This window comes from Meles meles, chromosome 11 (assembly GCF_922984935.1).
Source record: "Meles meles chromosome 11, mMelMel3.1 paternal haplotype, whole genome shotgun sequence".
Classification (NCBI taxonomy): domain Eukaryota; kingdom Metazoa; phylum Chordata; class Mammalia; order Carnivora; family Mustelidae; genus Meles; species Meles meles.
In genome coordinates, this window is record NC_060076.1 from 12,393,217 (window position 1) to 12,465,305 (window position 72,089).

At 43.2% G+C, this 72,089-nt stretch overlaps 4 protein-coding genes across 7 annotated transcripts in view; 3 read left to right on the forward strand and 1 right to left on the reverse strand.

Annotated features, from left to right (window-relative positions):
- The first annotated feature begins 6,567 nt into the window (after positions 1–6,567).
- Positions 6,568–7,515, forward strand: LOC123953400 (olfactory receptor 1L8-like). Its single transcript, XM_046023613.1, has one exon. The coding sequence runs from the start codon at positions 6,571–6,573 to the stop codon at positions 7,513–7,515; it is 945 nt and encodes a 314-aa protein (XP_045879569.1). The 5' UTR covers positions 6,568–6,570.
- An 11,348-nt stretch (positions 7,516–18,863) lies between these two features.
- On the forward strand, positions 18,864–19,034 carry LOC123953503 (40S ribosomal protein S29-like). The gene has a single exon (XM_046023824.1). It carries the CDS (start codon positions 18,864–18,866, stop codon positions 19,032–19,034), a length of 171 nt encoding a protein of 56 aa, XP_045879780.1.
- A 13,087-nt stretch (positions 19,035–32,121) lies between these two features.
- LOC123953420 (olfactory receptor 1L1-like) lies at positions 32,122–32,979 on the forward strand. The gene has a single exon (XM_046023652.1). It carries the CDS (start codon positions 32,122–32,124, stop codon positions 32,977–32,979), a length of 858 nt encoding a protein of 285 aa, XP_045879608.1.
- Positions 32,980–59,857: 26,878 nt separating this feature from the next.
- PTGS1 (prostaglandin-endoperoxide synthase 1) overlaps positions 59,858–72,089 on the reverse strand; it is a 20,328-nt gene continuing 8,096 nt past the window's right edge. For 3 of the 4 annotated variants that reach the window (XM_046022510.1, XM_046022513.1, XM_046022511.1), the window contains 6 exons: positions 69,337–69,518; positions 69,142–69,225; positions 67,257–67,503; positions 65,452–65,738; positions 62,230–62,377; positions 59,858–60,970 (listed from right to left, as the gene is read on the reverse strand). In XM_046022510.1, coding sequence (XP_045878466.1) covers positions 60,615–60,970; positions 62,230–62,377; positions 65,452–65,738; positions 67,257–67,503; positions 69,142–69,225; positions 69,337–69,518 — 1,304 coding nt within the window. In that variant the 3' untranslated portion in view covers positions 59,858–60,614. The remainder of the gene's footprint in view (positions 60,971–62,229; positions 62,378–65,451; positions 65,739–67,256; positions 67,504–69,141; positions 69,226–69,336; positions 69,519–72,089) is intronic. The other variant, XM_046022512.1, reaches the window with a different exon arrangement.

Consider the following 72,089-nt stretch of genomic DNA (forward strand, 5'->3'; position numbering starts at 1 on the left):
CCTATGACCCAGCAATTGCACTACTGGGTATTTACCCTAAAGATACAAACATAGTGATCCGAAGGGGCACGTGTACCCGAATGTTTATAGCAGCAATGTCTACAATAGCCAGACTATGGAAAGAACCTAGATGTCCATCAACAGATGAATGGATCAAGAAGATGTGGTATATATACACAATGGAATACTATGCAGCCATCAAAAGAAATGAAATCTTGCCATTTGCGACGACGTGGATGGAACTAGAGCGTATCATGCTTAGTGAAATAAGTCAATCGGAGAAAGACAACTATCATATGATCTCCCTGATATGAGGACATGGAGAAGCAACATGGGGGGGTAGGAGATAGGAGAAGAATAAATGAAACAAGATGGGATTGGGAGGGAGACAAACCATAAATGACTCTTAATCTCACAAAACAAACTGGGGGTTGCTGCGGGGAGGTGGGATTGGGGGAGGGGGAGCGGGCTATGGACATTGGGGAGGGGAAGCGAACCATAAGAGACTATGGACTCTGAAAAACAACCTGAGGGTTTTGAAGGGTCAGGGGTGGGAGGTTGGGGCAACCTGAGGGTTTTGAAGGGTCAGGGGTGGGAGGTTGGGGGAACAGGTGGTGGGTAATGGAGAGGGCACGTTTTGCATGGAGCACTGGGTGTTGTGCAAAAAGAATGAATACTGTTACGCTGAAAAAAATAAAATGAGAAAAAAAAAACAAAAAAACAAAACAAAACAAAACAAAAAAAAAGACACTAGAGATCCTTAGTGCAGAAATAAAAGAACTAAAATCTAATCAGGCTGAAATTAAAAATGCTTTAACTGGGATGCCCTCTAAAATAGACACTCTACCTGCTAGGGTGAATGAGGCAGAGAAAGTCAGTGGCATCGCAGACAAAATGATGGAAAGTAAGGAAACTGAGAAAAAGAGAGAAAAACAACTAATGGATCATGAAGGGAGGCCTTGAGAAATCAGTGATACCATAAACAAAACAATATTAGAGTATTTGGGTTCCCAGAGGAAGAAGGAGAGAGGGACAGAATGTATATTTGAGAAAATCATAGCTGGAAACTTCCCTAATGTGGGGAAGGAAATAGGTATTCAAGTCTGGGAGTGCAGAGAACCCCTCTCAAAATCAATAAAAATAAATCAGTGCCCCAACATATAATAATGAAGCTTGCAAATTTCAGAGATAAACAGAAAATCTTGAAAGCGGCTTGAGACAAGAAACATTAGACTGGCAGGAGACCTATCCACAGAGAACAGGCAGTCCAGAAAGGGCCAGCATGATATATACTCAAGGTATTAAATGAGAAAAACATTCAGACTTTATCCAGACCAAGAAGACTTTATCCAGGAAGCCTCTCATTCAGAATGGAAGGAGAGATAAAGAGTTTCCAGGACAAACAGGAACTGAAAGAATTTGTCATCACTAAACCAATCCTGCAAAAATATTAAAGAGGATCCTGTAAGCGAAAACAGAGCCCAAAAGTAGCATAGACCAGTAACAAACAGAGACAATATACAAAAAACAGTGACTTTACGGGAAATACAATGGCACTAAATTCAGCTTAACCCACTGAGCCATCTAGGCACCCCTGATTTCTTGTTTAAATGTTTGGTAGAATTCCCCTGGGAAGCCATCTGGCCCTAGATTCTTATTTTGGGGGAGGTTTTCTATTACTGCTTCAATTTTGTTACTGGTCTCTTCAGATTGTTGATTTCTTCCTGTTTCAGTCTTGGTAGTTTATAAGTTCCCAGGAATGAATCCATTCCTTCCAGGTTGCTTAATTTGCTGGCATATAGTTGCTGGTAATAATTTCTAAAAATTGTTTCTATTTCCTTGGTGTTAAGTTATGATCTCTCACCTTTCATTCATGATTTTATTGATTTGGGTCCTTTCCAGTTTCCTTTGGATAACTCTGGCCGGAGGTTTATCAATCTTATTAATTCTTTCAAGGACTCAGTAATAGTTTCATTGATCTATTCTGTTTTTCTGGATCCTATTTCATTGAATTTCTGCTCTAATCTTTATTATTTCTCTTCTTCTGCTTGGTTTACACTTTATTTGCTGTTCTTTCTCCAGGTCCTTTAGGTGTAACATTAGCTTGTGCTAACTGTAAGGTTAGCTTGGGCTAACTGAAAATAATTAATAATAATAATATCATATCTAACAATTGTAAATATTTATGCTCCTTCCTTGGGAGCAGCCAGTTATATAAACCAATTAACAACAAAATTACAGAAATACATTGATAATAATACAATATTAGTAGGTGAATTTAACACCTCACTCAGGAATGGACAGCTCATCTAAGCAGAAGACCAAAAAGGAAACAAGGGTTTTGAATGACACACTGAACCAGACGGACTTTACAGATATATACAGAGCTTTCCTCCTAAAAAGAAGAATACACATTCTTCTTTAGTGCTCATGGAACATTCTCCAGAATAGATCACACACTGGGTCACAAATCAAGTCTCAACTGGCACAAAAAGATTGGGATTATTCCCTTCATATTTTCAGATCACAGGGCTTTGAAACTTGATCTCAATCACAAGAGGAAATTTGGACAGAACTCAAACACTTGGAGGTTAATGAGCATCCATTCTTTAGTAGGATGGATCTACTAGGAAATACAGAATTAAAGAACTAAAAAAAAAAAAAAACTCACGGGAACAAATGAAAATGGAAACACAATTATTCAAAACCTAAGAGTCCTAAGAGGGAACTACATATCAGTACAAGATTTTCCCAAAAAAACCTAGAAAGCTCTCAAATACACAAGCTAACCTTTCACCTAAATGTGGTTGCACTGAGGTTAAGAAGCTCTGGAATGAATCCCAACACTGAAACAGGAAGCCTTGGGGCTCCCCTATTCCCTGGAGTCAGCCCCGCTATGTGTGATTCCCAGTCTGCTTACTCTGCTTAGAGTGATCACAAGACCAGCTCCCTGGAGAGATCATCAAACCACAACTTCTTCAACCTACCAAGGACCCAAGAGGCCAACAGAGCAGATCTCAGACTCAGGAGATGCTGCCTGGGCTTTCACAATCAAGAGGGTCCTTGTCCCTTGAGTCAGAACTTCTTTGCTTTCTGAAATCGGGAGCTGGGAAAACAGCAGCATGCTGGGGACAAGACATGAGGAATTGGAGGCCAGTGAAGGGAAACATGCTATCCTTTCCAATTAACATATCAGTTCCCCTGCCTTTACTATTCCTCTCCTTGTTTGTCAGTCCAGAATGTCATGAGAGAAACATGAGGGGGCTGTGCTTGGCTGAGAAGCAGACTGGCAGGTGAGTAGCAGGTGTGGTGCAGACCAACTTCTGGAAACACTGGGAAGAAAAGAATAGCATCTGAATCTGGAGGTGAGCTTCAGTAAACTAACCACCTGCTTGGCTCCTCCAACCTCTGACACCTACACTTTCCTCCCTGATAGCTTCAAATATTTCATGGATTAAGTAGTCATAGGGTCCAACTAAAACCTCCATCTGGCTTTTAGTTTTCAGTCCATTACGTTTGACTTCTAGGCAGTTTACACTGTGGCCTTTGGTGGAAGGAAAACACCATCAGGAAGGAAGGAGGGGGAGGGAGGAAAGGAGGGAGGGATAAGGAGAGAGGGAGGAAGAAAGAAGGAAAGAAAGATAGATAGGTAGATAGATAGATGGATGAATGGAGAAAGGAAAGAAAGGGGGAGAGAGAGTAAGAGGGAGGGAGGAAGGAAGAGAGAGGGAGAGAAAGAAATAAACAAAGAAAAAAGAAAAGAAAGAAAGGGAGTGAGAGAGGGAGGAAGGAAGAGAAGAAGGAAAAAGGGAGAGAAAGAGGGAGGGAAGAAGGAAGGAAGAGAGGGAGGGAGAGAATGAAGGAGGAAGATAGAAAGAAAGAAAATGAGAAGTAAGGAAGGGAAGAAAGAAAAAAGAAAGAGAAAAGGAAAGGGAACGGAAGGAAGGAAGGAAGGAAGGAAGGAAGGAAGAAAGAAAGAGAAAAGGAGGGAGGGAAGGAAGAAAGAAAGGAAGGAAGGAAGGGAGATGAGAGAGAAAGAGAAAAGAAGGGAGAAAGAAAGAAGGAAAGGGAAAGAAACAATAAACAAACAAACAAACCCATTGTATTCCCAGCCTCACCCACTCACCTTGTGCTTTGAGAACTCTTCTTCCTGATTCTTAGATTCAAAAACCTTCCTTTTCCCCAGTCATCAGAATAGGTGATCCTCACATCTGTGACCTGGATCACCCAACCTCATTAATTAACCCAAATTCCCACTAATTTCTGGTTTCCACAGGCAGCACTTTCACAAATAGCCCCTTGTTTAATACTGATCTGTGTTTGACAAATTGTTTTTGAAGACATGGTATCTCACTTGCTATTCATAAAACATCAGGAATCAGCTTATGAACAAGTGACAGAGGACAAATCAAACCCCATCCAGAACACTGCCCAGCACTGACCACAACTCCACATAACAGACATGCCTCAGCCATGCATGGCCAATTTTTTCCCACCAGTTTGGGCCAGTTAATCATGGATGTTCAAAACTTCAAATCCTCCATCTGCATCACACAGAAAGATAGGCACCTCCCTAGCCACTGCAAGGATAGATTCTGAATATGGGAGAAGAAATCTTGTCAGTTAAGGGGAATAGAAGGGGTGGTCATGTGGGAAATGACCACTGTGAGGCAAACACATGTATGATTGTGACCCAAAATGTAGACACACAGATATGAGGAGGTGTAGCCTAAGGTTTAAGAGCATGTGCCTCAGAGTGATTCAGCTTGGGGTTCAAATCCTGATTGTTATTCACTTCTTTGGTGACCTTGAGCAAACCACTGCACCTCTAAGCCTCAGGCTCCTGTTAAGAACATATGCCTCACAATCCCTCATCATGGCATTTGTGAGGTCCTTAGCCAAACTTGACATATAGAAAATTTTCAATGATACTGTTTATTGTTATTAACTTTAACTACTGGTTCACTCAAATCATGCAGTGCATGAACTAACATTTCTTCTGTAAGCTCTTGCAAAACCCATGAGATTAGTCTGACAACTTGGCAGTGAGGAGGATATTTTAAGCATGTGAGTTAATTGATTTTGAGGACAACCAGCCATAGCAGATAAGGGAAGATGACACTGAGACTTATGATGATCAAGAGTTTCTCTTGAGTCAGGGCACTTGGGCGGCACAGCTGGTTAAGCATCTGACTCTTGATTTTGTCTCTGGTCATGATCTCAGGGTCATGGGATTGAGCCCTCTTTAGGCTCCACACTGGGCATAGAACCTGCTTCAGATTCTCTCTCTCCCTCTGCCTCTGCCCCTCCCCTGCACACCTTCTTACTCTTGAATGCTCTCTCTCTCAAAAGAAAAATAAAATAAAATGTAAACATTCTCTTACAATTTGAGTTCTTAGCAACCTCCAAATAGGCAATAAACTGTTATTAACCATAATCACTGTTATGCACATGACATCATTTAATTAATGTAATTTCTGCATTTTAATTGTTAAATTAATTAATTATTAATATTTCAATGTTAAATGAATTAACATACTGGTTAGAATAACGGTATTTAACCCGTGAAAGTTCCAATGGAAAAAGATCATTGAAAAGGTGTGAAAGACTATGGTGCTCATAAAGAAATTATTTCAAACACAGGGGGGATTTAAGCATGTTCATCATAGAGATTTTTATGGCAAGTAGGAATATATAAATAACCAGTATCTCAAACCATTTGAAAATCTCTATGTAATATATCCATTAATGATGTATAGATGGATATGCTGACTAAAAAGTTGATTTAAAACATTTTGCTTATATAAGATCTCTCATCGCAGAGTTTTTTTTAGTAGCAAGAAAATTAGGCCACTCTGATTTCAGTCACAAGGTAACTGCATAAGACATGAAAAAAGCATATGTATATCAACACTTAATATATAAAAAAATTATTGTGTTCTCATAAGTATTTTTGCATACACATATGACTGGTGAATTATAAAGCATAAGTTAAATACTCAACAGTGGATATCCATCCTGTACAAATGTGGTTTAGGACAAAATATTAAAGAAAGGAAAAATAATTTACAGGAAAAGAAAGATTGCATAGACTCCTCAGAAGAGAAAAAGCCCACTTTGTTGAAATGGGTTCAGCATTTTAAATTTTCCCTGTTGGTTATTTTGGCAAATGCATCCCCCAACCATCTCCATCCCGTATGTACTACTTGATGTTTTTTGTTGATGATGTCTCCCCACCTAGAACATGAGCTACACAATGGAACTGCCTGTTTTTAGTTGCTAAATCTCCAGCAAAGGAGCAGTGCTTTCACAGAATAGGAACTACTCAACTGGAATCAGTGAGGTCCATTTCTAATGGTTTCTAAAGGAAAATTCTTCTTCTGTCCCTCAAGCCTCACTATATGGCCTTGTGATGTCATGAATTTGGGAATGGAGGATCACATCAAGGGAGATTGACAAGGGCCCCTGCACAGCAGCTAATTGTGACCAGAAAAAACAAAGACTTGCTGGGTTGTGGACTTGGAGTAAGGTAAATTACAAAACATCGTGTGTATAACTAGACCAAAGCCAATGGCAAGAGTCAACCAAACCAGCAGTGTCTCTGAGTTCATTCTCCTGGGACTCTCCTCCCAGCCTGAAGACCAGACATCACTCTTTATCCTCTTCCTCACCATGTACCTGGTCACCATAATTGGGAACCTACTCATCATCCTGGCCATCCACTCTGACCCCCAGCTCCAGACCCCCATGTATTTCTTCTTGAGTTTCCTGTCCTTCACTGACATTTGCTTTACAACAACCATTGTCCCCAGGATGCTAGTGAACTTCCTGTCAGAGAAGACCATCTCCTATGCTGGGTGTCTGACACAGATGTATTTCATTTATGCTCTGGGCAACACTGACAGCTGCCTTCTGGCGGTCATGGCCTTTGACCGCTATGTGGCCATCTGTGACCCCTTCCACTATGTCACCACCATGAACCACCACCGCTGTGTCCTGCTGGTGGCCTTTTCCTGCTCACTTCCTCACCTCCACTCACTCCTACACACACTGCTACTGAATCGCCTTACCTTCTGTGACTCCAATGTCATCCATCACTTCCTCTGTGACCTCAGTCTCCTGATGAAGTTGTCGTGCTCCCCCACTTTTGTCAATGAAATTGTGATACTGTCAGAAGCTTCTGTGGTTTTGGTGACCCCCTTTCTATGCATTATTTTCTCTTATCTACGAATCCTCATTGCAGTTCTCAAGATCCCCTCAGCCTCTGGGAAACGCAAAGCCTTCTCCACCTGTGGCTCTCACCTCACCGTGGTAACTCTTTTTTATGGAAGCATCTTCTATGTCTATTTACAGCCCCTGTCCTCCTACACTACCAGGGACCACATAGCAACACTTGTCTACACAGTTCTGTCCTCCATGCTAAACCCTTTTATCTATAGTCTGAGAAACAAACACCTGAAACAGGGCCTGAGGAAGCTGATGGGCAGGAGGAAGTCCCAGGCAGCACCCTCTTAACAAACTCACAAATATAATCTGCTCCACTCAAATCTGGTCTCTACTAGATCTTCATGAAAACTGAACTGTTGGAAGTTAGGTTTTGTTTTTTTTTTATTTCTTTTCAGCGTAACAGAACTCATTGTTTTTGCACCACACCCAGTGCTCCATGCAATGCATGCCCTCCATAATACCCACCACCTGGTTCCCCCAACCTCCAACTCCCCACCCCTTCAAAATGATCAGGTTGTTTTTCAGAGTCCATAGTCTCTCATGGTTCATCTCCCCTTCCAATTTCCCTCAACTCCCTTCTCCTCTCCATCTCCCCATGTCCTCCATGTTCTTTGTTATGCTCCACAAATAAGTGAAACCATATAATACTTGACTCTCTCTGCTTGACTTATTTCACTCAGCATCATCTCTTCCAGTCCCGTCCATGTTGCTACAAAAGTTGGGTATTCATCCTTTCTGATGGAGGCATAATACTCCATCGTGTATATGGACCAATCTTCCTTATCCATTCATCCACTGAAGGGCATCTTGGTTCTTTCTACAGTTTGGAGACCATGGCCATTGCTGCTATAAACATTGGGGTACAGATGGCCCTTCTTTTCACTACATCTGTATCTTTAGGGTAAATACCCAGCAGTGCAATTTCAGGGTCATAGGGAAGCTCTATTTTTAAATTTTGAGGAATCTCTGTACTGTTTTCCAGAGAAGCTGCACCACATTGCATTCCCACCAACAGTGTAAGAGGGTTCCCCTTTCTCCACATCCTCTCCAACACACGTTGTTTCCTGTCTTGCTAATTTTGGCCATTCTAACTGGTGTAAGGTGATATCTCAATGTGGTTTTAATTTGAATCTCCCTGATGGCTAGTGATGTTGAACATATCTTCTGCCCATTTTTTATATGATTATCTGTTTTGTGTGGGTTGAGTTTGAGAAGTTCTTTATAGATCCTGGATATCTGAAATAAAGCTCACATCCATTGTTGACAGCTAACCTATGGTCCCCGCCTCTGCTGAAATCATGATATTTTTCCACACTATTCCTCCATTTTCCCACAAAGATTCATTATGTTCTCATCCTCCAAATGCTGCTTTAATCATTTTTGAACATATATATCCTGAACAAATTGCTCTCTTTTTATAAGACTTACCCCCAAAACATTTCACATTTCAGTATATTGCTAAAAACAGCCACCTAATTTATAGCTGTTTAATATCTTTGCAAACATTTTAAGGAAAAAAGAATGGGGGGAGAAGAATTATATTTTAGCTACTTTTCTCATTTTGAGGATTTTTATAATTCCTTATTTTTCTCTTTCACAAAATTTTTTCTTGCTTAAAAATTGTTTTTGCCTCAATCACAAGACGAAAGCTGGAAAGAACCCAAATACATGGAGACTAAACAGCATCCTTCTAAAGAATGAATGGGCTAACCAGGAAATTAAAGAAGAATTGAAAAAATTCATGGAAACAAATGATAATGAAAACACAACAGTTCAAAATCTGTGGGACACAGCAAAGGCAGTCCTGAGAGGAAAATATATAGCGGTACAAGCCTTTCTCAAGAAACAAGAAAGGTCTCAAGTACACAACCTAACCCTACGCGTAAAGGAGCTGGAGAAAGAACAAGAAAGAAACCCTAAACCCAGCAGGAGAAGAGAAATCATAAAGATCAGAGCAGAAATCAATGAAATAGAAACCAAAAAAACAATAGAAAAAATCAATGAAACTAGGAGCTGGTTCTTTGAAAGAATCAATAGGATTGATAAACCCCTGGCCAGACTCATCAAAAAGAAAAGAGAAAGGACCCAAATCAATAAAATCATGAATGAAAGAGGAGAGATCACAACTAACACCAAAGAAATACAGACAATTATAAGAACATACTATGAGCAACTCTACGCCAACAAATTGGACAATCTGGAAGAAATGGATGCATTCCTAGAGACATATAAACTACCACAACTGAACCAGGAAGAAATAGAAAACGTGAACAGGCCCATAACCAGTAAGGAGATTGAAACAGTCATCAAAAATCTCCAAACAAACAAAAGCCCAGGGCCAGATGGCTTCCCAGGGGAATTCTACCAAACATTTAAAGAAGAACTCATTCCTATTCTCCTGAAACTGTTCCAAAAAATAGAAATGGAAGGAAAACTTCCAAACTCATTCTACGAGGCCAGCATCACCTTGATCCCAAAACCAGACAAGGATCCCACCAAAAAAGAGAACTACAGACCAATATCCTTGATGAACACAGACGCAAAAATTCTCGCCAAAATACTAGCCAATAGGATTCAACAGTACATTAAAAGGATTATTCACCACGATCAAGTGGGATTTATTCCAGGGCTGCAGGGTTGGTTCAACATCCGCAAATCAATCAATGTGATAGAACACATTAATAAAAGAAAGAACAAGAACCATATGATACTCTCAATAGATGCTGAAAAAGCATTTGACAAAGTACAGCATCCCTTCCTGATCAAAACTCTTCAAAGTGTAGGGATAGAGGGCACATACCTCAATATTATCAAAGCCATCTATGAAAAACCCACCGCAAATATCATTCTCAATGGAGAAAAACTGAAAGCTTTTCCATTAAGGTCAGGAACACGGCAGGGATGTCCATTATCACCACTGCTATTCAACATAGTATTAGAAGTCCTAGCCTCAGCAATCAGACAACAAAAAGAAATTAAAGGCATCCAAATTGGTAAAGAAGAAGTCAAACTATCACTCTTCGCAGATGATATGATACTGTATGTGGAAAACCCAAAAGACTCCACTCCAAAACTGCTAGAACTTGTACAGGAATTCAGTAAAGTGTCAGGATATAAAATCAATGCACAGAAATCAGTTGCATTTCTGTACACCAACAACAAGACTGAAGAAAGAGAAATTAAGGAGTCAATCCCATTCACAATTGTACCCAAAACTATAAGATACCTAGGAATAAACCTAACCAAAGAGACTAAGAATCTATACACAGAAAATTATAAAGTACTCATGAAAGAAATTGAGGAAGACACAAAAAAATGGAAAAATGTTCCATGCTCCTGGATTGGAAGAATAAATATTGTGAAAATGTCTATGCTACCTAAAGCAATCTACACATTTAATGCAATCCCTATCAAAATACCATCCATTTTTTTCAAAGAAATGGAACAAATAATCCTAAAATTTATATGGAACCAGAAAAGACCTCGAATAGCCAAAGGAATATTGAAGAACAAAGCCAAAGTTGGTGGCATCACAATTCCGGACTTCAAGCTCTATTACAAAGCTGTCATCATCAAGACAGCATGGTACTGGCACAAAAACAGACACATAGATCAGTGGAACAGAATAGAGAGCCCAGAAATCGACCCTCAACTCTATGGCCAACTCATCTTCGACAAAGCAGGAAAGAATGTCCAATGGAAAAAAGACAGCCTCTTCAATAAATGGTGCTGGGAAAATTGGACAGCCACATGCAGAAAAATGAAATTGGACCACTTCCTTACACCACACACGAAAATAGACTCCAAATGGATGAAGGACCTCAATGTGAGAAAGGAATCCATCCAAATCCTTGAGGAGAATGCAGGCAGCAACCTCTTCGACCTCAGCCGCAGCCACATCTTCCTAGGAACAACGGCAAAGGCAAGGGAAGCAAGGGCAAAAATGAACTATTGGGATTTCATCAAGATCAAAAGCTTTTGCACAGCAAAGGAAACAGTTAACAAAACCAAAAGACAGCTGACAGAATGGGAGAAGATATTTGCAAACGACATATCAGATAAAGGGCTAGTATCCAAAATCTATAAGGAACTTAGCAAACTCAACACCCAAAGAACAAACAATCCAATCAAGAAATGGGCAGAGGACATGAACAGACATTTCTGCAAAGAAGACATCCAGATGGCCAACAGACACATGAAAAAGTGCTCCACGTCACTCGGCATCAGGGAAATACAAATCAAAACCACAATGAGATATCACCTCACACCAGTCAGAATGGCTAAAATTAACAAGTCAGGAAATGACAGATGCTGGAGAGGATGTGGAGAAAGGGGAACCCTCCTCCACTGTTGGTGGGAATGCAAGCTGGTGCAACCACTCTGGAAAACAGCATGGAGGTTCCTCAAAATGTTGAAAATAGAACTACCCTATGACCCAGCAATTGCACTACTGGGTATTTACCCTAAAGATACAAACATAGTGATCCGAAGGGGCACGTGTACCCGAATGTTTATAGCAGCAATGTCTACAATAGCCAGACTATGGAAAGAACCTAGATGTCCATCAACAGATGAATGGATCAAGAAGATGTGGTATATATACACAATGGAATACTATGCAGCCATCAAAAGAAATGAAATCTTGCCATTTGCGACGACGTGGATGGAACTAGAGCGTATCATGCTTAGTGAAATAAGTCAATCGGAGAAAGACAACTATCATATGATCTCCCTGATATGAGGACATGGAGAAGCAACATGGGGGGGTAGGGGGATAGGAGAAGAATAAATGAAACAAGATGGGATTGGGAGGGAGACAAACCATAAATGACTCTTAATCTCACAAAACAAACTGGGGGTTGCTGGGGGGAGGTGGGATTGGGAGAGGGGGAGCGGGCTATGGACATTGGGGAGGGGAGGCGAACCATAAGAGACTATGGACTCTGAAAAACAACCTGAGGGTTTTAAAGGGTCAGGGGTGGGAGGTTGGGGGAACAGGTGGTGGGTAATGGGGAGGGCACGTTTTGCATGGAGCACTGGGTGTTGTGCAAAAAGAATGAATACTGTTACGCTGAAAAAATAAATAAAATGGAAAAAAAAATTGTTTTTGCCTTATTCTTATCTTTCTATTTTTGATTGTTTCATTGTGGTTTTATTTCTTTTTTATTTTCTCTTATTCTTTTTACCATACAATTTAAAAATGGTAATGGCCAGAATGAACAAGAACCAAGGATGATTACATGAAAGCTATCCATTCCACAATGGGGATAATTTTCCTCTATCTATCTCTAAAGCTGTGTGTTTAAAAATATGTGATTTAATACTTTGTTCTAGAAATTCCTACTCTTAGGATTCTAACCTATGGAAATACTATCATAAGTGTATATGGATATTGAGATATATTTTTTTCAGTGATTCCAAGTTTATGACACATAAAAATTGACAATAACTTAAAATCCTATCAATAAAGAATGGAGAAATGATTTTTAACTACAGAGCATGTAAGAGTATGTAGCAAGTTGGAAGAATCAAATGGATATTTATCCCCTGAAAGCCATTAGGTAGAAAAAAGAAGATTTGTAACATGTATAAAACTGAATTCATTGTTTTTAAAGATTATATAAATATATATGTGGGCAAAGTCAGTGCAGTAGGTGAGAGAGGGAGAGAATTTCCAAGTAACACATTTATAATCTCTGATTTGTTTAAAATAACACATGGAATATGAACCTCTTAATAAATCAGATGACTAATGTAATGGTGAGAGACTTTCTTTGTAAGGTCCAAAGAGGTGAAATTTTCTATGTGTATGCCTATCTGAAACATGTCATTATTTGGTTCTTTCACTTGAGGGGTAATTTGATAGTATATAGCATTCTAGGTACCAAAACGTGTGAAAGTTTAAAGATATATCTGCATCATCCTATTGCATCAAGTGTTTTCGTTGAAAAACAAGAGGTCATTGTGATTTGTGTTCTTTTGTGACCTCCTCCCCTAACCACAGTCAACAGATACCCTACCCCAAACCAGGTTGCCACTGTGGGCTGTGGGAGAGCAAATGCAGATTCTACCCACTTTACTCCAAGCCTAAGCACTGGAACCTGGTCATTTTCCTTGGAAATTGACATGCCCATTTAAAAATTTAAATGAAAATACCTTAGAATAATCCAGACAATCTTGAAGAAAAACCACAAAGTTGGAGGAAACACATTACTAAATTCCAAGACTTCAACAAGCTAAAATAATTAATATAGTAAAATATTTTTATAAGAATAATAGGGGAGAAGATAAAACAAGAAATAATCAGAGAGGGAGACAAACCACAAGAGACTCTCAACCATAGGAAACACACTGAGGGTTGCTGGAGGGGAAGGGGGGTGGAGAATGGGATAACTGGATGATTCGCATTAAGGAGGATTCACATAAGGAGGATCGTTAAGGATGTAATGATCACTGGGCATTATATACAACTGATGAATCACTTAACTCCACCTCCGAAGCTAATAATACACTATACATGATTAATAGAATTTAAATTTTAAAAAAGTGAACAAAAAATTTGAGCAGACACTTTACAAAAGAAGATATTCAAATGGCCAATACCGCATATGAAAGACACTCAACATCATTACTTATCAGGGAAACGTAAGTTCAAGTCACAATGTGATACCATTGAACACTCAATAGACTGACTACAATTAAGAAGACAATACAAAATTTTTGTAGGATTTGGAGCAACTGAAACTCTCATATATTGATGGTGGGAATGTGAAATTATGTAATCACTTTGGAAAACAGTTTGGCAATTCTTAATAAAATTAAACATACAACAACCATTTGTCTATTTAAAAATCTTGTATAAAATATTCACAGCAGCTTTATTCATAGTAGAACAAAACCAAAAACAACTCCAGCGTTCATCAACAGGAATTAGATAAACAAATCATCAGTAAAAGGCCGTACACTTATGATTTGCATTATTTTACTATATGTAAACTGTACTTCAATTTTAAAAGAAGTTGGATGACCTAGAGATAATGAGCAATGGCTTTGGGACTATTAGCACTGGTGCACAGTATAGATTAATATCGTGCAAATGTGTGCTTCATCTGAAATTAAGGGACAGTATAAGAAGAATCTCTTTGGAAATTCAGGGAGGTGCAGAGATGGGAATGAGAGGGACAGGGATGATGCTACCTATCACCTCACAAAAATCATCTCCACCTTACAAAATGTCTGTGTCTTGTGAATCGAACTGACTTGACTTGAGTCCAAGGCAACATCTGCCGTCCAGACAGAAGGAGACATTGCTGCTCAGAATTCTACTTACATTCCTCTGTATTTTCCTGTGCATATTCCTAAAGGAAAAATGGACTGAATAGTAATTTCTCTCAGTGATGCTAAATTAAGAGTGACCATAGGTGATGCCTCTCCCTTTCCTGGTAGAGATTGGCCCATCAACCTTTGCTATTCTACTCCTTCCTAGAAATGAAAAGCAGCAGCTCTGGAGAGCCTAATCCTGCCACATGCCTCTAGAGGGCAGTATAGCTGAACCAGTGAAGCCCAGTCTGGGGTAAGACAGGTAGAAACTGGAAAAATCAGGAGACCTATGGTAGTTGAAAAGAGGTCACATAATGGGAAATAATGGCAGGAAAAGGAGTTATCATTCTTTCCTTAAAAACCACCTCAGCACATGACACTAATACTCTTAGTTGTCCCTCTCATATGTGGTGTTGGGTCATGGCCAATATAAGAAGCTACTCTTGGACTAATTTTCCCTTAAGAAGGACAACTAGAGGGGTGCCTGGGTGGCTCAGTGGGTTAAAGCCTCTGCCTTCTGCTCAGGTCATGATCTCAGGGTCCTGGGATCGAGCCCCATATTGGGCTCTCTGCTCAGCAGGGAGACTGCTTCTCCCCGCCTCTCTCTGCCTGCCTGTATGCCTACTTGTGATCTCTGTCTGTCAAATAAATAAAATCTTTAAAGAAAATAAAAAAGGACAACTAGATAGAAAAAAAAAAAAAGAACAACTAGAGGGCACCTGGGTGGCTCAGTTGGTTAAGTGACTGCCTTCAGCTCAGGTCATGATTTCAGGTTCCTGGGAGTCCCACATTGGGATACCCCCACTCTGTGGGGAGCCTGCTTCTCCTTCTCCCTCTGCCTGCCACTCTGCCTGCTTGTGCTCTCTCTCTCTCCCTCTCCATCAAATAAGTAAATAAACAAATAAATAAGTAAATAAATAAATTTTTTTAAAAAAAAAAAAGGACAACTGAACCAAAGCCATACCTCAACAGTTCACTGAGACCTTATTGTTTACAGTTTACTGATACCTCTTGTCTGAAGAGAAGACATCACTCAGAGTTACTTGATGAACTGCCTAGATCATCATAGGTTGGAAATATCATTTTAGTCACATGTTACATTTATTATTTTGATTCCTACCTTTGAACCTCATTGGGCATACCGTGACTGTAAGCTAACAACCACTACATTATGTTTCTGTAAACCAGGATGACACCCTGGTTAAAGCAAGTACCTGGGTATGAGATGCATGTTGTTGTCATCTGCCGATATGTTGGAATATAATTTGCTCTTTTAACTACATCAGATATGAATGTGGATGGAAAACTATACCAATAGGCACTTAAGGAATTATAATGATGGCCAAGAGGTGGTTTTTTAAAAGATTTTGTTTATTTGTTTATTTATTTATGTTCAATTTCCTTTTTTTTTTATTAGTTTAAGAGGTAGAATTTAGTGATTTACCAGTTGCATGTAATACCCAGTTTACATAAAGTAATGTCCCTCCTGAATGCCCATCACTGAATTATCCCTTCCTCCCTCTTCTCCCCCAGCAATCCTCAGTTCGTTTCCTAGAGTTCAATGTCTCTTACGTTTTGCCTCCCTCTCAATTTTCATCTTATTTTTCCTTCCCTTCCCCTATGTTCAGCAGATATTTTTTTATTCCACATATGAGTGGAATCATGTAGTGTTTGTATTTCTCTGACTGACTTATTTCACTTAGCAAAATATTCTCTAGTTCCATCCACATTGTTGCAAATGGCAAGATTTCATTCTTTTTGGTGACTGAGTAATATTCCATCATATATATATATATATATATATATATATATATATATATATATACACACACACACACACACATATACATCTACATACACACACACACACATATCACCTCTTCTTTATTGGTTCATCTGTTGATGGACATCTGGGCTCTTTCATATTTTGGCTATTGTGGACATTGTTGCTATAAACATTGGGGTGCATATACCTGTTTGAATTACTGTGTATCTTTTGGATAAATACCTAGTAGTGCAATTGCTGGGTCATAGGGTAGCTCTATTTTTAACTTTTTGAGGAATCTCCATACTGTTTTCCAGAGAGGCTGCACCAATTTGCATTCCCACCAACAGTCTAAGAGGGTTCCCCTTTCTCTGCACCCTTGACAACATCTTTTGTTTCCCGGGTTGTTCATTTTAACCATTCTGACCAGCATGAAGTGGTATCTTATTGTGGTTTTGATTTGCATTTTCCTGATGCTGAGCGATGTTTTGAGCCTTTTCTCATGTGTCTGTTGGCCATTTATACATCTTCTTTGGAGAAGTATCTGTTCATATCTTCTGCCTATTTCTCTCTTTTTAAAATTTTATTTATTAACTTGAGAGGAAGAAAGCACAAGTAGGGAGAGGGGCAGAGGGAGAGAGAGAAAGGAGCCCAACTTAGGGATCGATCCCAGGACTCTGGGATCATGACCTCAGCTGAAGGCAGATGGTTAACAGACTGAGCCATCCAGGTGTCCCTCCTGCTCATTTCTTGACTGGATTTTTTATTTTGGGGTTATTGAGTTTGATAACTCAATTTTATAGATTTTGGATACTAGCCCTTTATCTGATAAGACATTTGCAAATATCTTCTCCTATTCCATAGGTTACTTTTTAGTTTTGTTGACTGTTTCTTTTGCTATGCAGAAGTTTTTTATCTTGATGAAGTCCCAATAGTTCATTTTTGCTTTTGTTTCTCTTGCCTCTGAGATGTGTCTAGCAAGAAGTTGCTGCAGCTGAAGTCAAGGAGGTTGCTGCCTGTGTTCTTCCCTGGGAATGCTTTTAAAAATATTTTAATCCCATATTAAGGCTAAGTTTTAAGAGTATGAAAAGGAATGGAAAGGAGAACAAGAGAAGACCTAAGAACAAGAGGGGAATGTTGACATGACAGAGTTTGTCACATACCAATGATGACTTCACTCTGGAACTTCCAAAAAAATGAAAAGGGATTGTGAAAAGGTTTTAGATATTTGAACTGAGTTGCACCTGCTGCATGAATATGATCACCTGGCAATCCCTTGAGGAACACAAAGGTTTTTGGTGAACATAGTGTACTTGAATTAGTCTTGTGCCACAAATACACATGGCAACAACACTTGTGATCACACAACATTGGCTCTGAGGACTAAAAGGGATTTAAAGGGTCAGGAGCTTGGTTAAGTGTGAGGACTCAAGGAAATTACTGTTCTGAAGACTCATTCTAGTCACTAGAGGAAAGTCTTCTAGGAAACTGGATGAACTTGACATTTGGCCCAGAAAGATGATGAAGCAGTATTTTAATGGACTATGCATTTACTAAGCTGACTCAGCATCTTGCTGACAGATAACTGGGAAAGAACACATACCCTCCTCACCCAGGAAGGAGCAATTGCCATGTTGACAGCAATACTATCTGATATAAACAGCAGTGGCCAGGCTCAGACAAGAGAGATTCACTTGTGGGAACAGTACGGCTAGCCTAAACCATGACAAGATTTAATTCCTAAGCATGGTGTTTACTGACACCCCTATAAAGGAACTTTGGCTCTCTATGATACATTGGGTAATGTTAAACAGGTGAAGGATCAGTCTTGGGTTGTTCCCATGGGAGATAAATGCGTGGTGCTCCACAACGATACCTAAGTCCTAAATCAATATAAAACTTGTTCTTTGGTGAATGAAATATATTTATGCCCCAGAACTTACTTCTAGAAAAATGACTTATGTAACTGAATGTCTCTGTTGAAGCCTGTAAAAAATACAACTTATTTTGGGGGGAGAGGGGGAGGGAAAGAAATAGTCCAGGTGGAAAAGGTATACCAGAAATCGTGTGAAGTAACATACTCCTGGTTCGATGTGATTACTGGGAAGGAATACCACCTCTTCTTTGGATAATACAGGTCCTAGTGTTGCAGAGTTTTAAAACATCTATTTTTATACATCAGATATATGGAAATTACTGTTTTAAGCATGTTTTAAAACCTAAGAAATATATAGCAAGTAAGTATTGATAATCGCCAGCAGTTAGTTGGAAGGAAAGAATTAATGGGTAGACTTTAATGATTTCTTCATCCTCCAGAAAACCTGAGGATTTGGCTCTTATATCCCCATCTTACAGCAGTAATTCAAAGAATGTGTAAGAATATACCAGCTCTAAGATAAATTAGGATCCTGCTATGTAGTAAACCAGTGTGCTGTGACTCTTTGTCAAGATCACCTATTGGGTAACCAGTAATGGACAAGAACAGCTGCACAGAAAAACAGGAGTTAGAAACACATCCCACCTTTTGCCTCATTTTATCTGAGAGAGAAAGATGGGTCACCAAGAACTCTCCAGAAGCCCTCTGAGGGAATTTGGCCAGGGTTCTTGTTCTTGCTGCATCTGCTCAAACCAACATGGACTGATCCACATATGTAGCCTCAATATGTGCCACCAGTGTTTCCATCAGTACGTGATAGATATAGGCTTCATTACGTTGGATTAAGTGAACTTCCTCGAATAGGTCATCCAAGATAACCACTTTAACAGCAGATATCTAAGATACCTACCTTAATGCCAACTCATTACACATAAAATAAAATACTTCCATTAAAAAAAGACAGAAACACATCCCAGAGAGGACTATATGATCATCAAGATATAAAACCCAAAAAGACCCCAGATCTGATGCAACTCTTAATCTGTGATGGTCTGGCTCATCTCTTTACATTGACCATCTCTTCACATGACCATTCACATTCAAAATTACTGTGGACATAGAGAGATGCATAGAGGATAAACAGGACTTCTACAGTGCTTCTGAATGCATGATGTACTGCCCATAATTTATCCTATTGTGAAGTTATGTCAGTTTGAAACTGGGTGTAGCTTTTGTGGCTCACAGATTTGATTGTCAGACCCTAACCAAGACCCAGCCTTAGTGATCATGCAGAATAGGCACTGCAATACTTGAAAGGTTGTTACAAGAAAAGAAAAAGCCCAATATCGCTCCTGAACATGTTAAACAAAGCATTTAGTAAAAGAAATACAATATACTGTATAAAAATTAAAATGACATATCTGATAAAGGGTTAGTATCCAAAATCTATAAAGAACTTATCAAACTCAACACCCAAAAAAACAAACGAACAAACAAACAGTTAAGAAGTGGGCAGAAGATAGGTATAGACATTTTTCCAAAGAAGACATACAGATGGCTAACAGACACATGAACAAATGCTCAACATCACTCATGATCAGGGAAATACAAATCAAAACCACAGTGAGATACCACCTCACACCTATCAGAATGGCTAAAATTAACAACACAGGAAGTATTTGTATGTATCAAATACATAGATATGGAGAAGGAGAACCCTCTTACACTCCTAGTGGGAATGGAAACTGATGAACCCACTCTGGAAGACAGTATGGAGGTTCCTCAAAAAGTTAAAAGTAGAATTTCCCTATGACCCAGTAGTTGCACGATGAGGTATTTACCCAAAGGATAAAAAAATACAGATTTGAAGGGGTACATGCACTTCCATCTTTATAGCAGCATTATCAACTATAGCCAAAGTATGGAGAGAGCCCAAATGTCCAACAACTAGATCTGGATGAATGGATAAAGAAGAGGTGGTATATATACACAGTGGAATATTACTCAGCCATCAAAAAGAATGAAATCTTGCCATTTGCACAATGTGGATGGAGCTAGAGGGTACTATGCTAAGTGAAATAAGTCAGTCAGAGAAAGACAAACACCAGATTATTTCAATTGTATGTGGAATTTAAGAAACAAAACAGATGAACTTATGGAAAAGGAAAAGAGAGGGAAGCAACCCATAAGAGACTCTTAAGAATAGAGAACAAACTGAGGGTTGATGAAGGGAGGTGAGCAGGGGGTGGGGTAAATGGATGATGTATTAAGGAGGTCACTTGTTATGATGAGCATTAGGTGTTATATGTAAGTGATGAATCCCTAAATTCTATACCTGAAACCAATTTTGAATTTTGCCATATATTTAACATAACTAGCATGAAATTAAAAATGATTTTATTTCCATAAAGTGACCAAAATGAATTTTTTAAAAAAGCTTACTCAAATAAGCTTTAAAAATCAAATACATAGAGATAAGTCAAATGAAGATGTGGAGGATCTCTACACCAAAAATTATAAAGCATGATTGCGTAAAATTTAATAAGATATAAGTGAATGGCAAGACATTCACAAGTACACTGATTAGAACATGAACTACTTCAATAATGCCATTCTCTCCAAATTAAGCTATAGATTCAGTAAAATTCCATTCAAAACCCAAGCAGAGGGCACTTGGGTGGCTCAGTAAGTTAAGTGCCCAACTCTTGATATTGGCACAGGTCATGATCTCTGGGTCATGGGATTGAGCTCCATATGGGGCTCCACACTCAGGAGGACGTCTGCTTCTCTCTCTCTCTCTCTCTCTCTCTCTCTCTCCATCTGCCCACACCTCCTGTTTGTGCTCTCTCTCTCTCAAATTAAAAAAAAAATCTTTTTTTTAAACCCAAGCAGGTACTTTTTTTATTATTTATTTTCAGTGTAACAGTGTTCATTGTTTTTGCACCACACCCAGTGCTCCATGCAGTACATGCCCTCCCTATTACCCACCACCTGGTTCCTCAACCTCCCACCCCCCACCCCTTCAAAACCCTCTGGTTGTTTTTCAGAGTCCATAGTCTCTCATGGTTCATCTCCCCTTCCAGTTTCCCTCAACTCCCTTCTCCTCTCCATCTCCCCATGTCCTCCGTGTTATTTGTTATGCTCCACAAATAAGTGAGACCATATGATACTTGACTCTCTCTGCTTGAATTGTGTCACTCAGCATAATCTCTTCCAGTCTAGTCCATGTTGCTACAAAAGTTGGGTATTCATCTTTTCTGATGGAGGCATAATACTCCATCGTGTATATGGACCACATCTTCCTTATCCATTCATCCGTTGAAGGGAATCTTGATTCTTTCCACAGTTTGGCGACCGTGGCCATTGCTGCTATAAACATTGGGGTACAAATGGCCCTTCTTTTCACTACATCTGTATCTTTGGAGTAAATACCCAGAAACGCAATTGGAGGGTCATAGGGAAACTCTATTTTTAATTTCTTGAGGAATCTCCACACTGTTCTCCAAAGTGGCTGCACTAACTTGCATTCCCACCAACAGTGTAAGAGGGTTCCCCTTTCTCCACATCCTCCCCAACACCCGTTGTTTCCTGTCTTGCTAATTTTGGCCATTCTAACTGGTGTCAGGTGATATCTCAATGAGGTTTTAATTTGAATCTCCCTGATGGCTAGTGATGATGAACATTTTTTCATGTGTCTGACAGCCATTTGTATGTCTTCGTTGGAGAAGTGTCTGTTCATATCTTCTGCCCATTGTTTGATATGATTATCTGTTTTGTGTGTGTTGAGTTTGAGGAGTTCTTTATAGATACTGGATATCAACCTTTTGTCTGTAGTGTCATTTGCAAATATCTTCTCCCATTCTGTGGATTGCCTTTTTGTTTTGTTGACTGTTTCCTTTGCTGTACAGAAGGTCTTGATCTTGATGAAGTCCCAAAAGTTCATTTTCACTTTTGTTTCCTTTCCAAGCATGTATTTTTGATAGGCTGATTCATAAACTTACATGGAAGGGCAAGAAGTCAAGATTAGCCACAAATGAACTTGAAAAAGAGTAAAAGGTAGAAAACATATTCTACAAGATATCAAGACTTATAAAACAACAATCATTAAGTTAGAGTGACATTGGCTTAAAGGTCATCAGGCAGACCAAAGGATGAAAGAGACACCCAAAACAGACCCTCACATTTATGCTTGGTCATGACAGAGGAGGCCCTGCAAAGCAATGGTAAGAGGCTATCTTTCCAAGAAACAGTTCCGGGTTACTTGCAAATACATGTAGAAGGGGAAACCCCTATCTCACATCATATAAAATAATCAAGCCACACTTGTAAACCTAAGTGTGAAAGATAAAACAACAAATTTTATAGAAAATATCAAGAGTGGAATGGAAATATAAATACCCAGAGTGTCTTTATGCCTTTGGAATTGGGGATTTTTTTCTGAAGATAGAAAATGGAAGAAACACAGAGGGGAAAAATAACAAATTACTTTAAAATCAAGAACTTCTATTCATCAAAAGAAACTACTGAGAAAAGGAACAAACAAGTCACCAGGTGGAAGAAGTTACTTGCATTACCTATAACCCCATGGTTGTGGATATATTTTATCCATAATACATTTTTAAATGCCTTAAATTAGTAAAATAAAATAAAACAAAATGAAATAAAATAAAATAAGAGTCCACCTGACAGGAGTGAGCAATAGACTTGAGCATGCACTTTCCAAGTTTTGTTTCCAGGAAACAAATGGAACAGGGCTCCATCTCATTACTCCTCAAAGAAACAGAAAATAAAACCACACATGTTGGTATAGAGAGAGCATGAGAACTTATACAATACTGCAGCGGGTAAGTTCCAACAGGCACACTGGAAAAATGATTTGGCATTTCTATTATGATTGAATATATGCATACCCTAGGATCCTAGTATATGCCTGACAGAAAGATGTGTAAATGGGCTTCAAGTCCTTACAAGAATATTTGTAGCAACCAATATTCATGTTTATTGTCAGAAGAACCGAGAACCAAATGTCCATTAACAACAAAATTATTAATTAAATAGAAAGCTAACAATACAAAACAATACTGTAAAACAATGAAAATGAGCTAGCTACAGTTACACAAAACAAAGATCTCTGGGGGGAAAAGTACTCTGCTAAAAATCTCTGAAACATAACTTTGAACAAAAGAGGTGGGGCGCAAAAGAAGACCTATGATATGATTCCATTGATGTAAAGGTCAAAAGTAGGAAAACCTGATTATAGCGCTAGAAGTCAGGAGAGGGGTTATCTTTGGGAGGAGGAAAGAGGGAAGGTCAGTGATAACTGGGGACATGGGAAAGAGGGCTTCTAAGGTACTGAAAAGGTTCAGTAGTGGTTAAGTGGGTGTTTTCATTTCACCCACCATAAGTGGATGATAAATCTCTTATGACTTGCATGATTTCTCATTATGTATCACATTTCCATAAAATAGTTTTCCATCAATTCATAAAATACTCTTAAATCAATGTTACTTGGAAATTATTAAAATAACTTGACAGTCTTTACCCTTCAGCTTGTAATGTTCTCTGACAATATTTATCAGGATTCAGCACACTGTTCTGTAAAAGGCCACATAGTAAATACTTTGCAGCTCAGTGCTGTCTCTGTCACAGCCACTCAACACTGCCACTGTAGTGTGAAAGCAGTCACAGACAATATGTAAGCGAATGAGTGTGCTGTGTTCCAATAAAACGTTATTATAGACACAAGTGGTAGACATAATCTGCCAGCAGCCGTAATTCAGGAGCCCCTGATGTATATAGTTAGGTTGAGTTAGGCACTAAATGGAAATATATTTTTATATTTATAAATTAATTTATATCAGTGGTCGAGTTGTTAGATATTTTTTTAAAGAATTTATTTATGTATTTGACAGAGAGGTAGATCACAAGTAGGCAGAGAGGCAGGCAGAGAGAGATGGGGGGAAGCAGGCTCCCCGCTGAGCAGAGAGCCTGATGCGGGGCTCAATCCCAGGACCCTGAGATCATGACCCAAGCCGAAGGCAGAGGCCTAACCCACTGAGCCACCCAGGCGCCCCGTTGTTAGATGTTTTTAATATCAGTGCTGTTTATAGGAACTGGTAGAATATTCCATGGGAGGAAGAAGTTGCAGAACAATATAAATAGCAAGGCTTAATGTGTTTGCATATAAAGGGAAGAGTTCAGTTGGGACTGGAAGGGGACACTCTTCACCTTCACTAACTAAACTTCTAAATTATTTGAGTATCTTACCATGAGTGCACACTACTTCTGAAATTTAAAAACAGAGCTACAAAAGGAAAGCTCCAGCCTAAAATTATGGTGCTTTTGGCACAGAAATGTGGTGACCTTGATCATTATGTTAGAGCAGATTCCAGATTCCTTTTTATGGGAGGCTTGGACTTACCAGGGGAACTTTCCAGGCTCACACCCAAGCAGGGGTGAGTTAACCTACTCAACAGATCAGTGTCCTGTTCCACTCCACAGGATCCCAGTCACATTTGCTAGAACGTGCGAAGGCCCCTGTCCTCATTAGGCTTCCTAACCTCAGCAAGCACATCTCAGTCCTAGCCCAGCATGGTGTGAAATCTGATGTCTCGGCCCTCACCAGACACTCAGAGGAGTGACCCTCTGGGCACCTGCTAATCCAGAACTCATCACCACTAATACAACTAGCAAAACCTAATGGAGAAAAACGACGTTCATGGAGGACTTCCTAAGCCCCAGTCCTCTGCATCGAAGGCTCAGTCGATTTTAGGTCAAGGGTCCATGGGAGAATCTAATGAAAAAAAGTGTTAATCATCCTCAGAAAGCGGGAAAAGCACATTTCTTCATACATAGGAAACAAACACCCCACGTCAAGTGGCGTACAGTCTCTCGCAGCCCATCTAACAACGCTCTGGGGGAGTCAGGCATGCTCTACATGAAGAACCACCATCCTTAAGTCAAGACTAACATTGAAGCAAGCGAGACATCAGGGGGCTTCCTGCCTGCCTACACTATGGATCCCCAAGGATCACTTTGCCTAAATTGGGTCTTGGTAGGATGCCCTCTAAGCTTCCACTGAGGCTTCTTTGAAGAATTCACTGTTTCCTCTAAGGATCTTGTGAAGGTTTTCTTTTCAGTGCACAGTAATCTCTTCCTGAAAACCCACAAGGGATATTTTTCTCAGATCAGAGAGCCAGAGTTGGTAATGTGTCTCCTATATTACTGATGTGTTTTTATCTTTTGGATATTGAAAGTCATATAAATGACCTTCTCACCCTCTCCACTTTGGTCATCAGCAAGCTCAGAACGAAATGAGCTTCCAGAAGGGTGGAATCAGGGCTTGCTGCTGATTTTGTGCTCTCTCTCACACTGTCTATCATCTTCTACACCTTACTTTTTTGCTTCTTGTCCCTTGACTATTTTTTATTTATTTTCTAATTAATATTTAGTTTTAAATATATTTATTTTCTCTGTTTGTTGCATCTATCTTTCTAAACAACCCCATACTTTTCAGGAGAGGATGAAGCAGGGGAAAAAAAGAAAGAAAGAAAGAAAGAAAGAGAAGAGAAGAGAAAGAAAAGAAGGAAGGGAAGGGAAGGAAAAGGTAGGGTAGGGTAGGGTAGGGAAGGGAAGAGAAGGAAAGGAAAGGAAAGGAAACGGAAGGAAAGGAAAGGAAACAGAAGGAAAAGAAAGGAAAGGAAAGGAAAGGAAAGGAGACAGCAAGCAAGGAAGGGGGTCAAATACTTGACTAGTTTTTTTTTTTTTTTTCATGTGACTCTGGGGTAATGCAGAGGGTAACTTTCAGGAACCGCAACATACAGATTAATAGAAAATCTAGTCTCTCTCCTGAACATGCCCCTACCTCCTCTGATCTATATGGAAGTTCTCGAGGATGCTTTTCAGCATTCCAAGAGCCATGCCTGCACATTCCTTAACCCAAGAGCCAGAGGTACTCCCAGGAGTGCAGGCAACTCCACATTAGCCGGGCCACAACTCCATCTGAAACCAGAACAAGGATAAGAGGGTTCGCAATGGACAAACTGTGTCAAATATTACTCTGACTCCAAATCCAATACTTAGGAGCCTCTGATATCGTCAACATCCCCTTAACCCAAAGAACCTGATATTACCCCATAAACCAATAGCAGACTTTAATCTATCTTCATCACTTGTCCTTGGATGAGCACCAGCACACACCCACACATGTGCTTATGTGCACACATATACACACTTTTCCATTGTCTGAAAACTGCTGCCCCCATCTATACTTTACTCCTCCAAAATAAAAGTATCAAGTCACCTCCATTGACATCCCCCTCTTCCAGAATACCCATCATTGCTCCTCAAACCTTAGTTACCTACAAATGGGGAAACCATTTGTACGAGACCTGACCAGGAGTCTGAGCAGGCTCTGTAAATAGTCTCTGGAATAGTCTGCCAACGTTCTGCATCCCCTTGGGCTGTGATTTGCTTTCTAAACCTGGAGACGGCACTGAGCAGATGTCCCCAAGGGAACAGTAGGCAGAGAGAATACCCTATTCCCTCAGAGCACAAGGGATTCCAAGGAGGTCTGGTGAAGGGCATCCAAACCATTATAGGCTGGGAGAGGTCTCTGGGCACGTAAGTCCTCATCTTGGTAACTGGGTAACAGTCTTCTGAAAGGAGGAGTCAGGCTGGGGCTGGGGATGAGAGGTGAGGATGAGAAAGAAATTTGAAACCCTGTGGGGGAAACCTGCTGACCAAGCACGTGGCTCCCCCTTGTTCTCCTCGGTTTCCTGGAACAGAGGTAAGGGAGAGGGTAAAGGGGATGGGCACTTGAACTGAAGTGCAGATCCTAAATAAATTTGCAGACATCGCCCAGAGACATCTTCTGCATCTAGAGAGGTTGCAGTGGAGAGAAAACATCTGGTTGCAACCAACAACCAGGTTCACAGTCCACGCTGACCAGGCATGCCTTCCCCGTCACCCACCATCTGAGAACGGTGAGTTCCAAAGGGTCTGTGTCAAAAATCCCCGCGAGGACTTTGATAAGATATCCATGAGTCAGGAAAGGGTTATCCATGTGTTTTTGTCAATAAGAACCCAACGAAGTTGAGTGCTGTGTGTGCACAAAGAAACGGGTGGTCCCTATGACTAAAGCCTCTGGCTTTCACATGTTTGGTTAACCCAAGTGCGGAACACGCAACCTTCCAGAATTTGACCATGCCTGCTTATTTACTTTATCAAAATATTTTCCCCACATCTTGGAGGCTAAATTGCTCACTCTGGGGGCAGACGTGCTGACCCTCTGCGAGGCCCTGTGCTTTCACGTGTTCACTGAGCCAACAGCGCTGTGAGACAGGTTTTCCTATTAGTCCCACTTCACAGATGGAGAAGGTGAGTCACAGAGAGGTTAAGTAACTTGCTCTAGACCGCTTACCTGGCAAGGACAAGACCCCTCATACCTAGAAAGTGGACCCGAGCCCCCATGTGCAGGGTGACCCCTGCCACAGGGAGAAGCCAGGAGGCCTGCGTTCCACTCTTGGTTCTAGCAATTCAAATGTCATGATGATGAAGGTCCTTCCTCCCAGAAGGCTTCAATCTTCCTCCTCCTTAAAGTGAGAGGGCTGGACTACATGACCTCTAAGAGTTTGTCTGGCGCAGATTCCCTACAAGTGTGCCTCAAAGTTGAAGGAGTCAGAAACCAAGGGGCACCTTCCAGGAGAGAAGGCTCCTGTCCTTCCTGTCCTTCCTGTCCAGTCCTGGTCCTACCAGCCGTGAACTGCACAGAGTGCTGTTCCCTAGACAGTCACGTGAGGGCTGCTGCGTTGCTTCCTTCCATCTGTTCAGAATCTGAAATGAACATCCAGGCATTCTTTCATTCCACAAATATTTATCAAGGGACTACTATGTTCCAGGAACCACGCCAGAGGGAGTTGGCGTAACAAAGAACCAGACGTGGTCCTCATACTTGGGCAGCTCACAGTCTAGTGGGGAAGGCAGTGTTGTAAATACTAAGATTCAGTCTCAGTCCATAGTGTGTGGGCCAGAGGGCCGCCGGGGTCTGAAGGAATGTTCTGCTGGAGGTTGGAGGCTAGAGGCTGGAGGCTGAATAAGGGGACCTCCCGCCAGGGTAACAGACAGGGCTAATGGATGATTCGGGCATGTGGAAAAGTAAGTCCCTGAGGCAAGAAGAAGCAAAGACTGCCTTACAACTGGATCATGAAATGTGAGAGGGCAGGGAGGGAGGCAGTAGACGAGCCACAGAGCCCGCAGGAGACACTTCACGGGAAGCTCAGTAAAGCCACAGGAAGGAACTGGCCCTCAGTCTGTGGGTAATGCGGAGGCTCATGCAGCAGGAAAGTGCCTGTGATGGGTTGGTTCCCCCAAAAAAGATACATTGGAGTCCTAATCTCCAGTACCTCAGAATGTGACCTTATTTGGAGATAGGGTCTTTGCAGAGGTAATCAGATTAAAAGCGAAGTCATTAGAATGGATCATAATCCAACATGATCAATGTCCTCATGGCAAGGGGAAATTTGGACACAGAAACACACAGGCATCAGGGAAGACAGTGTAAAGAGACCAAGAGAGAAGACCAGCATCTATAAGACAAGGTGAGAGGCATGGGACAGACCCCGCACAGCCCCAGGAAGGAACCAACCTGACAACTCCTCTAGAATTGAGAGAAAATATATTTCTATTGTTCTAAGCTATCCGGTCTGTGGCCCTTTGTTACAGCGGCCCTGGGACACTAATTCAGACTTTAACCTGAAGAGTTAGGTGATCATGTTTTTATTGTTAAAAGAATGCTGTTTCTTCAGTGCAGAGAATGGATGGTGGAGGGGGTGTCCAGCAGGGCTGCGGGAACCCAATACATCACAGGGACGAAACTGGAATAACCTAGGTGGGAATGATGGTTTTCACCAGAGTGCTGATGGGGAAATGGTGGGGAAATGAAAAGGTCCACTCAAGGGATTTAGGAGGCCAAACCAGGGAGATCCCTGGAGAAGCAAAGTCCATGCTGATGAGCCCTAGACAGAAAAAATGGAAGAATGATTCTGATTCTGGCAACACCGGCCCCCTGCATGCTTCTAGTCCCAGCCCCCTCTGCTCTCACAGCCAGATGTCCGTCCCTTCCCCTCTGCATTTGGTCCAGCCCTGCTTCTCCTTCCCGGCCACCAGCTTCTTCTTTATCAGACACTTCCCAGTTGCCCCCATGACGTATATTGTGTTTGTGGCTTACAAACTGCTTCCACATACATGTTCCTCACGTTTCTCCTGAGAGCAGGCTTGAGTTTGTCTTATGTATGAAGAAAGTGAAACAGCAGGGAAGGGATTTTGCCAAAGACATGCTGTGAGTAGTGAAGCCAGGAATCGAGCCCACAGCTGCTGTTTCAGCATCCCGAGTGTTTTCCTGTGCCCTGCCACCACTCAGGTCAACACGGGGCTTGAGAGAGGTCCTGTCTCTAGCAATTACAGTAGAGGACACCATACAGCATTGATTTTGAAAGCCTGTCAGTTGCTGGAATAAGGACGTTAAGGTAGAAGAGTTCCACAGTGAAAAATAACATCCCTGCACATTCGCTTCTGGCATAATCTTGCTGAAGGTTTGCTAAAGTGTGAGGACATACCATTTCGTGTTTAAGACCATCCTAATTGGGATCCAGGCTCTGGCCCATGTGGGCTGCATGATGTGAGAAGAGCACTCAACATTTTTCACCTCAATTTTCTTTTTTCTTTTTTTTTAATTTAAATTCAGCTAGCCAACATATAGTACATAGTTTCTGATTCTTCTCTTGCGTAAAACACCCAGTGCGGATCACATCATGTGCCCTCCTTAATGCCCATCACCCAGTGACCCCATCCCCCACCTCCCCTATGACAACCCTCAATTTGTTTCCTAATGTTAAGAGCCTCCCGTGCTTTGCCTCCCTCTTTGATTTCTTCCCATTCAGTTTTCCCTCTCTCTCCCTATGATCTTCTTTGCTATTTCTTTTTTTTCTTTTTTTTTAAGATTTTATTTATTTATTTGACAGAGAGAGATCACAAGTAGGCAGAGAGGCAGGCAGAGAAAGAGAGGAAGAAGCAGGCTCCCGGCTGAGCAGAGAGCCCGATGCGGGCTCAATCCCAGGACCCTGAGATCATGACCTGAGCCGAAGGCAGAGGCTTTAACCCACTGAGCCACCCAGGTGCCCCTTCTTTGCTATTTCTTATATTCCACATATGAGTGAAATCATATGATAATTGTCTTTCTCTGCTTATTTCACTTAGCATAACAGCATCCAGTTCCATTCACATTGATATAAATAGTAGGTTTTCATTGTTTCTTATGGCTGAGTAATATTCCGCTGTATATATGAACCATATCTTCTTTATCCATTCATCTGTTGAAGGATATCTTGGCTCCTTCCAGTTTGGATAGTGTGGACACTGCTGTTATAAATATTGGGGTGCAGGTGCCCTTTCTTTTCAATACATTTGTATCTTAAGGGTAAATATGGGCAGTGCAGTTTGTGGGTCATAGGGTAGCTCTATCTTCAACTTCTTGAGGAACCTCCATACCGTTTTCCAGAGTGACTGCACCAACATTCATTCCCACCAACAGTGTAGGAGGGTTCCCCTTTCTCTGCATCCTCTCCAACATTTGTTCTTTCCTGTCTTGTAATTTTAGCCATTCTGACTGGTGTAAGTTGGTACCTCAATTTTCTTATCTTTTAAAAGGGAATGCTGTTCAGAGCCAGATCAGAGTTGTTTGGAGTGATATGCATGAAGTATTCAGCTCAGTGCCTGATACATAATAAGGACTCGATATGTCTTGGGCACAACTGCTATTATCTGCCTTAATTTCATACTCATTTCCAAATCCTGAAATCACACAAAAATACTTCTTTCTCAACATCTCAGGAATTTAGGTGAAGGGTGGTCAAACAGTGAAAAATCTAAAGGCTGTGAGATTTTGCAAAGAAATCGAGAATAATTGCTTTCAAGAGCATCCTGGAACACCTGACAGAGAAGAGTATTAAGGCAGGAAGTAAAGGAAGAAATAAAGCAAGTGGTGAAGGAGAAGTAGAGGTGGAGTGAGAAGGTATGTACTGCCCCCTAAAATTATTGAGAAGAACACCACAAATCAACATATTAGATAATTGGTCCGAGACCACACAGACAGAAAATGAAGGAGCTGATTTCAAAATGTGTGCTTTTTAACAAGGACACCACACTAAACTCTTTGCTTTCCAGGGCATCTCTCACTATACCTGTAGCATTTCCTTGTGCTTATTTGTTTAAAAATTCCTTTCCCACTAGACTCTAGCTACCTTAAGAACAGGAATTGAGAATGATTCATCTTCATAATCTCAGTGTTGGGTTCCCAGTGAGCATTTAATTCAACAGTGTTGAATTATTGTGAAGGCACAAATCTCTGATGGCTAAGAGTGTTTCAATAAAGAGGTTCAAAAAAATAAAATAAAATAAAAAAATAAAGAGCTTCATATATAATAGAGGTTTTTCCCAGCTTTTAAGGAAATGTTTGCTCTGAAAGGGTGACTATGAACACTGTTTGCCTAGTTGGCATTTATCTTACTTACCTGATTCACTTAGCTGTTTGGGGGTTTTTTGTTTGTTCATTTGTTTTCTTGCTTTGTTTTGTTTGCAAGGGTAGTAGAGAGACGAGCCTCAACCTGACATACATGAATAAGTATTTATGGGGAGGGACCCAGAAAAATAGGCATCACTGAGGTCCACCTGGGATTCTTTCTGAAAGGAAATCTTCTCTGATGTCCCTGCATTTAACATAGGTTAAACTTTTATATTGTTCAACTTCTTGTGGATTGTAGAAGGGAAGACAGAATAATGGACAATTTATAGGAATCCTAGGAGAGAGAGGAATAAATTGAAACTTGTTGAATTGAAAATTCTATGATTTTCCATACTTATTGGCACAGGCAGGATTATGGAGAATGTCAACCAAACTAGTAGTGTCTCTGAGTTCATCCTCCTGGGACTGTCCTCCCAGCCGGAGGACCAGAAGCCACTTTTTGCCCTGTTCTTCATCATGTACGTGGTCACACTTGTGGGAAATCTGCTCATCATCCTGGCCATCCGCTCTGACACTCAGCTCCAGACACCCATGTATTTTTTCCTCAGCATCTTATCCTTCATTGACGTTTGTTACACAACAACCATTGTTCCCAAGATGCTAGTAAACTTCCTGTCAGAGAAGAAGTCCATCTCCTATGCTGAGTGTATGACCCAGATGTATTTCTTCTTGGCTTTTGCCAACACAGAAAGTTACCTCCTGGCGGCCATGGCCATTGACCGTTTTGTGGCCATATGTGATCCCTTCCACTATGTCACCATCATGAGCCACCGCCGCTGTGTCCTGCTGCTGGTCTTCTCCTGTTCCATCTCTGATCTCCATTCCCTCTTACTAGTTCTCCTGATAAATCGTCTCACCTTCTGCAACTCCAATGTTATCCCCCACTTCCTCTGTGACATCAACCCTCTGCTGAAATTGTCCTGTTCCTCCACATTCGTCAATGAAGTTGTAATTAACACAGAAGGATTGATAACCCTGGTGACCCCCTTTATATGCATTATCATCTCTTACTTCCAGATCCTCATTGCTGTTCTTAAGATCTCCTCAGCTGCTGGGAAGCGTAAAGCTTTCTCTACCTGTGGCTCCCACCTCACCATGGTGACCCTCTTTTATGGAAGTATTATTTACGTTTATTTCCGACCCCTGTCCAGCTACACTGTCAAGGCATCTACACTGCCACGGTCATCTACACGGTTCTGTCCTCCATGTTGAACCCTTTTATCTACAGCCTGAGGAACAAAGACATGAAGCGGGGCATGAGGAAGCTGATGGGCAGGAGGAGGTCCCAGGCAGCATCTTCCTGAGAACACTCAGGAGTGAGTCTTCCCCTTTGAGCCCTCATTTCTGCTGATTCCTGGTATACATATCCAGCTACTAGAGGCTAGCATACCTAAGTCGAGTATTTGTGGGAAATTATATGAGTGACCAGACAAGAATATTGTACCTGTTCTTTCATATTCATAATACATTTATTTTACAATATAATTAATATAGCATATATATCGTATATATGTGATATATCATATGTATATGATATATCATATATACATATATATATATCCACCAATCAAAGTCACCTCATTAGGGCTTCCTTGCTAACCCAGGGTCTTTGCATCCATTTCTCATTCCCAACTCCTATTCCCTTTTCCTATTTATTCCTTCCAAGTGTAGCCAAAAACTTCTTATTAATTTTTCTTTACCAAATTTCTCCCTGTTCAATAACTCTAAGTTCCCGTATCCTTGTGTAATTTAAGAAACATCTTCAATTAAATGTGGTACATATGGGGCGCCTGGGTGGCTCAGTGGGTTAAAGCCTCTGCCTTCAGCTCAGGTCATGATCCCAGGGTCCTGGGATCGAACCCCACATCGGGCTCTCTGCTCCGCAGGGAACCTGCTTCCTCCTCTCTCTGCCTGCTTCTCTGCCGACTTGTGATCTATGTCTGTCAGATAAATAAATAAAACCTTTTTTTAAAAATGTGGTAATTAAAAATAGAGCTTCCCTATGACCCTGCAATTGCACTGCTGGGTATTTATCCCAAAGATACAGATGTAGTGAAAAGAAGGGCCATCTGTACCCCAATGTTTATTGTAGCAATGGCTACGGTCGCCAAACTGTGGAAAGAACCAAGATGCCCTTCAACGGATGAATGGATAAGGAAGATGTGGTCCATATACACAATGGAGTATTATGCCTCCATCAGAAAGGATGAATACCCAACTTTTGTAGCAACATGGACAGAACTGGAAGAGATTATGCTGAGCGAAATAAGTCAAGCAGAGAGAGTCAAGTATCATACGGTCTCACTTATTTGTGGAGCATAACAAATAACATGGAGGACGTGGGGAGATGGAGAGGAGAGGGAGTTGAGGGAAACTGGAATGGAGATGAACCATGAGAGACTATGGACTCTAAAAAACAACCAGAGGGTTTTGAAGGGGCGGGGGGGTGAGAGGTTGAGGAACCAGGTCGTGGGTAATAGGGAGGGCACGTACTGCATGGAGCACTGGGTGTGATGCCAAAACAATGAATACTGTTATGCTGTAAATAAACAAATTAAAAAAATAAAATTTAAAAAAAATGTGGTACATAGATGCAATGGAATATTACTCAGCCATCAAAAATAATGAAATCTTGCCATTTGCAATGACATGGATGGAGCCAGAGTCTACTGCTAAGGAAAATAAGTCACTCAGAGACAATTCACTTATATGTAGAATTTAAGAAACAAAATGAACCAGCAAAGAGACAAAGAGAGAGGGGGGCAAACCAAGAAACAGACTCCTAACTATGGAGAACAAACTGATAGGCTACTAGAGGGGAGGGAGGTGGAAGTTGGGGGAATAGGTAATGGGGATTAAGGCGGGCACTTGTGTCATACCAGGTGTCATATGGAAGTGTTGAATCACCATGTCATATACCCGAAACTAATATTACACTGTATGTTAACTGAAATTTAAATAAAAACTTTTTTGAAAGAAACATCTTCAATTAGTTATTTGAATTGCAGTAATTTCAATGCCTGTGAAATCACTTAAAGTGGTTGTGTGTGTGTGTGTGCAGGTGTATGTACATGTTTTCTTCTGCATAAGATTAAGACCTCCCCAACAGCAGAGGCCATTTTTGCACACGAGGCAGAGAGCAGATGATGTGTCCCCCACTTTTGGACTCTCTCTCAGCACAGTGGCCTAGGTCCTGAACACAGTGTAGAATCAAGGGTTGGCCCTAAGGAGCTGGTTGAGTTAGCAGCTTTGGTCCAGCACTCCAGGTGACCTGGCCTGCTTCTGCATCTTTCCCTTTGTCTTCTGGCAGCTTTTGGTCCATCCCCTCTTCCTGAGCATCTTTTTGATGTCATTCACCCTGGAAGTAGCTGTATTTTTTACATCATCACTAACTGTTGGTCTATTTTCTAAGGTGAGAGGACAAATTTTTTGTAACGAGGTTTATTCTGAGTGGCATTTGAAGATAGAACTAAACCCAATATTTGTCTTTTTTTATTTAATTTTATTTTTTCAGTGTTCCAAGATTCATTGTTTATGCAGCACACGCAGTGTTCCATGCAATACGTGCCCTCCTTAATACCCACCATCAGACTCACCTAATCCCCCAACTCCCCTCCCCTCCAAAACCTTCAGTTTGTTTCTCAGAGTCCACAGTCTCTCATGGTTTGTTTCCCTCTCCGTTCACTTTTCCGTTCCTCCTCCTAATGTCCTCCATGTTATTCCTTATGCTCCACAAGTAAGTGAAACTATATAATTGACTCTCTCCGCTTGACTTATTTCACTCAGCATAATCTCCTCCAGTCCCATCCATGTTGATAGAAAGTTTGGGTATTCATCCTTTCTGATGGAGGCATAATATTCCATTGTACATATGGACCATATCTTCTTTATCCATTTGTCTGTTGAAGGGCATCTTTGGTCTTTCTACAGTTTGGCAACTGTAGCCATTGCTGCTATGAACATTGGGGTACAGATGGCCCTTCTTTTCACTACATCTGTATCTTTAGAGTAAATACCCAGTAGTGCAATTGCAGGGTCATAGGGAAGCTCTATTTTTAATTTCCTAAGGAATCTCCACACTGTTTTCCAAAGTGGCTTCACCAACTTGCATTCCCACCAGCAGTGTAAGAGGAATGGTTCCTCTTTCTCCACATCCTCTCCAACACACGTTGTTTACTATCTTGTTAATTTTAGTCATTCTAACTGGTGTAAGGTGGTATCTTGATGTGGTTTTGATTTGAATCTCCTGATGGCTAATGATGATGAAAATTTTTTCATGTTAGACCCAATATTTGTAAGAATTGGAAAAGTAATTCCCGTCACAGTATAGGGAAGAAATTCAAAAGTCAGAGTTATCGAAAAGTGACATCCACCCTCACTGGGTCTTGCAAAGACAACTCATATATCAGACTGGAATTGAGCTAGATAACATTCAAGTTCACTTCCAATTCAGAGACATTATTTAATATTTAAGAATTTCAGATTCCTCATTTTCAAAACTGACAACAGTAATATTTTATAATAAGGTACATGTCCAAGTAAGATTGACTCTAGAAAATGTCCTAGCTTTAGATATTTTGTTATAATTTTATTGGGCCATAGGGCTTAAAGAAATGTCACACTCTCAATTATCTTGGGAAGATATTATTCCGGTGGCAAGAAATGAAAATTTGAATGGGTTAGAAAATTTGATATTTAAGTGACCATCTAAGAGTAGAAAGGTTAAACATCATTGCCTGAAGCAATGCTTCTCTCCTAATCTCAACCTTTTCTTCCACCCGAAGAGAGTTTAGTTAATGTACTACCTCGGTTTTTTTTTTTTTTTCACCCTATTTCTGTTTCTACCCCAGGAAAGATGAGTGTCTTATCTGATTGGTAAATGTGAGAAGCTTATGTTTGGCATGTATCAAAGCAAAAAATGGCACCAGGCAAAGTGAAATGGGCAAGGAAGACTTTATTCAAGGCTCTCGCAACAAGGGGAGGGAGCAGAACTCAGTCTGAAAGGAAGGGTGGTGGGTTTGTAAGCTCTGAGCTGAGCTAGAGGAAAAGTACTAGAGGACGTTAGGAGAGTCATACACCATCTGTGTTTGCTAATTGGCTTTATCCAGAGGGAAAATAAACTTCCGGTTTCTCAGTGACAGAATGCAATTTTGTAACTTGGCATGAGGCACCCAGAGACAATGGGGAATGGGACAATATCTTCTTTGATGATTACGTATCAGAGGGATGGCTCCGGTCCTTGAGAAAGATAATCCTGGGTTGCAGAACTGGCAAGAGGCTTTTAAAAAGATTTATGCCTCAAAGAGTCAGAGAAAGAACTTGCAAATTTTCTATGAAATGGAAGGTCAGGGCCCCAGAGTCAGGAAGAAGATGACCATTGAGTCAAGCTGAGGGGAACAGTGAGGCCATCTTGGTCACCTGCTTGGCTCAGTCCTCACCTGGGGGGAAGGAATTCTCTGCTTCTCTGAGCCTGTGGATGAGACGGCCTGATTTTCCCTCCATTCTCTCCCAACCTTTGTCAGTATAAAGGTGTCTCCACCTGCCACCTCCTCATCCTATTTCTCGAGGCTTCCTCAGAGAACCCCACAATCCTCGGAGAAACCCATGATCACATCCGGGTTCTGAGAGCTTCTTGCAGATTGTTTCTGGAGACAGAAACACACTTGCCCAAGCCTGTCTGTTTGGTGCTGGTGTCAGCGAATCAATAGTAATGTTCTCAGCTAGAAATAATCTGTGACACTCCCCTGGGCCCTAGTGAGCTTCCCAGAAACATCCCCCCTTTCCAAACCAATGTTATGACTAAAACAACACTTCTGGTCCTTATTATGATTGCAAGACACCCTTCAGCAGCAATCATCAGGAAACACTAAAAAAGCAAAGGCTTATCACTTATTACTTACCGGAAATCACACAGCACACCTGGGGCCACAGGCAGGCACCAGGCAGAGAGTGAAAGGGGAGGAGAGAAGCACAGGCCTCCGGTTCTGTTTTTACTGGGGTAGAGAGAGGGGCCCTAGGGCTTCGGTGGGCTCACTCTTGGCTGGTGAATTTAATACATAGGAGCAGGAATTTAAAGCAAGGGAAGAGAAAAGGCAAGTGGCCTAAATGGCCCGTTTAATCAAAATCAACCAAGACATCTAAAAAAGGAGCCTCACTGAGAAAGGGGTCTTGTCTCTTTACCTGGTCCTGCGGCTGGCAGTGTGCTTATCTGAAGTGGGTGTTTCTCTGACATGGATGCCAAGGGGATCATTAAGTCAGGCACTTGCACCAAAAAATGGGAAAAAGAAAACAAAACAAAACAAAAAAACCTCAAGGCTTACACCACGCTCCCTCAAGGGGTTTCTTAAAGCCCAGCTACCCAGGCTGTGAACTTTCTCAGTTGTTTACTAGAACCCCATTTCAATTCTAGAATATGCATTTTGGCGTATTCTAGATGCCGGAACCTGAGGTTCTGATAATTTATTAAATTTCTGGTCATGTGTTCAGATATGTTTTTAAAATTCTAGTGATGTCTTTTGAAAGTCCTAGTTGTTCGCGATCTGTGCGTTGGGGAGCTGGGGAGTTGTCTATATTAGCCACTCATGCTTTCTTCTGAACTATAAACACTAACTCTATGTGGCTAAGCACACAGGGGCTGTGGGACTAAACACAGGTGAGGAGAACACCCTCTCCTTCTAGGGGCCTTCACAGACACTTTGGCTTTGACCCCGGGGCATGACAAGACCTCTGTCTCAGTGATGTGGGGGCGTGAGATGTTTTTGTCTGAGTTGAGACAGGAAACCCCTATCCTGGCAAGGGTTCCTAGGGGGAACTTGGGGTCTGTGCCATCCTTGTAAGGTGGTCTCCGTGGTGTCATTCTTTTTCAGCTTTCCTGAACCTTCAGTAAAATGTCAGTCACAGGTGTAGCCTTTTCTTGACTCTGCTCTGGCCACCTAGGAAAGCTTCTGTACCCATGGAGATGGAGTAGGATACAGCCAAGTTTCCTTCCTTCTGACCAGACTGGAGGCAGCAAAAGCCTCTGGGCAGAAGCATCCATGCAGCAAACCCACAAGGGGCAGCCTCATGACTTGGAGGCCAGAGCAGGTCCCTATTCGACGAGGTAGTTTCTGGGGAAACTCTCAGAAAAATCTGGAAAACAGAGCAATGCAGCCCTCCAGGTCCCATCCCAGACTAGCTGACCCAGACTACAATCTCCAGAAAGGGGCCCAGGTATTTTAATGGGTTTCTCAGATGATCTGAGGCAACAGACTTCGTCCTATGTTGTGCAACAGCATTTAGGAATGACCGCTCGTTCAGGAATGACCACTCCACGCCAGGACATGTCCGGCTACATGTGCCAGGAGAGAAACTCTGTAAGAGACAGAAAATAGAACATGCCAGAGTTGAGCAGCTTTAACTCCTGGGGCTAATGGCTCCAGCAGGCCCCCGATTGCTGTTCTAATATATCATCAGTAGACTTGGGTACACCTATCAGCACCCTACTGACATCTCCAGTTCCTTCTCCCACTTCCCTTCCCAGACCTACTGGCTCCATCTTGATCTCTTCTTCCTGGATCTGCTCTTTATCTCCGCCCACCTCCCACTGGGCCCATACGTTTGCAGTGCACAGTACCCAAAGACCGCACTCTTATCATACCCCGAAGAAAGATGGGCCTTTAGAAAGGTCATGACCTATCATTCAAGTCAAATTATATCTAACATCTGCTCTTTTAGAAGGAAGAACAATGTATAAATCATTTTAGAAAGATCGTTTACGAAAAGACGGTTTATGCTCGTCCTCAGGCGTAATTAGCAAAAGATAAATCGAGAAACCACAGTGAAATGATCTTGGCAAGGGAAAAAAAAAAGACGTCTCGCAATCCTGAGTGTGGGTCAGTACAGGGAACAATGAATGACCTTGACAGTGCCTCCAGGAGGATACTTTAGCTTGGTTACTTTGGGAGAACAATTTGGCATGTTTCCTCCATACTAAAACTGAATGTGTACACACCAGGGAAACCCTGGTTTGAGCTAAGGGTATGACAGAATAGTTTCACTGCCCTAAAAACACTCTGGATTTCCCCTATTCGTCTCCTCCCTTCACCATACAAACCAACGAACAAAACCTGCAACCACTGATCTTTGTAACTGGCTCTATCGTTTTGCTTTTTCTGGAAAGTCATAGAATTATAATCATAGAGTATGTAAGGTTTTCAGACTGGCTTCTTTCCCTGAGCAAATATGAGCTAAGTTTCCTTTCTCTTTTCACGACTTGATAGTTCATTTCTCTCGGTTACTCGATGATAGTCCATTGCATGGATGGATCACGGTTTGCTTATTCATTCAACTCCTGGTAGTTTCCGTTTGGGGCAATTATGAATACAGCTGCTGTGGACGTTCACGTGAGAGAAGTTTTTGTTTTAAATTGTCAAAAACTGGAAGCAGCTCAAACATCCATCATCAGACAAATAGACATAAAAATTGTGGTATATCTATTTATAGGAAATATTCAGGATCTTATCTTACTATGATTGCAAAATGGGCTCATTTCTTCCACTTAAATCCACACCCGTTGTACAACGGGAGGCACTGTTGCAATCCTGAAAGAGCGAGTAGCCTGAAACTTATGGAAACCAAGTCGGCCTTGCTTTATGAAGCCGGAGGTGAGCCATGTAGACATTAGCTGAGATATGGCTTCTGTAGAATTCAGGCACCAAGTTCATGCCTCAGGTAACATAGTGACTGAATGCTTACATCCTCCCAAAATTCACATGTTGAAATGCTATCCCCCAGGGTGCTGGTATTCAGAGGTGGAATCTGGGGTGGCGATTAGGTCATGAGGGTGAAACCCTCTTGAATGAGATTAGTGCCTTTACGAAGGATCCCAGAGAGCTCCCTTGCCCCTAGTCCTATGTAGGGACACAACAAAGAGACAGCCATCTGTGCAGGAAACCAGTCTTTGATCTTGGACTTTCCAGCCTCCAGAACGATGAGAAATAAATGTTTGTTGTCTAAGCCATCCAGTCTATGGTATTTTTGTTTGAGCGGCCCAGATGGACTAAGACAGGAAATTATCGCTACAGTCTATTCATGTACAATATTTCTGTTGAGGCTGAAAAGAGACTGAAAAGCTGAAAGAGACCCTCCCCCTTCCCCCCACCCCAACACACACACATACTGGAGACACTTGAAAGCTTCATCATGGACCAACTTTGGTCTGCAGGCTGACGTCGGAGAGTCACTGATGTGGAATACACTGGAACCTGGGAGGTAGTTCAAAATTTTAGTCCAGGTTGAGATTTTGCTTGGATCCTAACGTGAATCCGGTGGGTGCTACCTCAGCTCCCCTAGAAACAGATGTCTGGTAGCATTCTTTTGTAAGCACGAGTCCTTGTTCTGTCCGTTAGCTAAAAAAAGGGGGATAATAATGCTAATAATAATAATAACTATCCTTTATTGAACATTACTCTGTACTAGTTATTGTGTTAAATACTTTACATGTGTTATCTTTAGTTTCCACAAGAACCCAAAAAGGTAGATACTAATATTATTCCCTGACCCTTGGCGAAATTTCATAACGTGTTTATGGCCACACAGTCATGATAGTTGGGAGTTGGGCTTTGGAACATCTGTCTGACCCCAAGCCTGGGTCTCGGTACTACGATGTGTTACCTGATTGTCAACTCTGGATAGGAGTCACATATACTCAGTTATTATTAAACTCCAACCATAGCTCAGGCACCTGCCAGGGGATACTACTGAGAGTTCACTGACACTTAGTGTTAAAATTTTAAAGGAAAAATTCAGGAAAGATTGCTCAGAGGATGTGCCACCCATGCAGACTTCCTCCAAATCTAGAATCTTACATCTTGCCGGCCCGGATCACTGGAGACCTGAACATCTAGACTGTATTATTTTTGCCTCCAAATTATTGCCTATGTGAATTTTTCTGCCCCAGTGTAACTGCCAAAAGCCTATTTTGAGCCTGATTGAAAGAAAGTCCATGCAATTTGTCTGTTCTTAGAATACAGACGTTAGTACTTCACGTAAGCAACTGTTTTCTTTTTATCTTTGGTCACTGTGAACTCGGTGACTGGCCAGAAAGCTTGGAGCCAAATCTGAGGCCCTCCCCTGACAAGAGCTATTGCAATCTGTGTTTTCAGAGTCATCCCTGGCCCAATTTTATGTCCACACCCTTGTTTATTCCTTCTTTGATTGCGTCTCATGTCATTTTTAATTTATCCTGTCTTGTATTTTTTGTATTCTTCAAACCTGCCTTATACTCTTCAGAAAGAAGACTGGTATAAATAATAAGTAAGTTTAAATCAGAGAAGGAAATCCACCAAAATGTAGAAACAATGGTTATCTCTGGGTAGTGGAAGTATAGACTTTTTAAAATTTGCTTCTTCATAAAAGGTCCTAATTTTGACCATAAACATTATTTCCTTTATAAATACAAATATATATTTTTACAGAATCAATATGAATTACACATAAATTATAGATTATCTGTATATAAATCACAGACAAAATGGAAAATTCTATTTATTTTTTGTTTTTGCTTTTGATATTGGTAACAGTATTGTCCATTCATGGAGGTTGAAGGTGAAGATGGGACATTTGAGAGGAAGGGAACTTAATGATAGATAATTTTCTGTGTTAATTTGGCTGAGCCCAGTACCCAGATAGTTGGTCAAACATTGTTCTGGATGTTTCTGTGAAGACATTTTTTTAGATGAGATTAACATTTAAATCAGTGGACTTCAAGTAAAGCAGATTATCCTCCATAATGGGGGTGGGTCTCATCCGATCAGTTGAAGATATTAATAAAACACAGATTGACCTCCCCAAAGCAAGAAGTCTGTTAGCATACTGCTTTCAGACTTAAAGTACAACTCTTCCCTCAGTCTCCAGCTTTAGCCAATTCCTTTAAACAAACAAACAAATAAATCATACAGATGGCAAATAAGCACACGAAAAGATGTTCAGCATTATCAGTCATTCAAGAAATGCAAATTAAAACCACAAGGAGATATCACTATACATCCATTAAAGTGGCTAAAATTGAAAAGACGATCAATACCAGGTCCTGGTAAGGGGATCATCTGGAAATCCTACCCATTGCAAAATGGATACAGCCACCTTCTATTTTGACAACTACTTAAGATGGTTTCACAGTTTCTTAAAATATTTAATATACACTTATTATACAACAAGGTAATACCATTCCTAAGCATTTACCCAGGAGAAATGAAAGCATATGTTTATACAGGGAACTATAGCCACCTAATTCACAGTAGCCAAAGATTGGAGACATTCTAGCAACTGATGAATGGTGAACAAGCGGTACCTCTACTCACAGCATATTACTCAGCAGTATAAAGGAATGACCTACTGATATGCAACAACTTGGATGAATCTCAAAACAGCAGGCAAAGTGAAAGAAGCTAAACAAACAAAAAGACTACATATTGTGTAATTTTGTTTATCTGACATTCAGGAAGATCAGATCAGTGTTTGCCTAGAACCAGGAGTGGGAGAAGGGTAATCACTGCAGAAGGGCAGGAGAGAAACTCACAGGGTGATGGAAATGTTCTGTGTCTTGATTGTAATTATGGCATAACTAGCATACATTTGGCAAAACTCATCCAGGAGAATACTTAACATGGATACCTTTTATTTTACATAAATTGCATTTTATGTATCATAAAACCTGACTTTAAAAAATACTACACTTTGTAGAAAATAAAGGTAGTTTTATTTTGGACCTTGGGCTAGGGAGGTGTCTCTTAAATAAGATCAAAATGCGTTGACAACAAAATATTGATAAAACTGGCTCAGCATTAAAACCCAAACCTTGGAGTGGCTCAGTTGTTAAGCTCAGGTCATGATCCCCCAGTCCTGGGATCGAGCCCCTCATTGGGCTCTCTGCTCAGCAGGAAGCCTGCTTCTCCCTCTCCCTCTGCCCTTGCTTGTGTTCCCTCTCTCACTGTCTCTTTCTGTGTGTCAAATAAATAAATAAAATCTTTTTTTAAAAATAAAATAAAACCAAAACCTTTGTAATGATCCACAAGGTGCTGTGTGAACCTGTCCAGCCTCATTTCCTGCCTCTCTGTGCTCATTCAGTCCAGTCCACTTGCCCTTTTATTATTCCTCAAGCACATTAGGCACATTTCTGCCTCAGGGCTTTTGCCAATTCCATCTGGCAATTATACACCTCCTTCAATGCAAAGGAAATTACAAGCAATGACTGTGGCCATGCAAGGCCCACCCTCCAACCTGATGTCTCAATTCCAAGTGTAATTCCAGACCAGACTCAGTCATGCCCTGCTTGTCTGGCTGGGAGGGGGACAGATGAGGCAGAGAAAGAACCACTGTTCCGGCCACTTTGAATCAGTAATAGCCAAAGGCTATGTTTCCAGTAAAAAGACTGATCCACTGAGAGACCATGCTTAATTTTAATCACAGCTCACTTAGAAGCCAAACTTTTAACCACAGATGTCACTTAATTAAACCACAAAGAACTTCTCTAAGTGGCTAATTAGTGCCAAACCCAGGTAGCCAGCAGATTCTCAAACAGAGTTCCTCTGGGGTTTTAGTTTACAAGGTTATAGAATAGACCAGGTCCCACAGAGGCAGCTCCAAGAGCACTGAAATGTTTCTGATATTTTATAGCCAAAGACTTATTGGCTCCCTAAGGGGTTACAGTCACTGATGCCGTCATTAAAACATGGTCCCAGCCTGGGTCCTACCTAACTCCCCAGCCTCTTTTCTCTTCATGACCTATCATTACCCCATTCCCAGAATAATAAGGAGGTTTCATCTCTATGTCACCACTATTTCATTAAAAGTAGCTGCATGGAATGTTAATTTGAGAATGATTCAGAGCCTCTGCTCAATCCCAGGGAGAAACAATGTTCTGTGATAGATTGGTAATGTCTGCCATGGGTATGGAATGTGGAGATTGTAATATGTAAACTGTGTATTCACCACGCAGGCCCTATACCAAACTCTGAACCAAACTGCACTCCCCAAACACTTAACGCTTTTTCACACCTCCCTGTTTTTGTGATTGTAATATCTTTACCTCTATTTCCCACTTAGTTAACGCCAAGTTGCCATCCTTCAAGACCTGTGTTCTCCCCAGTAGATTGCCCTAAGCACCCTTCCTTCTCCTTGGGTCCAAATGGGATTAATAATTCTCTCTTCTGTGTTCTCAACACCAGCATATTGTTTCAAGTATTGCAAGGATGTAGGTCATTGGGGTGCTGTGCAAGGATAACTTGCAGAGAGAAGTTCCTGGTCAATGGGCTGAGAAGACTGGCCACCAAGGAAAGTGGTAGTGACTTTCTGGTGGGAAGAGGAAAACAAAAGGGGGGAAGGAAGACAAAATTTAGAACCTATAAGAATAGCCAAAATAAACTAGTAAGAGACCCTCCCAGTTAAAGACACCAGTGAGGGGTTAGTCACAGAACAGCCAGGATATTGAAAGCAGAGTGAGTAATCAAGGAAGAGAAGAGCATGACCATATGCTCCTGGAAGTCCCGCAATAAAGGGAGAGGAAAATGATCCCAGATGGAAGTACAAAATTCAAGAAGAAGTGAAATGAAGTGGAAAGGGTAAAAATAGGAATACACATAAATGAATTTCACCTGTTTAAATCAATAAGGAAAGTGTCTTGGGTTTAAAATACATGTAGAATTAAATACTATATGGTAACTAACTGAACATAATATATTTAAAAATAAGTAAATAAATAAAAATAAAATACAATTATAACATAAAAGTCAAGAAGGAGGAGCACCTGGATGGTTCAGCATCCAACTCTTGGTTTCCACTCAGGTCATGATCTCAGGGTCATGAGATCAAGTCTGGCATAGGACTCCAAGCTCAGCATGGAGACTGCCTGGGATTCTCTCTCTCCCACTTCCTCTGCCTCTCACCCCTGCTTGCTCTCTCTTTCTCTCACCTCTTTCTGTCTCTCAAATAAAATGGAGGGAGGGGGAAATCAGAGGGGGAGGTGAACCATGAGAGACTATGGACTCAGAAAAACAAATTGAGGGTTTTAGAGGGGTGGGGGATAGAGGAATGGGTGAGCCCAGTGATGGGTATTAAGGAGGGCATGTATTGCATGGGGCCCTGGGTGTTATCCACAAACTATGAACCATGGAGCAGTACATCGAAAACTAATGATGTACTGAATGGTGACTAACATAACATAATAAAAAATAAAAATAATAAATAAATAGATAATCTAAAAAAAAGGTCAAGAGGGAAGGACATAGAGTTCAAGTGTTCTAGGGTTCTTGCATATACATAAAAATGTTAATACATATTGGACTTTAAGGCATGTGTTTTGTAACGTTTAAGGTAAACACTAAGAGAATAGTTTAAAAATCTGTAACTAACAAATGGGGTACCTGGCTGACTCAGTTGGGAGAACATGAGACTCTTGATCTCAGGGTTGTGAGTTTGAGGCCCACATGGGTCATAGAGATACTTTAAAAAAAAAAAAAGTCTGTAACTGACAAACTTATTGAAGGACAAAAATTAAATGATAAAAAAATAATTAATCCAAAGAAGATAAGGAGAGAGGGGAGAAAGGAAGAAAAAATATGCAGACAGAGACACATGAAAAAAAATGTTCATCATCACTAGCCATCAGGGAGATTCAAATTAAAACCACATTGAGATACCACCTGACACCAGTTAGAATGGCCAAAATCAACAAGACAGGAAACAACGTGTGTTGGAGAGGATGTGGAGAAAGGGGAACCCTCTTACACTGTTGGTGGGAATGCAAGTTAGTGCAGCCACTTTGGAGAACAGTGTGGAGATTCCTGAAGAAATTAAGAATAGAGCTTCCCTATGACCCTGCAATTGCACTGCTGGGTATTTACCCCAAAGATACAGATGTAGTGAAAAGAAGGGCCATCTGTACCCCAATGTTTATTGTAGCAATGGCTACGGTCGCCAAACTGTGGAAAGAACCAAGATGCCCTTCAACGGACGAATGGATAAGGAAGATGTGGTACATATACACAATGGAGTATTATGCCTCCATCAGAAAGGATGAATACCAACTTTTGTAGCAACATGGACGGGACTGGAAGAAATTATGCTGAGCGAAATAAGTCAAGCAGAGAGAGTCAAGTATCATATGGTCTCACTTATTTGTGGAGCATAACAAAGAACATGGAGGACATGGGGAGATGGAGAGGAGAGGGAGTTGAGGGAAACTGGAAAGGGAGATGAACCATGAGAGACTATGGACTCTGAAAAACAACCAGAGGGTTTTGAAGGGGCGGGGGGGGGGGGGGCGGTGGGAGGTTGAGGAACCAGGTGGTGGGTAATAGGGAGGGCATGTACTGCATGGAGCACTGGGTGTGATGCCAAAACAATGAACACTGTTATGCTGTAAATAAACAAATAAACGAATAAAAAAAAATATATATATATATATAAAATTGAATTCATAATTTAAAGCCTCTCCCAAAACAAAGCCTCCAAGGCCAGATGGCTTCCTTGATAAATTCCATCAAACATTTAAAGAATAAATAATACGACCTTATGAAAACTCAGAAAATAGAGGTATAACCACTTCCCAATCTACTTTATGAGACCAGCATTACCCAGAATCAGAAACCAAAGATATTAACAAGAAGATAAATCTCCAGACCATGAACATAGACACAAAATCCATTTTAAATATTATCAAATTGAATCCAATACTATATAAAAAGGATAAGTCTTCATGACCAAGAGTGGGTTCTCCCAGGAATGCAAAGTTGGTTCAGCATTTAAAAATTAACCAATGTTGGGAATGCAAACTGATGTAGCCATTCTGGAAAGTAGTGCAGAAGTTTGTCAAAAAGTTAAAAATAGAATTACCATACGATCCAGCAATTGCAATTGCACTACTAGGATACAAAAATACCTGAAGGATACAAAAACACAGATTCGAAGGGGTATATGCACCCGTGTTTATAGCAGTGTTATCAACAATGGCCAAATTATGGAGAAACCCCAAATGTCCAACAACTGATGAATGGATAAATATGTGGTATGGGGTGCCTGGGTGGCTTAGTTGGTTAAGTCTCCGACTCTTGGTTTTGGCTCAGGTCATGATCTCAGAGTCATGAGATTGAGTCTCACATCAGGCTCTGCACTCAGTGAGGAATCGCCTGAGACTCTCTGCCTCTCTTTCTGTCCCTCTCTACTGCTCTCTCTCACTCTCTCTCTCTCAGAGTAAATAAAATCTTTAAAAAAGAGAGATGTGGTACACACATACACATACATAAACAATGGAATATTACTCAGCCATCAAAAAGAATGAAACTTTGCCATTTGCAGTGAATGACTTGGATGGAGCTAAAGTGTATTGTGCTAAGTGAAGTAAGTCAGAGAACTACAATTGCCATATGATCTCACTTATATGTGGAATTTAAGTAAGAAAACGGATGAACATACAGGTAGGGAGAAAAGAAAAAAAAGGAGGAGAGTGGGAAACAAGTCATAAGAGACTCTTAACAGTAGAGAACAAACTGAGGGTTGATGGAGGGAGATGGTTGGGGGATGACCATTAAAAAGGGCACTGGTGGTGAGCATGGGGTATTGTAGGTAAGTAATGAATCATTGACTTCTACTCCAGAAAACAATATTACACTGTATGTGAACTAACTAAAATTAAAATTAAAATACAACAATGGGGGGGGGGGCGCCTGGGTGGCTCAGTGGATTAAGCCGCTGCCTTCGGCTCAGGTCATGATCTCAGGGTCCTGGGATCGAGCCCCGCATCGGGCTCTCTGCTTCGCAGGGAGCTTGCTTCCTCCTCTCTCTCCGCCTGCCTCTCTGCCTACTTGGGATCTCTCTCTCTGTCAAATAAATAAAATAAAATCCTGGGATCGAGCCCCACATCGGGCTCTCTGCTCTGCGGAGAGCCTGCTTCCTCCTCTCTCTCTCTCTCTCTCTGCCTGCCTCTCTGCCTACTTGTGATTTCTGTCTGTGAAATAAATAAATAAAATCTTAAAAAAAAAAAAATAAATAAATAAATAAATAAATAAAATACAACAATGGGGGCACCTGCGTGGTTCAGTTGGTTAATCGACCAACTCTTGATTTAGGCTCAGGTCATGAATTCAGGGTTGTGAGATTGAGCCCCATGTGGGATTCTGCACTGGGCATGGAACCTGCTTAAGATTCTCTGTCTCTCTTTCCCTTTGCTCCTCCCCCCATGCTCTCTCTCTCTAAAATAATAAATAAAATAATAATAGTAATAATAATAATAATTAAATTAAAATATACATAACAACAACAACAAAACATGAACTTGGGGTTCCTGATTGGCTCAGTTGTTAGAGTATGTGACTGTTGATCTTGGAGTTGTGAATTTGAACCCCATGTTGGTTGCAGAGATTACTTAAAAATAAAATCTTAGGGGTGCCTGGGTGGCTCAGTGGGTTAAAGCCTCTGCCTTCTGCTCAGGTCATGACTCCCAGGGTCCTGGAATCGAGCCCCACATCAGACTCTCTGCTCGGCGGGGAGCCTGCTTCCCCCTCTGTCTCTGCCTGCCTCTCTGCCTACTTGTGATCTCTCTCTCTCTGTCAAATAAATAAATCTTTTTTAAAATAAAATAAAATAAAATCTTAAAAACCAAAGGAAAAAGAATCAACCAATGTAATCTCCCATATCAACAGAGTAAAAAAAAGTGATCATCTTAATAAATGCATAAAAAGCATTGACCAAAAAAATCAACAAAAGAAAAAAAAATTCTCAGTAAGTTCACAATAAAAAGGAAATTCTTCTAACTGATGAAGGTCATTCCACAAAAACACTTATAGTGAACATCACACTTAATGGTAAAAAACAAAATGCAATCACCCTAAATTGGGGACAAGAGAAGAATGTCATCTTTCACTGATTCTATTAAATTTTGCACTAGAGGTGCTAGCCATACAGCATGACAAGAAAAAGAAGTAAAAGGCAAATATATGAAAATGAAGAAGTAAAATAGTTTTTAGTCCAAAAACACTATTAAATACATAGAAAGGCCTAAGGAATCTGCAAAAATATCCACCAAAGCCAACATTTGAATTTAGCAAGATTAAAGAAGATGTGGTATGTATCTATAATGGAATATTAGTCGGCCATCAAAAAGAATGAAATCTTGCCATTTACAATGACGTGGGTGGAATTAGACTATTATTATGCTAAGCAAAATAAGTCAGAGAAAGACAAATACCATATGATTTCATGGATATGTGGAATTTAAGAAACAAAACAGCTGAACATAGGGGAAGGGAAGGAAAAAAATAAGATGAAAATAGAGAAGGAGGCAAACCATAAGAGCCTCTTAACTATAGGGAACAAACTGAGGGTTGCTGGAGGGGAGGTGTGTTGGGGGAATGGGGTAATTGTGTGATGGGCATTAAGGTGGGCACTTGAAGTAATGAGCACTGGGTGTTGTATGCAACTGATCACTAAATTCTACCTCTGAGGGGCCCCTGAGTAGTTCAGTTGATGAAGCAGCTGTCTCCCGCTCAGGTCATGATCACAGGCTCCTGGGATCAAGCCTCACATGGGTCTCCCTGCTTGGCGGGAAGCCTGCTTCTCCTTCTCCCTCTCCCTCTGCCTCTCCCCCTTGCTTGTGCACTCTCTCTCTCTCTCTCTCAAATAAATAAATAAAATATCTTTTTAAATTCTACCTCTGAAACTAATAATGCAGCATATGTTAATAAAATTGAATTTGAATTTAAAAATTTAATAAAAATAAAGAAGTGCCCAGGCGAGCTAATGTGTGAGACACAGCTGCCATTTTTAATGTCAGCTACCAATTCAGCTATACTTTTTAAATTGTATTTATTTATTTATTTGTCAGTGACAGAGCAAGAAAGAGAGAGAGCACAAGCAGGCAGTGACAAGCAGAGGCAGAGAGAGAAGCAGGCTCCCTGCTGAGCAAGGAGCCTGATGCAGGACTCGATCCCAGGACCCTGGGATCATGACCTAAGCTGAAGGCAGAGGCTTAACCAACTGAGCCACCCAGGTGCCCCAATTCAGCTATATATATTTTTTTTTAAATATTTTATTTATTTGACAGAGAGAAATCACAAGTAGGCAGAGAGGCAGGCAGAGAGAGAGGAGGAAGCAGGCTCCCCACGGAGCAGAGAGCCCAATGTGGGGCTCGATCCCAGGACCCTGGGATCATGACCTGAGCCGAAGGCAGAGGCTTTAACCCACTGAGCCACCCAGATGCCCCTCAGCTATATTTATAAAGCAAGATCTGTAAAGATATCTCATTGGAAACACTTAGCTGGGGAAATGTGTGTTCATATTCTCCCAAATCAACAGAGAACTCACCTCTGATTTTTGTCAGACTGCGTGATAAGGAGGCTCAGATTCAGACCATGAGGAGAATGCCACCCAACAATGATGACTGATGCAGGCTTCCAGAGGGACAGGCAGAGCCAAGCCCTTCAATAAACCCATGGGTGCTTTGCCTGATGGTCACTGAGCTTCTCAAAGGCTTATGCAATTATTTAAGATTTGGAAGAAAGAATGTACTGTCCAAAATGTTAGAATAAAATTATAAGATTATAAATGCATAAGTAAATGTTTACACAATGTAATATGTTAACTAGTCAAGTAAAACCCACTTCAACATATATGCAAATTACATGAAATGTGGTATATGGATGCACTTTAATATGTTTGGTATGATGTAGATGAATTATCCCAAATAGATTTGCATTAACAGCTCAAAGGTCAGGAAAATATTGCCTTGATTATGGGACATACTGTAACTTTCCTGTTAAGTCTGATAACACCCACTTTATTTTTGTGCGCAAACAGAAGACTGTGCTTGCTTCTTTCATTACTGGAATCACAAAGGAAGTCAGTCTACATGGTCCCGGGGACCAGGAGCACAAGGTCTTAAAGACAGACCCCTAAATGACCAATGGACAAGAATCAAGCATCTGGCACTTGTTAGAACCCCCTCATGAGACCCCCCCCCCCCAGCCTCATACTCTGCGGCTCTTCATGCCATCTCAAAGCTCTGTGAGGACGGGGTACCTCGGTGGCTCAGTCAGTTAAGCATCTGCTTTTAGCTCAGGTCATGATCTCAGGATCCTGGGATCGAGCCCCGCATCAGGCTCCCTGCTTAGCAGAGAGTCTGCTCCTCTCTCTGTCCCTCCCCTCTGCTTGTGCTCCCTCTCTGGCTCTCTCTCACTCTCTCTCAAATAAATAAATAGGGGCGCCTGGGTGGCTCAGTGGATTAAGCCGCTGCCTTCGGCTCAGGTCATGATCTCAGGGTCCTGGGATCGAGCCCCACATCGGGCTCTCTGCTCCGCAGGGAACCTGCTTCCTCCTCTCTCTCTGCCTGCCTCTCTGCCTACTTGTGATCACTCTCTCTGTCAAATAAATAAATAAAATCTTTAAAAAAAAAAATAAATAAAAAAATAAATAAATAAATAAATAAATAAAACTTAAAAAGAAAAAGAGATCTTGAAGGCGACTGACATGGTGACTTGGGTCACATTTTCTGGGATAAAAGCAGCTGTCCTCCAGCTACTTCCCTCAACCCAGCATCCTGGATCCTGGAAAATCCCTAAAACCTAAGTCATTTGAATATGTGCTAACCACATTTTTGGTTACCACTGACCTTCAAAATGGAAAGAATACAGGCTTAGGAGTCACCGAGACCTAAGCCTTGTTCGTCATAGGAAAAGCTCTGAGGTCTTAGTCATCAATTACCATGTTGGACACAGCCCTTGGTGGGACGGTCTGGTCTAGACCCTGCCATTTACAGGCTCTATGACTTCACTGTAATCGCCTCTCTGAACCCCATCATCTAATCTGGAAATGCAAGAAAGAACCCCAGTTTCCAGAACTGCTTGGTGATGGTTCATAAGATACTGTGTGTGAAGAGATTAGCAGAATAAGCGCAATGTCTGGCATGTAGCGAGCACTCAAAACACTGTCAGAAAGCAGATTAGTGGTAGCCAGGGGAAGTGGGGAGGAGGGAAAGGGGAGGAATGGCTTAGTGGGTGCAGGGTTCCCTTTGGGGATCATGAGAATGTTCTGGAACTAGATAGTGGTGTAGGTGTGCATCACTGTGAATGCACTAAATGCCTCTCATTAGTACACTTTAAAATGTCCAAAGTGGAGGCACCTGGATGTGTCAGTCAGTTAAGTCTCTGACTGTTTTTTATTTATTTTATTTTATTTATTTATTTAACAGAGAGAGAGAGCACAGCAGAGGGAGCAGCAGGGAGAGGGAGAAGCAGGCTCCCAGAGCATGGAACCCAATGTGAGGCTTGATCCCAGGACTCTGGGATCATGACCTGAGCCAAAAGCAACGACTGAGCCACCCAGGCACCCCAAGCATCTGACTCTTGATCTCAGCTCAGATCTTGATCTCAGGGTCATGAATTCAAGCCCCATCTTAGGTACCACTCTGGGAGTGAAGCCTACTTAAAAAAAATAATAAGATAAAACTTCTAAAGTGGTCAGCCTTATGTTATGTGTATTTTTTACCATAATTTTTTTAAAAAGAAAGAAAGAAAAGAAAACTGCCAGAAAATGAACTTTTGGGACTTCATCAAGATCAAAAGCTTCTGCACAGCAAAGGAAACAGTCAACATAACAAAGAGGCAACCCACAGAATGGGAGAAGATATTTGCAAATGACAGTACAGACAAAAGGTTGATATCTAGGATCTATAAAGAACTCCTCAAACTCAACACACACAAAACAGGTAATCATATCAAAAAATGGGCAGAAGATATGAACAGAACTTTCCCAATGAAGACATACAAATGGCTATCAGACACATGAAAAAATGTTCATCATCACTAGCCATCAAGGAGATTCAAATTAAAACCACAATGAGAGGGGCACCTGGGTGGCTCAATGGGTTAAGCCGCTGCCTTCGGCTCAGGTCATGATCTTAGGGTCCTGGGATCGAGTCCCACATCGGGCTCTCTACTCGGCAGGGAGCCTGCTTCCCTCTCTCTCTCTCTCTCTCTCTGCCTGCCTCTCTGCCTACCTGTGATCTCTCTCTCTCGCTGTCAAATAAATAAATAAATAAAATCTTTAAAAAAAAAAAAAAACCACAATGAGATACCACCTTACACCAGTTAGAATGGCCAAAATTAGCAAGACAGGAAAAACGTGTGTTGGAGAGGATGTGGAGAAAGGGGAACCCTCTTACACTGTTGGTGGGAATGCAAGTTGGTGCAGCCACTTTGGAGAACAGTGTGGAGATTCCTCAAGAAATTAAAAATAGAGCTTCCCTATGACCCTGCAATTGCACTGCTGGGTATCTACCCCAAAGATACAGATGTAGTGAAAAGAAGGGCCATTTGTACCCCAATGTTTATAGCAGCAATGGCTACGGTCGCCAAACTGTGGAAAGAACCAAGATGCCCTTCAACGGACGAATGGATAAGGAAGATGTGGTACATATACACTATGGAGTATTATGCCGCTATCAGAAAAGATGAATACCAACTTTTGTAGCAACATGGACGGGACTGGAAGAGATTATGCTGAGTGAAATAAGTCAAGCAGAGAGAGTCAAGTTTCATATGGTTTCACTTATTTGTGGAGCATAACAAAAAACATGGAGGATAAGTGGAGATGGAGAGGAGAAGGGAGTTGAGGGAAATTGGAAGGGGAGGTGAACCATGAGAGACTATGGACTCTGAAAAACAACCTGAGGGTCTTGAAGGGGCTGGGGAGTGGGAGGTTGGGGGAACAAGGTGGTGGGTATTAGGGAGGGCACGTGTTGCATGGAGCACTGGGTGTGGTGCAAAAACAATGAATACTGTTATGCTAAAAAGAAAAAAGAATAAAAAACTGCCAGAGCCCCTTCCCCACCCCACAGGATGAGGGAGGAGGAGGAAGAAACTGGGATCTGTCTTGAATCCCTCCCACGGAGGCAAGAACTGAGAACAAGACCAGATACTCAAGAGCAGGCACTTGGGTGTCCTGTGGTGGGGAAGGAGCAGAGCTCAGGGTTGGGGCTTCACAGCTTCGGCTGGAAGGGAGGGGCAGGGGGGGCAGGCAGCAGCAATGGGGAGATAAATGCACACAGCTCTTCAGATTTCAGAAAACGGGTTTCCTGTGATCATCATTATGTTGTATGAAATGCAAGTCATAGATCCAAAAAAGAGATAGCAAGCCTGGAAAAAGTGAGTCATGGGAAAAGGAATGAAAATGTTGCCCATCTAAAGAGGAGAAGAGGGGGCGCCTGAGTGGCTCAGAGGATTGGGCCGCTGCCTTCGGCTCGGGTCATGACCTCAGGGTCCTGGGATCGAGCCCCGCATCGGGCTCTCTGCTCGACGGGGAGCCTGCTTCCTCCTCTCTCTCTGCCTGCCTCTCTGCCTACTTGTGATCTCTCTCTCTCTGTCAAGTAAATAAATAAATAAAATCTTTTAAAAAAATAAAATAAAATAAAGAGGAGAAGAATGACGAAGAGCCACACGAGGTGCCTCAGAGGTCTCTCCCTCTGAGGCTTATTAACAGAATCATCTGCAAGTGTATTAACATCACTGCACCTGCACCCTCTGTGCCCTCATCTCCACTGTGGTTCTGGCTCTGGAGGTCTTGATGGGTCACATGGTGGAAATCAGGCCACACATCAGAACTGCACTGCTGCCTCCCACCCTTTGTAGCTGTAGGAGTGTGGACAAGTTCTTCTTTCTCTGCATCTCGGTGTCCTCCTTGGTGAAACAGGAAAACTCGTGGGGCTAAGTAATAGTTAATGAAATCGACAGGGAGAGTATATGCCATGGGGCAGGCTCTTAATTAATTTCTATTTCCTTCCCCTTCTCTAATGGGGCATATCACACTTGGGAATCTCTTTTCTCTCCATCAAGCTGTAAAGCAGAAGAGGCAGCAGGGGATTTTGAATAAGGAACAAGAACCATTTCCCGTAATAAATGTGATAAAAGATGACATTTTAAATAGACCTTTCGTTATAAGTTAAAATCTGCCACTGAGGCGGCTTTATTCATAAGAGTCAAAAAGTGCAAACCAGTGTCCATCAACAGAAGACTAGATAAATCCCTGGTGGTATACATTCCTTAGAAACAATTAAAAAATATCAAACTGCTTGTATAGCAACATGGATATCAACAGATACTTTGAGCAAAAGAAGCCAGACACACACAAACATACATACTGTATGACTCTATTCAAATGAAATTTATAAGTAGACAAAACTAACCAGAGGGAATGGAAGTCAGAAGAGTGGTGACATTTTGTAGGGTTTTGACTAGGAAAGGGTGCAAAAGAGCCTACGGTACTGGAAATGTTCTGTATCTTGAATTCTTGGTGGTTGCTTGAGTTTATATAAAAAGTCATTGAGGTATGCACACTTGGTTGTATGTATGTTATACTCCGAGGAGGCAGAGGGGGAGGGGAGTTGAGAGGGGGGAACCTGCCATAGAAGTCCACAAGAATGTACCACCACGCTGTCCTAAAACCCAAAATCTCAAGCCTGAAGCTGTGCCAGTGGGTTCAAAATTCCTTTTGACCAAAAGTAGAAAGATTGAGAGAGAAAAAAAAAATTTTTTTTTGGACCCAACCTGGGAGGAAACCAACTTTGAATGAAGGAAACACAAATAACAACTAAAATCAAGATCGTGAGGAAAGGTTTTATTGTAATTCCCTTGAGAGTGCTCTGTAAAAGTATCATTGAAGCTTTAATATTCATTACCGTTGTTCACACAAAGCTATTTTAAAGTCCATTTTTATGGGAAAAGCACAATTACGCAGGAAAGTCGGTTGTAGGCGTGTCTGATATTTTTGACACCTTTTACTCAAACGGTGTCAGAGAAAGTGGACTATGTGTACTCTACAGTCTTTGCACCTCTACTGTCCTGGACTTCTGGAATTTCGCTTCTTATGTTCTTTTTTTTTGCTTGCAATTCCATTGAGCTGCTGCCAGGTCAACAATGGTACCAGTGTGATGCTCTTCGCAGTGTTCTGAGGCTAGATAGAGCCCACAGAGGCAAAACAGACCCAAGAATGCTCAGATCCACTGAGGTAGACCTTCTCTGCCCCCGGCCCATTTGAACATCCTTCCTATGCACGAATTTCCCACATTAGGGGGTTCTTCCCCAGCAGGGTGCAAGCCGGAAATCACACTCCCTCCCCTGTTTGGAGCTAGAGCACAGGTATGGGAGCTAGGCTCCACTAATCAGACATGAAATAAAAATAGTTTTAATTTTAAGTAGAGAAAAGCAGGGAGGCAGGCACCAAGCAGAATGAATCCACTTTCTGGTAGGGCGGGGGGGGCGGGGCTGGAGCCGCCGCCAGGTCTCAGGGACAGCAAGAGGGGCATTTTGGCAACAGGGGTGCCATGTGAGACGCCTGTGTCCAGTGGCAAGAACAGAGGCATCTTTACTGGACTAGTGGCTGCTGCTCCTGGGCACAAAGCCTCCAAGCCTAATTCTCTAGTCCTGCCAATGTTTCCATGAGCTGTGCAGTGTCCCTAATAAGTTTCTTCCTGTTTAAACAGGCTGGAGGGAGTTCTGTTGTTTGCACTGGGAGCCCTGAGCGTCACCCACCATGCTAGTCAGGGTTCTCTAGAGAAACAGAACCAATAGGGGGCGGTAGAGAGACAGATGATGATAGATAATAGATAGGTAGATAGGTAGATAGGTAGATAGATAGATAGATAGATAGATAGATAGATAGATAGATAGATATGACTTCATTTTTAGGAATTGGCTCACGCTTCATCAGGGCTGACAAATCTGAAACCCATAGGACAGGCTGGAAACTGAAGCAGGAGTTGATGCTCTAGTCTCCAGGCAGAATTTCCTCTTCTCTTGGAGAATCTCAGTTTTTACTCTGGCCTCTCTGCTAATTAGATGAGGCCCAGCCATGCTATCAGGGTGATCTTTGCCTAAAGTCAACAGATTACAGATGTTCACCGTGCCTGCCAAGTAACTTCACAGCCACACCTAGATTGGTGTTTGATTAAACTACCAAGTACTGTCGCCCAGCCAAGTGGACACATAAAACTAACCATCACACCTGCCAGATCAAGATTCCAGGAGTGAGCAATCATTTTATGAGCAGTCAGAGCCTTCACTCTGAAGATGCTTTTTTGGTGCCCTGGACATAAGTTTCTAAGTGAAAAAGAAATCTTCACATACTGTTGTCTGTACAGAACAAAATCCAGCTCAGCTAGACACCTGCGTTCAAGAGAAGATGATCCCTGGAATCCATCCCGTCGTCCCATCCCCTCAGCCCTCCACCTGGCTCCAACTGCTGTCACCTGTCGGCTGGCCCACCGCCACGGCCTCCTCACCATTCTGCCAACCTTCAGTCCTTCCTGCTCTATCTTGTTGTCCACCCGGGCTCCCGGGCTCTTTCTTAAACACTGGCCCAATTGTGTCTCCCTTGATTAAAATTCCTTTCAGACCATCGTAGCGCTCTTGTCATCTCAGGCCAACAGCCATTAAGGCACCAACTCTGACCAACTTCAGTGAAAGAGGGATTCATGGAGCAGCCGCCAGGATGGAGGGAAAAGCTAAGGTCTTGAGAAGGGCAGGAACCCAGGCTTCCCCAGTGACCTCAGAAGCAGGAACTAAAGGGCTATCTTTTCAGAGCCCAGCTGTGAGGATGAATCAGTCGGCCATTTCCATCGCCATGCACCTCCACTCAGTGGCCAGTGTATGAGGACAGGGTGTCTGATTGGACTGATTCACAGACCTGTCCCCTGGCCATGAGAGGGCTCCTAATGGAACCACCAAGACTGGCATTAATGAGAGTGGGAGGATTCTCAGGCCAAGTAGGGTTATTAGCAAAGAGGGGAAATCGATACCAGGCAAGCAAGGATGAGACAGCCACTCCCTGCCCACCCCAGCAGCCGAAGTATCCGTGGTCAGCAGAGCAACTGGGAGCGCTGAGAAGGACTGCATTCTCTGCATTCAACAGGGCCAGGAAGGAATGGCGGAAGGAGTCCCCAGCCAACCAAGGAGGAACAAGGTTTTTCTGGACTTTAAGACAGGAACCCCAGCCCCGGGGACCTTCAGCCTAGATCCCATTTTCCCTCATTGCTTGTGGGCCATTATTCTACCTAAGAAAATGTAAGCGGCAAGTGGGGAACATGAAGGAACTTTCCTGAACTCTTACATTTCCTCTCTGACCTGTCTTCCCTTGGCTGCTATGGGGTGGGGGGGAGAAGCAAGGGTTGGGCAGGGGGGTGGTCTGTGTGGCTGGGGTAGGGTCTCGGGTCTCAGGGGCCAAACAGGAGGAGGGCAGACTAGCATGGGTTAGAAGGCAAAGCACACTCACCCTGTCTTTATCTTATTTCATTGTTGTGTTGTTTCTCGTCTGCTCTACCCACACTGGAATGTGAGCTCCACACAGACAAAAGTCTTGACTGTCTCACTCACTCACTGCTACAGCCCCAAGCTTGTAATAGTGACTGGTGTAGAGAAAGCACTTAGCAAAATAAATATTTGTGACTGAAAGAATAGCATGTAAGAGCTACATCCTATCTCTCTCTCTGACCCTGAGTCAGAGAGGCAAGATCAGGCCTGGAACTGAGTCAACTCAGGAAGCAAGAGGAAGCCAGAGCGGGGAAGGGCAGAGCCCCAGATCCAGCCAGACCCAGGTCCTGGCCTGGCTCTGGCACCTGTGGGGCATGTCGCTGGACCATCCTGAGTCTCAGCTCCCTCATTTTTGAAACAGGGATCATACCACATACTTCATGCTCTTGGGTGAGGATAAATGATAATTAAATGTGGAAAACTGACACACTGTAAGTGCCCTCCTCCCCAGAGACCCTTCCTCTCTGCCCTTGCATGCTTTGTAAGGGAGGAAATTGCTTTAACCAGATGGTGGGGATCGAAGAGTCTGTGCGCTGGGGCTGGGGAGTGTATATTTTAGGAGAGCAGCCTGTGAAGGGCAATGCCTGACCCACGTCGGGAAGTGGAGCACCAGTGGTAGGAAGGCTAGGCGATGACGTGTTCCGGGGCAGTGGAAGGTCTCATGCCGAAACCTCCAGCATGTCGAGCTTGCAGCTAGGAGTGGGGCCACTCCAGTTTGCTTCTGCTTTTGGCAAACGGATGAAAAGCAATACAGGGCAGGCAACTAGGAAAAAGAATTTTATTAGCTTCATGAGAAACAGCTGCCATGAGTCAAGACAAAGATGGCGACAGTTCTGGTGGCTGGGAAAAGCCCACCTGTGCTCTTTATCTCCTTAGTCCAGGGTCTAAGTCAGGGTCCCAAGAAGAACGCCCAGCCCTCTTGCCCCCGTGGTGCAGGTACAGAGGTGGGCAATGGATTCTTGTTAGATCATAGGTTCTCCTGCTTTGTGGATATCTCACTAAACAGGAACATGAATCAAATTACCATTCTAGGCATTCAGATCAAGACTGAGCTGGCCTACCAGCCTCTGTTCTGGGAACAGCAAGCAGCAGCACAACATTCTGAACTGCCAATCAGAAAATCAACATTCTGGAGGGCTGCCCAGAATTCCAGAATGCAAAATAAGAATCCCCTACCTTTCTAGATGATTTCCTCAGGAGCTCCACATTTTAGAACGCCTATGTCCCAAGTCAACCAGAAATGTGATATTCTAGGTTGTTAGCCAGGAACCCAGTGTTCTGGCATGCCAAAGAAGAATCCCTCCTAACATTCTAAATGGTCCACCAGGAATTCAGCATTCTAGAATAACAACAAGACCACGATATTCCAGGTAATGGGTGAGAGACACAAAGTTCTAAAGGTCCACCTTGATACTCTCGATGCCAAACCAAAGACCCAACATTTGAGACTATTAAACCCGGCCTCAGCATTCTGGGTGATGAACACAAAGTCCACCCTCCAGCTGCAGTTCTGCCTCTTCAGAGCTCCGTGGATGGCCGCTCCACGCCAGGACCGTCATCCTGGTGGGGGTCAGGCACGTGGAAGGAAACGTAGGGACAAGTCTTGGTGTTGAGGCAGACCAGCTTCTTCAGCGTAGCTGTCTTGACCATATTGAAGCCCATCTCACCACCAAAGGTGCTTGGCTTCCAGTACTCTGGAGAGCAGATGGGATTCCCTAGGAGGCCCTTGAGGGAAAAGGGAGCCCCAATTTCTATCATACTCTCCCCAAAGATGGAGTTGGGATGGCACTTCTCCAGAAGCAGCCCTGGGTAGAACTCCAAGGCATCGATGTCTCCATACAGCTCCTCCAACTCCGCTGCAATCTCCGTCTCCCCTGAAAGGAGGGGAAGCTAGAGTCAGAGACGTGGCACTGTTAAGGTCAATGTGGAGAGGGAAGCTTCTAGACCTACCTTTTTCTGGGGAGAATATGGGACTTAAGGAGAGCAATTGAATGATTGAGCACATGCCCTAACATCTGGCCTGGCTGAATGACCCTTCTCCAGGGCTGATCTAGGGAAGAAATTTGCTGCTAAAGAATGAATGGAGGGCCTGGATCAGCCACCAGACAGCCTGTGACCTGAAGCAACTCATCTCTCTTCTCGGTGCCCTGACTGCCTGGTGGTGACAACAGGGAGACACTATCCATCTTGCTTCACAGGCAGATTTCAAGAAGGAAAGCTGGTTCAAGTCCCTTCTGCTGGGACTCAGAGATGTCATGTAACCTGTCCAAGCTCACAGAGAGATTTAGTTACAGCATCCTCTTCCCCCTCTGGACTGTCACAGGAGATTAAAGAGTGACCAAATTATGGGAAACTCACTCCCCGCTCGGTGAGACCCACACATTCACAGACAGTGACCAAAGGGGACAGACACAGAGCTTCCCTACCCATTTCCTCCAACCCACCCTCTATAAGGCGCTAGGACCCAGATCACGTCACACCCTGCTCAAACCCTCCTACGGTTTGCAACAAGGATTCCCAAACTCTTGGCTGCCCAACAGCTGGAATCTTCTTTGAAAAGAAAAGAAGATAGTATATATATTATACACAGACACATACATGACTCTTGGGCACCATGTAGGCCTACAGAATCAGAACTTCAGGGGCAGGGATCTGGGATTTGCTATTTCTAATCAGTTTTCAAATGATTCTTGGGCAGCTGGTCTGTAAGTATGTATTTAGGAACCACTAGGTAGAATAAAACCCAAATCCTTTCACATAGAATCCACAGTAGGGCCGGCCCCAAGCGCCCATCCCCACCTCCACCCTCCCCACACAGAAGCACCTTGCTCCAGCCACACCCACCACTGGTCTCCCCAACAGGCTCTTTCCTTATGACCTCTGCACCTTTGTACTTTCTGTTCTGCGTAGAATCCTTTTCCCCCTGTTCTTCAGAATATCTCCCAGAAAATCCCTATCTATCTCCTTCAAACCCAGCTGAGAAGCCACTTTCTTTCCCCAACCGGGTCATTTTCTCCCCTCACCGCCCTCATACCACCTCCCCCCCAAGCATGGCGCTCACAAACCTCTCCTGACCCCCGCAGTCATAGCACTGGGGGCTATCACAATGCCGCCTCTGGGAACAGCAACTCACCTGTGAGCTCCTGGAAGGACGTGTAGGGCCTCATGCCAAACCTCTTGCGGTACTCATTGAAGGGCTGCAGCCGCAGCTCGCGGGATTCCTTGATGGCCTCCACGGCCACGTGCAGGACGTGGTGGTCTATGTTTCTGCCCCCGCCAATCTGCCAAGACATAAACATAGCTGCAGTCTGAGAGCCAGGCCACTTTGTGCTGGGGGAGGAGATCGGGTCTGCCCAGGCACAGACAGAACATGGCTGCGCCCAGCAGCCACCACGTTGGGGACCCAGCCCCAGCTCTGCTGCTGTCATGCTTTCTCAGGGACACCCCTGAGTCTTTGCTTTCTCATCACTAAAGAGGCAGTGGGCCAGGAAGACCTCTCCAGTGGCTCACTGGCCACACTGTTCCCCAACCCTTTGCATCTAGGTGAGAATCCCAACATCCCATTACAGAAGGTTCTGCAACTACTGGGTTCGGCAACTAGGATTCCATTAAAAAAAGATGGCCAGCATGGCACCAGTCGGAAGCTCAAGCAGAGGGGAAGGGCATTCTGGCTCTGGGAGTGAAATTTGGAGGAGTAGAAGGGCTTCTGAGGCAGCAAATGAGCAACAAAAGGATGGACAGATATTAGTTTTGAGGGCTGAAATTTTATGGCATTCTTCAAATCCATTCTTATCAAAGAATACAGATGATTTATCTTTCAAGGGGGTCTTGCTAAAGAGTGTTTTGGTATTGGTTTTCATTCCCTGTTTCATAGCATCGAGCGTCAACAAAAATTTAGTAATTAAAAAGTGAACCACTCTTCCTTATATTCCAGAAGTAGGTGAAACCATATGATAATTGACTTTCTCTGCTTGACTTATTTCACTCAGCATAATCTCCTCCAGTCCCATCCACGTTGAGGCAAAAATTGGGTATTCATCATTTCTGATGGCTGAGTAATATTCTATTGTATATATGGGGTGAGCCTAGTGGTAGGTATCAAGGAGGGCATGTATTGCATGGAGCACTGGGTGTTGTACATTAACAATGAATCTTGGAACACTACATCAAAAACTAATGATGTATTTTACGGTGACTAACATAACACAATAAAGATTAAAAAAGAAAAGTGAACCACTATTAACCAACCACCATTAGGAAAGAGAACTTCAGAGCCAGATGGTAGGAACACACAGTATCATGTCACTCCATTCATTCCGGATAAAGCCACTCCTGGGAACATAGGTGACTAAGATTCTTGGTTCTCCTTCCTTCTGCCAAGACTCCAGGGAGGGGAGCGGTCATAAGCTAGCAGGGAGGGAGCTGAAATATTGCCATGAAAACCATAGTGTATACACACATAGCTTAAATAAACAGCTCTGCAATTTACAAAATGTGGGATCATTGTGGGTTGATTTGTGCCCCCCCCCAGAGATATGGTGAGGTCTTAAACCCCAGCACCTGTGAATGTGACCTTATTTGGCAAGAGATGTCATCAAGTGAAGATGAGTTCATAGTTCCTTACAGGGATCCTAATCCAATGATTGGTGTCCTAATAGAGAAAACGAGACTCAGGGAGACTCCATATTGGAGTGATGTGTCTAAGAGGATTGCCAGTAGCCAGCAGGAGCTAAGACAATGGCACAGAACAGCTGCTCACCAGGAGCCTTCGGAGAGAGCACAGCCCTGCCCACATCTTCTAACCTCCAGGAAAGTGAAATAATAAAATAACTTAGCTGCTTGTGGTCCTTTGTTATGGCAGCCCTGAGAAACTAAGGCAGGGACCTTGGGCAAATTACTTGTTTCAGTTGAGGGGAAGCCCTGTTTTGTCACTTCTCATGCCCCCTTGAACATCCTGAGAGCCGACACACTTCTGTCGCCCTTCTGCCTCGGACTAAATACGACACCAGGGCTTTTCACACAGCGTCATGGCTGTTCCTTGAAAATGCCCATACAGTCCAACACAAATCTACCATCTCTGTTCATGTCTATGTCTCCACAGAGAACAGAGGCCATAAACCAGCCAGCAGCTGCTGGTAGCAGCACATGCTAATTCCAGTCAAATTACCAGTGGCAAACCTAAATCCATATGGTGCCACGGTGTCATGACAGGGCTTGGAACAAGGATCAGAGAGAAGCAGGGGTGAGGGGAGCTGAGACAGAGGAGACAGCGGCTTCCAAGCATTGGGGAGGGGAGATTTAGGAAGATGCTGGTTAGAAATTCCAGGGAAAGGGTTCTTTTCATTTGCTAGGGGGGCCATAACAAAATATCACAGCCTGGGTGGCTTAAACCACTGAAATTTATTTCATCACAGTCTGGAACCAGAAGTCCAAGATCAAGGCATCAGCAAGGGGGGTTTCATTCTGAGGTCTCTATCCTTGGCTAATTGATGGCCCTCTTCTCCCTAAGTCTTCCCACTTTGCACATCTATACCCTAATCTCCTCTTCTTGTAAGGACACCAGTCATTGTAGGCGCCCACCCTTGGACCTCATTTAACCGCAATTGCCTCTGCAAAGGCCCTGTCTCCAAATATATCATATTCTGAGGCACTGGTTGTTAAGACTTCAACATAGAGTGGGGGGTGGGGACAATTCAGTCCATAACAGAGGCCTGTAATTCAATAAAGACCTACTGTGTGAAGACACTTTCACATGTATTACCAAACCTTGAATGTCTTCATGGTCTTCAAATTGCCATGCCCTCTGACCTCCAGGCCCTCACCATGTTGTCCCCTCCCCCAGAGCACGATCATCCCCGGCCATTGACACTACCTCTTTCCCTGGGAGGGCTCTATCCATCCTTTGGATCTCTGCTCAGACCTCATTTCCTTATCTACAGCTCTCAACTCTGGGACCCAAGCCTCCTCTCCAAGTACCCAGAGCCCCGTGGGCTCTCTGGACTGTGGTTCTCCATGTGCCCTCATAATTCTGATAACATCAGAAAAGCACCTGGCCCAGCGCCTGACACAGAGCAAGTGCTCCCATGATGTTAGCTGTTGTGGGACTACAGTTCCTCCCCAGGGTGTCAGTGCCAAAGGGACGAGGACCCAAGAACCACATCTGATCTTGCTCGACACTCTATCCCCAGCACCTGGTACAGCGGAACGGAGAAAAGAACAAGAGAAGTAAAGGAATGGAGGAAGGAACGTCAGAGGACACCAGCCCCATGGAACAGAGAAGAACACTGGGATTGGGTCCAGGTCTGTCCCCTCTCCGTGCCCACCTGCCCTCCCCACACTCTCCGCAGAGGCTCACCCGGCCAGCGCTCTGGCGAGAGAAGGCATCCACCAGGGCCTCGACCCCATAGTCCACGAGCATGGAGGTGTTGAACAGGAACTGCTCGTAGCTGTACTCCTGGGGGCCCACCTGGAAGGAGTCAGGCATGAGCGGGTGCCAGTGGTAGAGCTGGTTGAACTCCATGGCGATGCGGTTGCGGTACTGGAACTGGGCGCTGAACAGCAGTTCCGGGTCAAACTTCAGCCGCAGGAAGTAGCCACTCAGCTGTTGCACGTACTCCTCAATCACAATCTTGATGGTCTCCCCTGGGAGGGCGGATTGGGACACGCGTCAGGGAAGCACAGGGACCCGGCCACTGTATGTTCTTACATATCAGAATTCTCAGGAATAGCTTTTCCCCTGCCTTCTCAATAACCAGCTACAGCACAAAGAGCCGGGGAAGAAACAGATCCAATGTTCCATAACAGAATGAAAACTGGTTATCTAGTTAGGAAAAGAAACTGGTGATTTCAGCCAGTTAGCTCCGAGACAAAGTGACTTCTGGCAAATTGATCTGGAGCCATGAGACGTGCCATCAGCAAGGTCCAGAGCCTGGCGTCACCATTTCCAGCCCCCCTCAAGCTTGGGCTGTGTCTCCTCATCTCTCTGAACCTCACCTTCCTGCTCTGTAAAATGTGTGTGTTGACACCACGGTTGGGGCCGCTGGGAAGAGTAGACAGCAGCTGCTTGGCCCAGGGCCCGGCATAATTGGGAGTATGACCACATGCAAGCGGAAAGGAGGAGTGCTAAGTGTAGGCGTGTGGACCCCCCAACTCCAGCTCAGGAAGGAGCTCCCCCTGGGATGTGGTGCAAGAAGGATGAGCTCCCCGGCGCAGCCAGGGCCTGTCTCAAATCTTCCTCTGCTGAGCGGCCTTGGAGAGTTCACTGACCCTCTCTGAATCTTAATTTTCACAACAAGGGCAATCGTATCTGATTAGTAAGGTTCTGGGGAGGATTAACCAAAGCCCTGGATATACAGGTTCCTCCCCTTTGGCCACAGGTTCGACTCCAGGCTATATGCCGGACAGTCTCCAGCCACAGCCTTGCCCTCTCTGGTCAAAGTCTCCGAAATTCTGGGGCTTCAGAACCAGCCCCTTCTCCTTCCTCAGGTTGTTCCTATTTCTGATGCCTGGCTCGTCCAGGCTCTAGTGAATCAGGCAATATAATTGGGACCAGCCATGCCCGGCGATGCCCAAGGGCAGAGGAAAGGGATCACTGGTGACTCAGAGTGAACACGGTCTGGCCAGGGGTGTCAGAGACCAAGCTCCCAGGCAGGAAACCATCTGACATTTTAGGCTGCAGACTCGCCCCCGTAGGGGACACAAAAATATCCCGTCCCTGAGTCACCCAGAAGCTCCAAACTCCGAGAAGGCAGACACAGGCAGGGCAGAAACATAAGGCTTCCTGAAGGTGGACAGGCTGGAGTCGACATGCACAAGCTGGGGATGTCGCTGTGTGCCCCTGGGGCAGGAGATGGGGAAACAGAGTGGGGTGCCTGATCAACTCTGCGGCAAGTCACTTAGCTAATGATCCACCATCACGGCCACCCATTCTCCGAAGGCCTCCTACGCGCTCAGTGCTTGTCAGCGTCCCAACAAATCCTTACAACCATCATTATCCCTAATATCCAGATTTGGAAACTGAGGCCTGGTCAAGATCTAATAGCTAGAAAGCAGAGGAGCCTGGGTCCTAATCCCAGCTCTCTCTCCTCTCCAGCCCCCAGCTCCTGCTCTTTGGGACAGAGGGCATGACCTTCCAGGACAGGACTAGGCTGGAGTCCTCACCGATGAGGATGAGGCGGGCCGTCTGGAAGAGTTGCTCATCGGTCCAGGTGGGATGCTCGGCCTTCAGCAGGTCACACACGCGGTTGTGTTCACGCAACCAGAGCGTGGCATAGAGCATGAGCCCAGGAAGCAGCCCAAACACCTCCTGGCCCACGGCCATCTGGCTCTGTGGTGGAATGCCCCGCGGGTAGTGCATCAGCACAGGCGCCTCCTCCACCGATGGTGGGTACATCTCTCCGTCCAGCACCTGCGGGATGGGGCCGCCTGACAACCTGCGGACCGGGTGCACGTGCGGGCAGCCTGCACCTGCCACTGACACCCTCCCTACTTACAGCTCCCGGAACACCCAGAGCAACTGCCAAGCCTCCCTAACCAAGATGGTCTGATTCTGATTCTAGTTCCTAAGTCTTAAGACGTTAGGATGGGTCCCTTTCCCTCATCCCACTGCCCCCACCCACCCTCCATGCTGACGCCTCTCGGCAGTGGCTCCCTCGACCCTTGCCCCCAGGCAGTCCAGTCCCAGGACCACAGCCAGAGGAATCCTTTCAAAAAACCCAAATTTCATCTTGTGCCCTGGCTTTAAACCCTTCCGAGTTCTCTCTCTGCTCTTGGCTGAAATCCTAAACATGCCCCACAGGTGTTCTCCACCCTCACCAGCATTCATTCAGGCGCCATGCTCCCCATCCCTCCCTCCCCCGGGAGGGAGGGAGAGGAGCTCCTGCTCATCTCCAAGTCCAGGCACTGCCTGCCTGGAAAGCCTGTTCCCCCTCTGGGCTCCTGAACTCCACCCCATCCTCCCCGCTGCTCTTGCTTTATCTGACCTTCCGACTGCCCCAACCTCTGAGCACTCTCGTGGCTTCTCCCTAGTGGGTGAGAAGTCTCCAAATATGGCAGCTTTTTCATTTGGGGTGGGGGGTGGGGAGGACAACATGCCAAGAACTGTTCTTTGCCTTAAAGGTTCAGCTGTGCCCTTCTCGCTCGGGCTTTGCGTTGTTTAGATTTGTGTGGCCCAATATGGTCTCCGCTAGTCACGCAGAGCTGCTGAGCACTAGAAAGGTGTTGGTGTGAATGAAGACCTGAATATGCAACTTTACTTAGTGTAGATTTCAGTCTTTAAAACTGAGCCTTCAGCAGCTGGAAAACCTTCAAGTGTGCTCAGAACAACCTGAGCACGTGAATCTACTTTTCGGCTGTAACTTTATGAAATCCAGACACAGATCGGATATCTCCGATGAAGAGTTGGCAACTTTTTCAACTGAAATGTGCTGTGAATATAAAATAAAAGTCAGATTTTGAAGATCTAGCATGAAAAAAAAAGCGAGATTATTTTATTAACGATTCCTGTATTGACTCCACATTGAAATGATCATCTTCTGGCTATACATGGGGTTAAATAAAATATATTACTGAAATCAATTTCACCTGTTTCTTTTTACCTTTTTCAATGTGGCCACCAGAGAAATTTTAATGACCTATGTTGTTCCCGTTGTGTTTCTAGTGTTAGCGCAGACAGAAACTGGCACCCTGGTGTTTGGGTGTGGCTCCTGATGGGCTGTGAGTTCCTGAAGGTCAGGACCCATTAACTGTCATGGTCACTGCTCAGACACCTGTGCCAAGCGCATCATAGCATCCAAATGATATGGTGGGAAAATTCAGTGTATATATGCAGAGTGCAACTGTCCCTCTCCTACCAAGACCCAAATCCACCTCCCAGGATAACACGAGAGGTCATGTCTTCTCCTGCCTGGCACCTTCTCCCAGGGTTCACACCTCCAGTTCCTGCAGCTGGCCCTCCTAGGGCCACCACTCAGGGCCCCCAACAGCCCCTGCCAGGGAAGACCACGGGAGGCCACCCCCACCACCCCGTCCACAAGCCCAGCGCTACCTGGTACTTGAGTTTCCCGTCCTTAAAGAGCCGCAGCTGATACTGACGTTCAAGGTTGTCCCCATAAATGTGGCCGAGATCTACCTGAGGACAGAAAGAGAGTCTGCTCAGATCACCAGGTGCTGCCTCAGCGGCAATGACCTGTACATGCTAAGTTAGGTCCAGAGAGGTCCTGAGCCCCTCCTACGTACTCACCCCATGGCCTAAGGCCTTGGTGAAGCCAGGACCCATCTTGCCAGAAGTTTTGAAGAACTGATGGGTGAAGTGTTGTGCAAAGAAGGCGAACATGAGGTTGGTGCCTTGGGGGTCAGGTATGAACTTCCTCCTGAGCAGGAAGCGACGGCCCAGGAGCTGGGCATCTGGCAACTCCTTCTTCCCTGGTTGGGGAGGTGGGAAGGGGCAGTAGCTGCCTCCTGCCTCAATCTCCCCACCCCAGGGCCTTCTGGGCTCACCGGACCAAACCGGTCTATACAGGAATCCCAGAACAGCCTTCCCTCCTACCGGATGGCCCCTTGCACCTTCTCTACCAAAAGACCCTAGAAGTATTTACGGGTGAAACGGCATGATATTAGGAATTGGCTTCAAAATACGCCATAAAAAGTAAGAGGGGTAGATGAAATAAGGTAGGAAAATTATGGGTATGTGTTGAAGAGAGGGAAACATCTCAACTTCTGTGCGTGTTTGCAACTTTGAAAAAGTTACCCAAAAAGAAAGGAGAAAGAAAAGTAAATAAACCAAGAAGGAAGGAATGAACAGAGGGAAGGAGGGAGGGAGGAAGGAATGAACTTGAATTCCCCGGCACTTGAGCAAGGTAGCCTATGTTTGAAACTGGGTAGCCACCTGCTGACTGTGTGAACATGGAGAATTCATTTCATGTCTCTGAGCTTCGAAGTCTTCATCTGTAAAACAGGGCAAATGATACCTATTTTATGTAGTATTATGAGGAGTGTGTGAGATAGTGTGAACATGACTGAGAACTGATGAGATAGGGTCTTACAAAACAAAGATCAGCAAACTTCCAAACTTTTTCTGTAAGAAGCCGGATAGTCAATATTTTAGGCTCTGCCAGCATATGAGCTCTGTCCTCTTCTACTCTGCTTTTCTGTTTTAGCAGGAAAACAGTCCTAGATGAGACCTAAACAAATGAGTGTGCTAAGTTCTAATAAAACTTGATTCACGAAACAGGGAGTGGACTGGATTTGGGCTGCGCGCTGGAGTTTGCCAGCCTATTTTAAATGATGCCAGTCTTTCTGTCTGGGGTAGAGACAACAGGTCATCTTGAAGTGTTTGGCATCATGAGAATAAGTATTAAGAGCCTTCCTTGAGGGGCGCCTGGGTGGTTCAGTGGGTTAAAGCCTCTGCCTTCAGCTCAGGTCATGATCTCAGGGTCCTGGAATCGAGTCCCTCATCGGGCTCTCTGCTCAGAAGGGAGCCTGCTTCCTCCTCTCTCTCTCTCTCTCTCTCTCTCTGCCTGCCTGCCTCTGCCTATTTGTGATCTCTCTCTGTCAAATAAATAAATAAAATCTTAAAAAAAAAAAAAGAGCCTTCCTTGGGGCACCTGGCTGGCTCAGTCAGTTAAGCATCTGCCTTTGGCTCAGGTCATGTTCTTGAGGTCCTGGGATCTAGCCCCACGTCAGGCTCCCTGCTCAGTAGGGAGTCTGCTTCTCCCTCTCCCTCTACCCCTCTCCCGCCACTTATGCTCACTGTCATTCACACTTTCTCTCTCAAATAAGTAAATAAAATTCTCTTTTTTTAGATTTTATTTATTTATTTGACAGAGAGACACATAAGAGATGGAACACAAGCAAGGGGAGTGGGAGAGGGAGAAGCAGACTTCCCGCTGAACAGGGAGCCCAGTGAGGGGTTCAATCCCAGGATGCTGGGACCATGACCTCAGCCAAAGGCAGTCGCTTAACGACTGAGCCACTCAGGCACCACAATAAATAAAATCTTTTAAAAAACAAAGCCTTCCTTAATTATGGCAATGTCATATGAGTCCATACCCAATGCTCACAAGGAAAGGAATAATTGAATTTATGTGTTTCGGTTAAGACATCCTTTCATAATAGCCCAAGTGAGGCCCAACATTGAAGGTTCAAGATCAACAGAACCTCTTTGGATTGAGATGGCCGACTGCTTTCCTCTGGCAGGCAAGGAGATCAAGCACCCAGAGAAAACTCACCAGAGGGTAAGTTGGAGGGAGTGGTCTGCACCATATAACCTGGAATCATCACTCAGATTGACACTGAGCAAGGACTGGTTCCTGCAAAGTGCGGCAGAGTCCAGAAACTCTGCAAGACCCAGCTATCTGGTAGGTATAGTCGGTAGACATATGAGTGCAAACCACCAGAAGAGTGCCTCTGCGACCCAAGGAAGGACATCGGTACCTATGCCAGGTTCTGAGCCCACAAAAATGCACAAACACGGGGCTGCACAGGACAGGTGTTCAACAGCGACACCATGTGGCAGGAAGCCATGGCAGTGGCGGACCAATGCCTCTCTTGTCCCCTCTATACTTGAAGCAGATTTCATGCCTCTGTACTGAGTTAAACCCCTGGGTTTGGGGGCAATCAAGATGGTGCGGGAAGAAGGACTTAAGAGGAAGGACTCCTGCCAATGAGACCAAGTGGGCTCTTAGGCAACTAAAGGAAAAACCTCTGACTTTATGCGTAAGTTACACTGGGGAAGCAGGGCAAGATATTTAGTAAAGAACCAAACAGGGAGTTAGCACCCAACAGAGGGCACACTATTCCTTCCTTCCTCTGTTTCCACTCGGAAGCCACCCCCATTCTGGCAGGATCCCCACTGATGTAGGAGACAAGTTTCAAGCAAAGAAGCACCCTGGAAATACAGAAGCTGTAGTCTGATGGTGCTCTGACTTTCTAGATGACATCAGCAAGAGTCTCCACCACCCTTTCCTGTCCTCATTCCCCAGCGCTGTCCTTGGC

Coding starts and splice junctions, on each gene's coding strand:
- LOC123953400 (XM_046023613.1), top strand. CDS start 6,571: ATGGCAAGAGTCAACCAAACCAGCAGTGTCTCTGAGTTCATTCTCCTG.
- LOC123953503 (XM_046023824.1), top strand. CDS start 18,864: ATGGGTCACCAAGAACTCTCCAGAAGCCCTCTGAGGGAATTTGGCCAG.
- LOC123953420 (XM_046023652.1), top strand. CDS start 32,122: ATGGAGAATGTCAACCAAACTAGTAGTGTCTCTGAGTTCATCCTCCTG.